General features: G+C 38.6%; 2 protein-coding genes across 3 annotated transcripts; one reads left to right on the top strand and one right to left on the bottom strand.

Annotated features, from left to right (window-relative positions):
* Positions 1 to 15363: 15363 nt before the first annotated feature.
* ABHD17B (abhydrolase domain containing 17B, depalmitoylase) lies at positions 15364 to 32411 on the bottom strand. 2 transcript variants are annotated; one of them, XM_079331477.1, is made up of 5 exons: positions 32205 to 32400; positions 31597 to 31748; positions 25838 to 26312; positions 16117 to 16296; positions 15364 to 15664 (listed from the first exon to the last, which is right to left on the bottom strand). In XM_079331477.1, exons 3-5 carry the CDS (start codon positions 26302 to 26304, stop codon positions 15445 to 15447), a joined length of 867 nt encoding a protein of 288 aa, XP_079187603.1. In that variant the 5' UTR covers positions 26305 to 26312; positions 31597 to 31748; positions 32205 to 32400; the 3' UTR covers positions 15364 to 15444. The 2 variants fall into 2 exon arrangements, with proteins under 2 accessions (XP_079187603.1, XP_079187602.1); XM_079331476.1 differs by lacking the exon at positions 31597 to 31748 and having other exon boundaries at positions 32205 to 32411.
* Positions 32412 to 32424: 13 nt separating this feature from the next.
* Positions 32425 to 46121, top strand: LOC306814943 (uncharacterized protein C9orf85 homolog). The gene is made up of 4 exons (XM_079331478.1): positions 32425 to 32652; positions 42211 to 42317; positions 44489 to 44602; positions 45394 to 46121. The coding sequence occupies exons 1-4, from the start codon at positions 32551 to 32553 to the stop codon at positions 45569 to 45571; spliced, it is 501 nt and encodes a 166-aa protein (XP_079187604.1). The 5' UTR covers positions 32425 to 32550; the 3' UTR covers positions 45572 to 46121.
* Positions 46122 to 71513: the final 25392 nt, after the last annotated feature.

The following is a 71513-nucleotide window of genomic DNA, read 5'->3' as shown; positions in this document are numbered from 1 at the left end:
TTAGATTTCCGCCTCAGCAATCAAATGTTGATAGCGAATCAGCAAAACATGAAAAACTTGTGTTCATGAAGGGATTATTATAAGCTGCACTGGATGGAGAAAGGAGAATTAATAAATTGGGTTTTTAAGAGAATAGTTGAAAATAAATATAAAGAACAAATAAGAATGGGATGTGGAAGCAGATATACATAGATGGAACACATGAAGGGGAGCACATAATTGAGACTAAAGGAAGAAATACAAAAAACAACCAAATCACAGTGCAGATGTGAGTACTAGAAAGCTGTATTTTACCTTTTACACTTCTGCAGTTTGATGAAAGACAAAACGAAACAAAGCCATATTGCATTAATTTTAAATATTATCAAAGTCACAATCCCCTACCAAATCAATTCATCCATTCACATTAAGAAACACAGATACTACTTTCTCATTGTGCTTAGATTTTAGTTCAACATTATTAAAAACATTTGATTGCGATTGTCTTCCATATTTAAAATAATTTTCATTAGGAAAGCTTCTCACACCAGGTGTACACCTTCCGAGTCACTTCAATATTTATTTTAATGTGAATATTTATTTTAATGTGACATTTATGTCAATTTTACAAGCTAAGCGCAACAGTCAATGCCTTGCATTTGAGGTAAATATTGATGGAAGCTGAAACTGATTGTGAGTGACGGGAGCACAGCCATAAGGACTGTTGGTTCTAGTTGCTTGTTTGGTCAACAACCATAAGCAATACCCAAGTGGATACACTGCTAGGCTATTCAGATGCACAAGGGTTGAATTTGGAGAGCTGTATTCATGAGATGAGCCACCGCCTGCAGACCTCTTAACACCTGATTATGAGGCATTCCATCATCCATAAGGCAGATGAAAAATTGTGAAATGCATAATTTCACCCGCTAGACTTCGGCTGAGACTGTTTGAAATATCTTTGATCATTTGCTTTTCATCTCATGCACCTGGTGTATTTGCTTTTAAATTCTGCATATAATGTTTCTATGTGGTAAGTTTAAGTCCTGAATTTTTTTGTTGTGTTTTTATCGTAACAATGATTTTGGTTAAAACCCTGTAAATTTTAAAAGAAGAAGAGTAGAGCTTAAAGTACAGATTTCTAATTTGCATTCAGATACTAGTAAGCCAGAAACATGACAAAATTGTGTTCTTTTAATTTTTGAGAAAGATTGTCTGACTTCCACTGTAGATAAATACATTTTAAGTGTATGCTCTCATGGATATTTATTATGTATCTGATTGAGGAGAAATATAAATATTTAAACAAGGTGAAATGCTCAGGAATTCTACTTATTTAAAAAGCATTAAAATGTTCAGAAAATAATAAAGTTGTAATACTTATAAATTAGTGCCAGAAACAGGTATGGAATGTTCAAAAAACCTGTATTTGCTGCTACCTTGTTTCATCCCAGAAGAAAGGCATGTAGGTAGTGTATTTGAAAACGTAAAAGGCAAATTGCAACATTAGGACACTAAGATAACATTGTTTTCCACGGCATTAAAACCAGCTTCAAAACAGAACTCTCCATCAAACACAAGATATATTTTTTGCACAAGACGATTTGCTAATCCAAATCTTCTTACAAAGCTTTGGGTTTGTCAATTCACTTTTAGACCATAGTCTTCAGAATTTCGTTCTCTTATAAAAAACTTCCGTAAAATTCAGAAGAAGCATTTGACACGTTTAAGTAATACTGTAGAATAAAGCACTCGCACTTATCTTGTTTTTTAACAAAGCAATAGCATGCATATATAAAATTGGGGGGATTCTTTCCAGTAAACTTTCAGTTTTCTGCCAACATAATGTGTCACCAAATGACAGACTGAACCTTCTTCCTTTCTGGAAATGCGAATCACAGTTACAGGAAAAAGTTATCTGTTGGATTCAGTGCATAGGATATCATCCTGACCTTTTGGAGTTTTTTTACGACAAAACTCTAGGAAACAAAATGTCTAATATGAATGACAGCCAAATGTAAAAACAAGAAGTATTTGTTTGCCCAAGAGAAATGAATACTTTGATTCTCTGAGATGCATTTGCAATCCTGCAGGACATTTTATTCAGGTTGAGATATTCAACAATCCTAAAAATCATGCTACTGTTTAAAAATCAATCCTTTAAACAGAAATTCTTAAAGAGCTTGAGGTGAAAGCACCATGATCATTACTGGTTTTGCAGATCTGTTTCTTTACAAAAAACATAAATTGACATTAAAATAGGACTCTATATTAAAGCAGAGATTCATCTAGCAGAGTAGCTTCTTTCCAACAGCTGTTCACAGGACAAGAATATATTCTAAAAAAGTTACGTAAACATACATCAAAACTAGATAGACTACTTCCCCTTTTTCAAGTGATCTGCAGCTGTGTCACCATTGTCACGCTTCTTTTTATCAGCTCCTATTAAAGAAACTGTTGTTTTCTAAAATATGTAAGCTCCTAACATCCATGATGTCCTATGACAAGGAGCTCTGTAGCAACTACACCAGGCATATGTGTTACAAGAAGCTTATCTTGTAACAAGAAATGTCTCTTTCAGAGGTTCCACTTATCTCATATGAAGCCCCATAGTTCTTACATTGAAAGAAAGTTCTTAATTACCTTTTCCATGACACTCCATCAAGTTTTTTCATGCTCATCTGTTTTGAGATAATAATAAATGTATTAACAGAACATATTTTTCTGTCCCTTTCATGGAAATTGTTTCATATTACAGCACCTTTATTTTCTTTTTGCCATTTTTGCTGCCCATTTATTTAAAGAAGACAGAAAAAGAATTGAAGCATCCTCCAGAATATGGGTACCTTAGTCATATCACCCTAAATATTTTTGTTTTGTTGGTCACCATTGAAAATTGAGTTGATGTTTCCTTAGTAGTATTTCTGAACAGTGACTCTTTAGAGCCCATAATTTTGTACAAAAACTTTACTTAGGATTTCCCAACAACCTGTAATTATCATATGCTATCACAATCACATCAGCAAACTTTTGAAAAGGAGCTGCATTTCAAATTGTTCATGCTCTGTTCTGAACAGCAAGTTCCTGTTCTGTGTCAATTGCAAAATAGGAGCCATGCAAAAATGATAATCTTTTCCATAAACTAGACCTTTGAAAAAACCAGGCCATTAGCTCCCTATGCTCTTCTCAAATAATGTCATTTGATTTTAGGTAAGCAATGAGGGGGAAAAAAAGACAGGAAAAAAAACCTAATGAAGTATATAACATGCTGAAGGCAAGACAGCATTCTCAGTACAAGCTTGTCATTCTTTGTATGCATTAGGCTATTCAGTCAGGGAAGTTCTTTTTTGCTGACCCTTTAATTTTCCTTCAAGTTCTCTTGCTACCAATCTTGTTTCTCTCTTGCATTTTGGTTCCACTCCCTTAGCTTATTTCCTATTTTTTTGCAGTAGAAGCATATTTACTAAACCAAGCAGATGTACATGTTGGACTGACACCAACATTTTATAGTTAAGTCCTACCTCTGCAAAATTCCATGGACCTAGCTGCATGGAAAAGAGAGCACAGGAAAAAAAAAATTAAAAAAAAAAAAAAAAAAGACTACAAATAGAAACGTATTTCATGTTTTTAGAACAAACTCAGACAAGAAAGATAACTTAGACAATGATTTCTCAACTGAAACTTCAAGTTAAGCACAGTGAAGGTATAATATCTGTCCAAGCAATTTTCTCCATTCTGAATTATAAAGAGCACAGACTTAATAGAGATTAAAAGCTTAACTGAAGTCAACTCCTGGGATAAAACAATCCCAGAGCTGGGGGGAGTATCTACAAAAAAAACATCACAGCCAGGCCTCTAGAGACTAAGAGGTAATGACTGCACAGAAAAGGTCTTGCTGGCTTTATGTATGATAAAGACTGTCTGAAAGATTTATTTGGACAGTATTTTCCATAAAGCCTGGTGTTTCCCATCATATATTTACACTTTTTACAAGCACAAGGAATCACCAATGGTGCTGAGTTTTACAGTGATTAGACCTTTTCATGAGTTCAAACTAAAATTCATATGAGGCTAAAACAATGCAGCAGCCTTCATCAGCCCCTGCTGCAGTGGTGAGATTCATGCAGTCTTTGGACTAAACCTCCACCTGTACACAGACTAGATTCATGCTGGACAGATGGTCAGAACAAATGAAACGGGAAAAAATGGGAAAATTTGTGTCCTCTCCTTTAAGCACTCAGGAACTGGACATAAATTCTCAGACATTCAAATTCTGGCTAACCAAAAAGACAATGAGCAGGATACAGTCATTTCCTAAACTCATGGATGCCTCAAATCAAATTTCTTGCTATGCAGAAAGGAGATTTATCTGCAGCCCCTCATGCAGCCCACGCTGAGACAGCTGTGCCTCTGCAGATCCACAGGATCTCCCCTTGGAGAGGGGAGAGCAGAGACCACCTGTAGCTCATGAAGATCCCCCAGCCTGGAGCAAGGGGATGCCTAAAGGATGCTGTGATCCTGTGGGAACCTTGCACTGGAATAGGCCTCTGTCAGTCAAAGAGGGGAGTGGTAGAGCACCTGGGTGGACACTGGACATCCAGCCAAAGTCAGTCCACCAGAATTAGAAATTAACTTAATCTTTGTGGTGTGTCATTTTAACAGAAAGCCTTTAAAAGAGTCTTCTCCCTGTTTCTTCAGCTTAACCTTGTCAGGTTCTTAAGTCTCTCACCAGGGAAAGAAGACACTTTTTTGGAAACAGAGAAATGTGACAATAAATCATACATTTTCTGAAAGCCACAGTGTACAGAAATCACAACCATTTTAAAAATCTATTCCCAGTGCAAAATAATGACTTCATGTAGAGATAATGAATTAAAATCAGACACAAATGGACACAAGTATCTTTGCATGCTGTTATTTTGGACCTCTTCTCATAGAATATTTTTGAATTTGAAGCAGTACTACCTGATCCATCTACCTTGTGTAGCAAATACTCAGGCATATATTGCTATATACATATCTAAAGAATTATTCAGTAATAATGACTCTACTTTTTAAAAATGCATAGTTTTATTTGGTCTTCAGAGTTTAAACTTGGGTTTGCTATTCATCTCTCATACCCCCAGAAATAAATCCCATTTTATCTGACATATTTACTATCCAGTGTCTAAGTTTCTTGCAAGATACTGTACAAATCTATTCAAACAATCTTAATATCTGGCTGGCTGGTATAACACAAGACATAAGATGTGAATAGCTCCCATGGGTGCTAATCCTGATACTGAGTAACCACATTTTAAAGGAAAATATTAGTAAACACTTTATTACTAATGGGGAAAAAAAAAAAAAAAGGTTAGTGTGGCTAATAACTCCTCACCACTATTAGTTAATGCCATATTCCAATTCAAACCTGGAGTGAAACATACACTTGATAACTGGAATTACCAAGTGGAATGGAATTTCTTTCTCCCTTTAAAGGAATTCAATTTTTATCCTGGTATACATGCTGTCCTTTTCACTACCAATATTTTCAAATGTTCACTCAATGAAGAACACAGACAGTTACAACCTTTGTCCTTCTTTTTTTTGTGAATAAAATGCTGACTTTTTCATATGCAGTTGACAGCACCCAAAACTTCACAGGAGGCTTGCTTCTTTCTTTGGATTAGTCTTGAGCTAGAGCTCAAGATAGAGAAGATCTGAACAGAACTTTCAGGTGAATGCAACTTTCTTGGATATGAACATGACTAAGGAATAAGACAGCACTAAAAAAAGACGATTCCTAGATTTTCCACAGGAACTAGAAGAAACTGAACTTGTAGAAAGAAGTTCTCTGTGGCTTAAGGATTATCTGAACCTTTAGATAAAACTAGCAATGGAAAAGCTGCATCTTACTATGGACTGGTTAATCTATAGCAGCAGATTACTAGCTCTGATGTCTGGCTGACACAAACATATTAAATCTTTCTTTTTATTCTCCTCTGAAATACAAATGGGTTAAACTTAGAGAAGTTGTAGATAGAGGCCAAAGCTGTGACCTCCTATGTTATATACAGCAAGGTTCCCACTGGTTACAACCTCAGGCACCAGTCCTGAGACCAAATGGTCTCAAATTGGTCCTGCAAGGAGCAGAACCATAAATCAATGTGGAAACTCAAGTTTATTTGGTGTTGTCAGCTCTCATGGCTTTTTCATTAGCTTGAAGTTTAATGACATCTGCCTTACAGTCTCTATACCCTCTTATTTTCTTTTGAATGCCATAGATACATCAGAATCTAAGCTTTCTTTTTAAAATTAAGTACTTTAGTGTCTGTTTTGAAGCTGGAGTTTGGAAATATAACTTTTGTGTCCACTAACGGTTCAAAACACAGGAGGTAAATTGAAAAAAAACACATCTTGGGTTAGTTGGAGTTTTGGGAGAGGGATAAACTCAAGAATTTTTGTGGTCCAGCACATGTTTTGTATATATTGGATTCATATATTAAAGAGTTTACTATCCTTTCCTTGTTGACAAGACTCATAAACATCCTCTGTATAACAAATCTCATACAAAACTTTATAGAATGCATTCTATTTACAACCAAATCTAAAAACCAGCTCTGTAAGCCTATTTCTTTTTTAAGTTTATCTGATTGATAATGATCTAGGTCACAATGCAGTAGGGTCTTCCTACAACTCTGCCAGTATTGTCTCACAAACAGTACAGTCATTAAATACTACTTAATGGGTAGCAGAGACCCAGCACAGGATACAGACCCTTTTATGTTTGAGTCAACTTCAACCAGCACTCCAGCAGATTAAAAGAATGATGGATTTGTGTTTACAAAGTGAGTTGAAAACAAAGTACAGAGTAATTGCCTGATGCCACCATGGGGAAGCATACTGAAGACAGGCAATCTTCTCAGTACAAGTCAGTGCAAACTGGTGTCTGTTTTGTAACCCCTGCTGTCTTTTCTAATATTGCCAGCAGAAAGGTCAGAAAGGAGGATTAAACACACCTTTTTGGGATCTATCCATTCTGGTCCTGAAGCCATTAACATGACTGGTTGATACACTGATCAACTCTTACAAGGAAACATATAAAATCTGAAACCTCCCTCCAAACACTAAAATTCATAAAATACATATTTGATATATAAGTATAAATTTGACTAAAGGGGTTAATATAATTTGCCAGGTTTTGTGCTGGCATAAATTCCTATATTTATAGAGCACTCTAACCCAGCCTTTCCACTGAACTGTAGATTGCATTAGATAATCTGCTGGTAACAAAGATTTATTAGGTTAGGATGTTAAATGTAATAATGTCTGGTAATTCAGATACATGTCAGCAGAGGGCATAAAAAAGGTCAGAAAGCATTGAAATGTAAATTAACCTGGAAATTCCTAAAAATAATACATAATTTTATAACAGCTTTGTTTCACTGTATTTGCATTTTCTTATTGCTTCAAATTGCTCTTGCTAGACATAAGAAAATTAATTATACAAACATTAAGTATAAATGTTGTTAAACAGGTATAAAGAAATATTCTTTAAATACAAGTCTATGCTTATATTCTTACAGATATTACCTTTCCAAAACCTTTGTTATGTGGATTTCCACAGGAAAGCACACAGGAAAACAGTAAAACAAAAGAAAGCTTTTTTGTGGACTTACCCTTCCTCAAGAAATTATATTTTATTAATATATTACTAATATAATATAGTATAATTTATTACTGAAGTTTTCAATGTCACACTACTTTCAAATGTGTTATGTTAAACACATTTGAAAATCAAGAGTCAACATACATAAATAAAATGATGCTTGAAGAAGTGGGTCTCATCTTGTCTGTGCAACTGAAAACACGATGGCAGGTCTAATTCAAAGGATGTGCACAACTCAATTTGCTGATCCTAATTTGACCAGAAACTTAGAAAAATATAAGACTAAATTGAATTCTCAATGTCTTTATCAAATAGCTGTAGGTCTATTTTGGGTATAGCCGGTCTAGAAACTTCTAAACTCATGGCCAGTTCTTTCAGTAAGTTGTGCTTTTATTTTTGGAAACAGTAATGTTCTCCCCTTTAGCTGGTAAATATAAGAAAACAGAACATAGAAAATTCAAATGTGCTCAGGATGAATGATTATTTTTATCAATGATTTTGATAAAATTTGGTCCTAACCAGCTATTTCTGGATCTGTTTCTGTGTGGTACTGTAAAACACTTACGAAGAGTTGGGGCTGCTCTGCATCTTGTGATAAGGAGGCCACCTCCTTATTCTCCTCACCAAGGCCATCAGAAATTTAAGCAATAGCTTTGGAGAGAGCTCATCACAAAACTTTAGACTTTGCATTAGGGTGTGGTCCAGTGGTCTCCAAAGTATGTGTGTAGCAGGGAAATACAGAGTCCAGGATGTGTGCCAGACAATCCACTGGAGTGAAGAAATATGGGTTCTAGCATTAACAAAATAATACAAAATAAAAAAATTTCAAAATAGTGTTTGTTTGTTTCATCTTTATCTCACATTGTTTTAATTTCTATTTTGGTAATATTTTATGTACATAAATACATATGTACATAAATACATAATAATGCACATAATACATTAATAGAAGAGTACATGTCTATAATTTATAAACATATATGTCTCAATTATGGGTGCATGTTCAAAAAGGTCTTATTGATAGAGGTGCATGATCAAAAAAACTTTTGGCGGTCACTGGTCTAGCCCTAGTACAGTAATAGTATCAGTGAGTAATAGCAGAGGATATGCCATTGTTAGACATAAATTCTTTTATCACAATAAACAGATGTCCCAAGGACATATGATAAAACAAAGGAATTGGAAAAATAGAAGTAATGTAGGGTGTTCCCCCTCCCCCTTTCCACTTCCTTTAATTTTACATTTTCCTTCTTCCTCTCTTTATTTTTCATTACATTTGGCACTTCTCCATCTACTAATTGCTCCACTCCCATTTGGATTAGTTACATTTTTCTTTCAAAAAAAAGTTTTATTTTGAAAAGACAAAAGCTTTAAGCTCCTTCTGTATTTTTCTTCTCATTTTTTCTTTTGCATGTTTTGCCTAGTTCTATCAAAATCTCTCACTTCTCACAGTATCTACCCTTTTTCTTTCTTATTCTGCTGGTTTTGCTTTCCACTACCTAACCACGAACTCCTCTCATCTGATCTGCAGATCCATCTTTGGGCCTCCACCAGGCCAAACATTTACCTTAACCTTCTTCCTTTTTCCCCAGTGGAATGTCCTGTTTTCCACATCCTCCCTTTCCTGTTATTTTCTTTTCCCACAACAAGATGGAAGAGAAATACTTAGGAGCAGATACATGCTTTTGTAGTGTTCTGTTTCCTCTGGCTATTTGGCAACCAACCTCCCCTTACGAAAGCAGGAACATCTGAACATTTGCTGCAGAAAGTCCCTTCTTGTCTGTGCTCCTCTGAAATGCAGAATGTGGCATGCAGTCCACGGACCCTCATCCACTTCTGGCTGCAGGTTGAAAGATTTCTGAGATGGGCTTGGGAAGCACCGAGCTAGGACAGCTAGGACAGCTAGACAAGAGTGCAAGGGACAACAAAAAGCCTGCAGGGAGAAATGTGTGTGTGTGTGAAGCTAAGGAACAATCTAAACTGAAGGGAAGACTGGCCACATCAGCAGGTGGCAATTGCTGCAATTCGAGTATTGTTAAAGGAGAAAACATCACAGTAAGCCATCTGCAACTTAATGATCAAGAGCCTTTGAAGTCTGACATTATTAAATGAGTTGCTTCTCTACTGCTGCACTTTTCAAATAATCATTAACCTAGGTGTTTCAAGACTCACAATGGCATATGAAATTAGTCACAGTAAAGTGTAGTTGAAAAAAAAGCAATGTAGATACCTATGACATTTAATGTTTTCTTGCTCCTAGAAATTTACTAAAGTTAAAAGATAGGATCAGTACAGGACTTGTCAATGTATATGCAGCTTTTTTTGGTCAAAAACATCACATCAAAATATTATAGTACATATCAGAAAACTTCACTATCAGGTTAAAGTTGACCATTTAAATTAGTTCTCAAAGTACTTGCTAGTACCTGGTTACACTGCTTTAACTATGCTAAAATAAAAAACTAAGTGCTTTAGAGACATGGTTGCTTCTAAAAGCATATTTTTAAAAATATTCTATCACAAAAACAGTATCAGCGCCTGCATCCCATAATATCCTGTATTATATCCAATTCCACACTAATGGTCTCAAAAGTCAATAAAAGTACCTATAGAAATACTGCTCCATGAAACATAGAAGTGGCTAGATTATATATTTATACGTATTTTTTAAAACAGATAATACATATTGTGTCTCTTTTTATCAGATTACTTGAAAGTGTGAGCAAGCATTTTCAGCAATGCAGTTTCTTAGTGCACCCCGAGAGTGCATTACATTTCAAACAAGACATATCATAGGACAACTAAATTACTAATGAGAGCAAACACTTCCTTTACCAAGAAGAGTCATGAAATCTACTAGAGAATAGTTAGCAGCAGAACTGTTCAACAAACCCTGCAAGCACAAAAGAGAGGACATTCATTCACAAGTGAAAATTTAAGGAGATGGATTTAAAAACAGAGAAAAGGAAATATTTCTTTTAGGATGATGGAATTCTTTGGTTTGTAGCCATGGAATAACAGCATCGAGAAGTTAAAAAAGGCAATAAATACAATCACACACTAAAGCTTTTAAAAGGCATACATTTGTATGTAGTCTTTAAAATTTCTAGTTCTCTAATTTAGGATGTCAATAGAGCATGAGAAGATCTGACAACAGACTATGCAGTCTAAAAGCCCTTTCTAAATCACACCTCTGACTAGCAGTGCTGCAGAGGACAGATGGACAATATACTTGACTCATTACAATACTTTCAAAGAGAATTTGCTACAAGAAAAGCATTTTCTGTGTATTAGTTGTAAGCCATGTGAAAATGCGGTACAATTACAGAAAAGCATAAGTAATCACACATTTATTAATGGTTATTACAGAAAATTCGGCTTATAGGAAATTCATATGTTTACCTAAATAAAAACTTTATTGCACACCCTAGTCCTGCTCCACCTGCAGCCTACACAGTGCAGAAAGCTGCAACAATGTAAAATTCAGATATGGAAATAGATGTCTCCATGTTTCCCATAAGCTCAATGCAGTGGATCAGCTCCCACCACCATAACCAAATTGACTCTTTAATTTGACCTTTGCAACAGGAAAAAACTTCTATGAACCATGAAAGTGAAGCACAGAAAAGCACTGCAGACAATAATAAAAAGAGTCCAATTTTTGGCTCATCATAAATGATCACATGATTGACTACAATGAAACAATACAATTATTCAATAGCTGTATATCTATCAGAGTTATGATACATAGAAGCGTGTATATTTCAAAACATGAATTCCTAAACAAACACACTTCAATTATTCCTGGTTACTTATAAAATCCAATTGTTTACTGCAGTCACACACTACTAATTACAATTCAGAACAAGTTATAGAATAAATAAATAAAAGGACCAAAAAAAAAAACCATTACACACACACATTCTTATGGCCCCGTCCTCACATGCCACAGAGACAATGTGACTCAGGACAGCTGTCAAACACTGACAAAGCAATAATCAGAAGTAATAATGCTTTATTCACATGTGAATGAAGAAATAGTAATGAAGATAACTTTTAAAAATAATCAGTCTCCACTTCCGAGCTGGTATAGGCAGAATGACAGAGGCTGAAAGGAACCCCTTGAGATCATCTACTTGTGTGCTCAGAGAAGGGCCAGATACAGCAGACTGCCTAAACTGTGCTCTGCTGAATTCTGACTCTGTAGAGACAAGTACTCCACAGTCAGTCCCAGTGTTTAACCTGCCTCATTAAAAAAAAAAAAAAAAAAAAAGGCCTTCTAATTTCAGATTACATTTTCTGTTTTGTAATGTGTCATCACTGACTCGTGCCCTCTCAAAGGGCAGTACAGGGGGAATGTCCAGCTCTCTCCACTCTCTCCCTCAGATATTCAAACACAACAGTTAGTATCCTGCCGAACACCTTCTTCCCCAGGATCAACAGCCCTGGCTCTCCTAGAACCTCTTCCCATGCTGGATCATCAGTCTTTCAGTCATAGCTGTGGCCCTGCACTAGACTTTGTCCAGTCCATCCATATCTTCCTCATGTGAAAGCCCAGAGCTAGACCCAGCATTTCACACTCTCATTTCACATCTGCACTCACAATGAAGAAGAGGGCTAGGATCATTTCCTATGTCCTGCTGGCAACTTTCTGCCTGTGAGACCTGGAATGCTTTTGCTCACCTTTGGTGTAAGGCCGGGTCCCCGACTCCTTTTCTGCAAAGCTTTTAACCAATCAGCCCCCAATTTACACACTATTTTCCTTATTTCTGACTTTAAGATATTAACAATACCTACAGTGTAGTGAGAAAAATTAGTATCCTGGAAAATTAGGACCTGGAATATTCCATACGAGCAGTGCCTTGTGGTCCAATGTCACCCAATTAAAGAAGGCCAGAAATAAACATGCATATTTTCCCCCAATAAAACAGGTATTGAAAAGGAAAGCAAGTTTAAAATCAATCAATAAGAAGAGCTAACTGAACATACACTAGAATACTTTTCTGCCAGAAGTGGACAGTAAAGAGGGGAATTTTATAGATCTGTGATCGTAAAGCAAAACATTGTCCCAAATGGACGCCACCTTTAGAATCTAATCACATATTTTACATACATGGTGTTGTTTTGAAAACTGATTTGCCAAGGCTTCCAGAACTGAAAAAGAGAGTTTATTGTCAAATACATCTCTTAAACAACAAAAAAAAAATAATGAGGAATAACACCACCAGGCTTACAAACTGCTTTTCTTTTCCCCTAAAACACAGGCATTGTCTTTTCAATGAATGCTGAATCAACTTTATTTATCAGAAGACAATTGCATCTATAACATTAAACAACAGCCCATTGTCAATTTCACCAAAACGATGGTATAAGGATAAGACAATCAGGATGTCAAATGTTTTCCTTATCACTGCAATAGCTCAGATTTGCTTTCTGTCAAGCAACAAGTTTGCTGCCATAATACAATTGGCACTACAGGCTAGGCTATGTCTAAAACCAATTTAAATTCCTTCATGTATAAAATCCGTCTGAAAAAAAAAACAGGTATAAAACAAATTAGCACAAACTGGCAATATTAACCATGCATAAATGGTGCAAAATAGACCAGAATCTCTATTCACCAGTGCAATCCAGCACAGCTGCACATACTGAAGACAAAACACTGTTAGTCAGATCTTTTGTTCTGCTTCAACAAAACACAGAAACAAAACCAGAAAAACTGCTAGACACCTTTTCTGTCTTTTTCAATTACAGGGTGCCATAATATCCCCAGAACAATCAGATAGTTGTTGTGATGACAGTTGCTCATTTGCCTGCAATGGGCAGGCAACCAACTACTGTCAGTATGTATCATTTAACATTGTACTTCTACACTCTTTATTTATGAACTCCTGAAGGTAAATCTCAAAACAAGCTTCATTCATCACAAAGAAAGTATTAAACATTTAATGGTAATGATTTCCATCAAAGATAGTGGCTAGAAGGTAGTAAGAAAAGGAAATCAAACTGTGTATTACATAAAATGTTATAAAGCTGAGTTATGCAACTGTATCCAAAAGTCATGAACTAGGATGAAGATGCTTGAGTCTAACGTTGCTGTTCCTGAAAATACTCAATTTCAGGACTCACTGAGGCATCCTTGATCAAAACAAATCAAACAGGAACCTAGGTGCTTGAGAACAATTTTTTTTCTACTCAATTAACTCGCCAAAGTGCACAAGACAAGAATTTCTTTCAATTTCAAAGAAGGGTATGGTAGAATTAATTGCAGAAGAAAAGTTTACTAGCAGCATTGCAGCAGAAAGCCCTGTGTGATGAATAACAAATGGTAGAAAGGTGAGGCATGGAGATAGGAGGGTAATCAGAACAGAAGCTGCTGATAAAGGAAGGTGCTGGCAATTCAGAACAATGGGTTATTGCTTTAGATGTCAGATTTCCTTGAATAAATTGGGAGTTGCTTAGTATTTTGATACTGTAAGCAACTGCTGCTACCTCTTTGAATAAAAAGGAAGAACTGCAAGTTTGTGGAATATTGTTTACTGGTAATCAACACCTCTTAAAATTTTCACAATACTCAAAGCTACATTTAAGTATACAATAGTCTCAACCACAAAAAACAAGCCGAACAGTTAAACTATGTAAGGCCTTAAAAGCACAGTGTGTATTATTGGAAAATTATTTAGTTTACAATTAGGCTACATATAATTAAGTTTATTTTTCATGGTTTTATTCACGCAGAAGGCATTCAAGGGAAAGGCTATTTAAGTTTAATTTATGATGGGTTAATAGAAAAATGTAAATATTTTCTTTTCCTCCCACCACACCCAGGCCTGGTTAGTAAAATTTCCATATGATACTCAAGAAACAATAAGCTTTTACACTAAACATCCAAAATTAAGCCTGATAGGCAACTGGTAAGCTGCAAATTTTTTATTATGTTGGATATACTTCTAAGTTCTTCTTAATGACACATTGTGGCTCTAGAAAATCAGTGTTTAAAACTACATGGTTCAAGAAGTCTTCTAGGTTTTAAAAGTCTTACTGGTCTCAAAGAGGTATTTCACCTATTTGCAAAGAAATGGCCTCAGTAGTAATCACGTGAATGATACTTGCATTACAATTATGATAACTTGTGGAATTATTTTGGCAAGATTCAGACTCCTGAGAACATGAGAGGGTACATTTTACTATCCTGAAAGCTAAGCAACAACATGAGTACAAAATAACTAAAGGAAAACTAAGCACAAAGGAAACAAAAAGTACGGGAAAATATATCTATTTTGCATCCCCCTCCCTGTAACAGGGCATAAGTAATTTTCAGTGACTGTTTATTCTTATTACATACATTAGTATTTGTTAAAATTTCATGGCTATTAAATTTTTCCAGAACTGCTCAGAAGTCTATTTTTTAATTACACCTGTGCAACACAGTAAGTCACAGTACACCTTGAGATGTTTAAAAAATATTTATAAACTTGCTTTTGATATGCTGAAGCACTTGGCAACACTTTTACAGCATTTGGTTTTATATAATTAAATTTTCTTACAGTACCACTTGTGATTTTTTTTCTTTAAGAAGAAAAAACCTCACACAAAGAAATATGAACTGCCAAATCTGACTGCGTGATCATGTAATTCCAGTTTATAATGTGGCATTAAAACCTTCATTAATTATGTTGACAAATCATTACCTGTACATTTAATGAAGGCAACCAAGATGATTTGAAAACACAACATTCAGGTTTTAAATTACAAATTTATCAAGGTGTGCAGTTCTGCAGTGAAATTTAAAAAAACATGTAAATACACAACAAAAGTTACAAGTTCACCAGTTCCTGTGACACAAACTGTTTTAACCTTTCAAGGTACTGTCCATAGAGTTCCACATCATTATGGCCTGCTCCTTCTACCCACAGTGGCTCTACAGGTCTCTGACAACGCTCAAATAACGCCAGGCCATGTGAAAAGTCAATTACTTCATCTTCAGTTCCATGGATTATTAAGACAGGAGATGTTATTTTAGAGATTTTGTCAATGCTGTAAGAAAAAGATTGTAGGCATGAAAACAATGGCATTGTTATGAAATATATGACAGAAACTGTCTTCAGTTAAGATTCTACTTAGTTTTTCAGTCTTACAGAAACATATTTCAAGCAACTTTGTCCAGAGATATCCAAACTAACAACTGATTGGATAGAACTACTTGTTAGAACTAAGGATTTGCATATTATGTATAGGAAAATTAATTACTTCTTTACAGATATCCACTAAAATAGAGATTATTAAAGTTCCCATAAGGTTTACAAAGTTTTGTAAACTTCTTGAAATTAAATGTTCCTCTTTGATATTATTCATTGATTTTTCTCCAACTGTTTTATTAAACTTTTGAAAGAATTTTAAGAGGATTTGCCAGACTACTTGCTTCTTTAGTTGAAAACTTCTGTAACAGAGAAAAATGCTAAATAAAAAAAGATAATCCTAAAACTTACTTTGGGAATGCATCAAAGCAGTACGTCTTCTTGGTATCAGGAAAAGCTACTCGCATCCCTGAAGTCAGTGGAGAATGAAGAATTACAGCAGCACTTTCATACCTAGCAGCAAGATCCACAGATGGTACCGTTCCTATACTCTGGCCATATATAATCACATTTTCAGGGCGAATTCCATACCTAGAATATTAGAAACATTTCAAAAGTGAAACAGACAAAACCTACAGAGCAAGGCAAAAAAGGCATTTCTGAAGGTGAAAATTTTCAGAAGGGTATCAACTATGAAACAGGAGCTGGTAGAAGAACAAAGAAATCTGTTCTATAATGACTAAAATACACAATTATTTATTTACTCTCTATTTGCAGTATTTTTTTCTTATTCCTCAATGGTATTGAAATAATAATTTAACTTTTTAAATATGGATTTGTGAATGCAGTGTGGCTTGTATCCTAGTTAAAACTTGTCACTATTAACTCCAGTGGACCTACAACAGAAAACAAAGAACAGATTAGAGCCTTAAGAGCTCCTAGGTTACATCACATGAAGCATAATCAAGCCTGCAAAAATTTGGTAAGCTTTTCTCTTATGATACCTAATAAAACCTGCAAGCTGGTAACATTGTTTAGAAATTTAGTGAGTCTTAAAGCATGCCCATACTGACAGTGATCAGTGTAATAATACTGAGCATTCCATGTAGTAGCAAAGAAGCTTGTTCTTATCAAGCCAATCCACAAGCAAGACAGCCCAACAGGGAATACAGAATTGAAGTCAAAGCCTCCCTCCTAATAAGATGCAATTAACAAGGGCAAACAAAAGAAACATCTAGACACTTAACACTTAGGCAAGTCAGTTTAATATGTTTTTCAGCATTAGCATGAATACAAAAAATAATTGTCACCCAAGTTACATGAGAAAAGCCTCTAAAGAAGATGGTAATGTGGCAAAGAATAGTGCCTGCAACAGAAGTGAGGTGCTGATCCATTGCCCTGAACCAACCAGGCACTCTTAGAATAGGCCAGACTGAGCAGTGTATCTAAGCTTGGAAAGGGAAGTAACTTTAACTGGAAGGGATGTTACATTGCATAAATACCAAACCCAGGAAAACGGCATACACAGAAAAAACTCAAAACCAAAACCAACCACCCCCCACAAAACCCCCCAAAAAACAAACAAACCAGTTCCTCCCCATCACCTCCAAAAGAAGTCCAAAGCCACAAAATTAAACAACAACAAAAAAACCCCACCAAACTCAAATTACTGTTCTCATTATTAAAAACTTGTTCAACTTTTTAACTATGAGCAGCCTAGCCTAATGTCACTGTGAAACAACATGGGGTAAGTTTGATGTTTGCCACTAACCCTAAAAGAAATGAAAATCAAGTGTAGGAAAGTGCACTCATTACCTTGTTAACAATAAAGGCACGCATATTTTCTGTCAACACTATATAACAATGCCAATACCCACAAAAAAGTTATCAAATTAGTATATTTTGCATACTCTAGTAATGTCAGGGGAGCAGAAGTATCAAAGAAATTCTCCTGTATCTTATAAACATGGGTAAATAATGGTATAGGCAACTAAACAGTAAAATCAGTAGTCTAAGATGCTAAAAAATCAGGAACATTAGGAACAAAGGTGTCTCACACCAAGACATTTAAATTACCAACCAACACCAAAATTGCCAAGACCACAAGTGCTTCTAATTAAGCCAGAAAAAATGCCCTCGAAGTTGCACCAGCTTATAATAAACACTTAACAAAAAAATATGTATCTAGGAAGATTTCAAGATTGCAGTACCACTTACATTTTACGTATCAGCAACAGAACTCATTAGGCATGACAATAACTTGCTAACTTTGGTTTAAAACCACTGTTCATATCTAACATTGTCTATTTAATATTCATCTGTTTCTTTAAATTTGGTTCTGATAGAGTGAAATGTAAAAGCTTTTAAAGTACTAGCACAGAGGCAGACTCTGCTTGACACAGGAACCTTGCTGCATCATGATTACTTAATTACTGCCAGTGTTTCCTAGAAAGAGATTCGAGTCATAATCAGATCATGATCAAATTAAGACTTCTAAAACTCTAAGTCTTCATCATCAGCCTGGAATTAGTAGCAAGCCCTTCACCTCATGACAGTTCTCAAAGAATAAGCAATTTCAAGCATTAACAAGATTTTCTGAAAATTCCAACACACAAAAATAAAATAAATTAAAGCTTTGAAACAAAAAACAAATCTAACGTCTTCACTATTTCTGCATCTCTTCTGAAACACCTGAGAATATCTTAGCACCTATTTTTTTACAATTCATCTCCCAATTCACGTCACATTTGATCATTCTGAAAGTACAGGATGACCTTCCCTCCATTTCCCACATAATCTAAACAAAATTTGCATGAATACCTGACATGTTGCATCATTAGTATGGCAGGCATTTTGCACAGGAAAAAAAAAAAAAAAAAGAAAAAAAAGCATTTTGCACAGCAAAAGAAGTTTTTTCAAATAACAAACTTTCTCAATTACCATACTTGCATTTTGTTGGAGGAGTTTTAAAATATACAGGCCATTCCCCAGGAATTTAAAGCAGAACTTAAAAAGTGTATTTTGGAACGTGTATTCTTCTCTCATTATTCTTCTTCCTACATTTTGATCAAATTCCTTCAGCCTGAAGATAGATAAATGATGACTACAAAAAAATAAGCCAAGAAAAGCATTTACGATATCTGTATTTAAGTAATCCTTACTCCATCACAGTCAAATAGATTGCCTCACAGTGCCCACCAGAAACTACATGCTTTGCAATCTGTAGACTAAAATAAAGAGGTGAATAACCAGAAGTGGTGGTTCAAAGTGGACTTCTGAATATTCTGGCTGAAGAATGAAAACCTAAATAATCAACCCCTGACTCCCAAATAACAAACTCCAAGCACTTTGGAAAAGAAAGACTTCATTTGATCATTCCAGTCTTCCCTTTTCACTTGAAAACGTTTAGTGGGCTGGTGCTGGCTGGATGCCAGGCACCCACCAAAGCAGCTCTCTCATTCTGCTCCACAGCTGGACAGGGGAGAGGAAAATTTAATGAAGGGCTTATGGGCTGAGATAAGGACTGGGAGAGAACCCTCATCAAATATCATCATGGGCAAAACCAGCTAGAAGTACAGATATTAACTAAATTTATTACTAACAAAATCAGAGCAAGATAATGAGAAGTAAAACAGACCTCAAAAACACCTTCCCCCTATCCCCACTCCTTCCCAGCTCTACAGCCTACCCCAGCAGCACAGGGAGACAGGGAATGGGGGTTATGGTCAGTTCATCATGGGCTGCTTCCCTCGCTGCTCAGGGCAAGGAGTGCTGCCCCAGCTCACCATGGCATCCCTCTCATGGGAGACAATTCTCCATGAACTTCTCAGATGTCAGTCTGTCCCACAGGCAACAGTCCCCCTCAAACTGCTGTAGTAGGGTCACTTTTCCATGGGGTGCAGTTCTTCACGGTCAGGCTGCTCCAGCACAGGAGCAGGGCTCTGCTCTTCACAGGTCTCCCATGGGTCACAGCCTCCCTTCAGGCATCCCCCTCACACATCTGGTGTGGGGCTCCTCCATGGGCTGTAGATGGATCTCTGCATCCCTGTGGATCCCCATGGCTGCAGGGGCACAGCTGCCTCACCATGGTCTGCATCACAGGCTGCAGGGCAATCTCAGCTCCATCACCTGGAGCATCTCCTGCCTCTCCTTCACTGACCCTGGTGTTTGGAGGGCTATTCCCATCACATGTTCTCACTTCACTCTTTTCTGGTGGAAATTACAACTGCATTAGGATTGTTTTTTCCCTCTTCTTCTTAAATGTCTTATCTCAGAGGCACAACCATAATTTCTAACTGGCCCAGCCTCGGCCAGCTCCACCTTTGGAGTGGACAGAGATGGGCTCTGCCAGACATGGAGGAAGCCTCTGGTAATTTCTCACATAAACCACCCCTCTAGCCCCCTGCTACCAAAGCCTGGCCATGCAAGCCCAATACAACAGGCTTATGAAATGACTGGAAAAAGAAAGAGTCCAACTGTCCCTCTGTTGCTTTCTCTCAAAAGTATCATTTTACAATCTAAAACAGAAAAATTCTTGAAAAGGTAACTGGTTTTAAGTTCCCTACTCACAAAATTTCTCTGCTTCTTTTGAGAGACTCATAGCCTGTTAAACTCCAAGAAGTTTTGTGTCAAATTATCAGATGACTACATACCTGGTCTCCTGAAGGAAGAGTGACAGATCAAGAGAAAAGGTCACAGTAACATTTTTCTCTTAATCAGTACCTTATAAGTACAGGCCATTCTGAGGAAGGGGAACATGACATTTACAGAGCCATATGATTCAAGTAGTTCCTCTGGTTACAAGAGGTCAAAGACATGCTGTAAAGTATGTTGCTATCTTAGAAAGCTCATTATGTTGATAATAGGACTAATGTAAACACTGTTGTCTACTCAAGTAATCTTAGATTACTTGTGTCAGCATAGACAGACCTTCAATGTGGGGGTGAAGGTAATAGAGGATGTATTTAGGTTTGGGGATTTTTTTTTTAAAGGCATAATCACCAAAAAGGACCTTAAAAGAAAACCTTAAAAGTAGCTATACACAGATGTACCCTCTCAGAGAAAGCACTATGCCACATGGACAAGTTACTCTGGGCAGAATCTGGTACAAAACTAGATACACATTTTCTGCAGTTTAAAGGCTAACTCAGTATCTTTCTCAGAGCAACTGTGATTTCAATTCCTTTCAACACCTTTTATGTTCACAAACTTACAAGATTACCTGCCTGGAAAGCAGATAGAATCAAAAGAGCAATTCTGACACAGAACCTGTGTTCACATAAGCTTCCTGATATCCTCACAGAGTCCTCATAAATTTCTGCCTGATCATCACACTAAAGGCACACGTTCATGTCACAACAAAGCTAAGCTATTGCCAAACAGAAAAGAACCATTTTCCTACTTGCAGCTTCAACAATGTGTTCCCCCTCATTAGGCTTTAGCACTTAATGAAAAGAACTAAATAAATGTTGTCTGGGAGTAGTGAAGCAACTGCTTTTGTGCTCCTTTGTGCTGCTTGTGTTCAGGGACAGGCAGGAAATACCATACCACAGGTGGGCTGAGGAAGGAGCAAGCAGTAGGTTGTTGCAACTGTCCCAACTGTTCCACTGCATGGAATCAGGACCCAACACTAATGAAGCCAGTATCCTTTTCTGTGGCCCGAAATATCCTGACAAGATATAGATGGTATCTTGCAAAAGAGGCAACTCTAAACACTCCTGGCCTGATCTTTTCAGCTTCTGGTAGAAAAGGAACTGCTAAACAGCAATGAAATATTCTTTTTTTTCCTTGGTGATGAACTTAGTGTGATTTAGCAGAAACTCTTCCACTATTTTCTTGATTTTTCTGTCTTTGTAGCAAGACCTTTCCTGCACTTCATCTTACTGATGGTCCACCTTTGCTCTGTCCCTCCATTCTCTTTTACTCTCTTCATGGGATCATAGAACAATTTACGTTGCAATGTGATATAGTTCAAGCCCCTGGCAGAGGGAGGTAATATTCCATTGAATCAAGTTGCTCAAGCTGACCTTTCTTTGAACATATTAATTGGATGCACATCGCTTACATTTTTGATATTCACCTTATTTTATATTTTCACTGGATTTGTATCACATTGTCATGATGTCCAATAAGCAAACTAGAGAATGCATGTCTGGATGTGACAAGGTAGGGAGCGTTTTTTTTTTTTTTTTAATTTGGGTTTTTTCCTTGGTTTTGTTTTTTCATTTCATTACCTTTAAGAAAAAAAATACCAGCAGAAATTACCATGCTACATGCTGTCAGGCTCTTAAAAATACCTACCATTTTGACCTGGATATACATAAGGGAGACAAAGTAATTTATATTTACTACCCAAGTACTGCTCTTAATCCAGAAGACTTGATCGCTTTACAATAATGAAATAAAGTATTGATAAGATCAATCTTAGAAGGGTAAATTTTCCACAGTACCTCTTTAGGCTTACACTAGATGCTCTAGAAAAGCTACAGTTTGTGAAGCTATTGCAACACACACATTTAGAAAGCCAACACAGCACTTTGGGAACATGGAACAAGGGGGAACGTCCTGAGGGAATTTTCAATGCACATTCAGAATCTTTTGTCATCATGGACATAACACATGAAATTATGTTAATTATGAATAAATGTTCTGCAAATTGCAGAACATGAAGGGCAAGAACATTTTCCATATATGTAACTATCAACATTCCAGGCCATGAATAAAATTCAGGAGCATACAGCTCTTCCTCAACTGCTGTGCGCATTCTCCTTCTTCATACAATATTTTACATTGGGAGAAGAAAAAAGGAACTATATTTTATGAGAGGCAAGCCCATTATCCACATTATAATCAACAAACTGCATCTTCTCTGCCACTCTCATGACAGTTTGGCCTCCTCTAAACTCTAAAATGCTGCCAATACACTTGTTCTACTGCCAAGATTTCTCTTCCACAGTAATTGAGCTACTTTTCCCTATCAATTTAAATAAAACCTCAATTTCTCTCCAAATGTACAAAGTGATGTACCTTGACTTCCAGCTGAACCCCACCCTTTCTTCTACTGTATAAAAAATAAAGCAATTTGTGAATTATCATATTAACACTTTTGGCCAACTTCTGAAGAGATTCAGTATTATTTCTGTAGCTGGCTGTTCAATTTATGGACATTCTGTCCACTTTAACACATCACCTGATGGTGAGATTTACCCTTCAATTTTTCAATTATTATGCAGCCCATGATAAGCAACAATGAAAGGGCTGTTTGGCTTCTTACAGGTAGATCTGGTCGTGAGGCAGTTCTGGCACTTCTTCAGAGGTTTCTCAATGAGTGCCACTTGCCCTGGGGCTGGTTAAACTCTTCCACCCTTACTAGGGTGTCATCAAAGGCCTTCAGAGACCACAACAGCAGAAAATAGGCGTATCCCAAAATGACTCCTGGTATTTCAACACTTGGTAGCTATGACACCTGGAAAAACAATGTCCTCACTTGCAGCTTTTGTACAGTCCCATGCACATGAATATGCAGCAATGTACAACTTTCCAAACCTGATGAAGGCAGTGAATCACACCACATTCTTTCACAGCCATCATCCACACAGGTAGTTACTGCTTCCTATTAGCATACTCAAACAAGTTAAAGAATAAGGGCACAACTCAGCATCTACATCTGTGTTCACCTGTTCAGATAGGCTGCCAAACTAGCTTTCTGTATTCACTTACATGAATATTAACATTCACAGCAAAGTCTCATCATCACCCTCAATAAGAGTTCCAGACTATTCCACCCCAGGTGTCCAGTCCCCACTGGACAGCTGTGCTGATTTACAGGTAAGTATGTGGATTGTCCTTCCAAGATACAAAACTTAAAATGCTAGAAAGTCTAGACTATAAGCAGTTTTGATTGAACTAAGTCAGCACCAGCATTTCAATTACCCCAGAAACACCTTTTAGTGCTGGGTTCTGTGATTCCATTCTTCAGAACAGGGAATACAGGGAGCTATGGGTAACTGTGACAAATCTCCAAAGATAACTTCTCCATTCTTTCCTCCATCACATCACAAACTATGAGGCACACTGTTTAGGGTCCCTTTCTTATATCATCAACAAGAATTTCCAAGGAGTTATAGCTACACTCACATTTATCCTGCAAACAACCCATTGAATTAATTTGTTTTTACAGAATTAGTTATAAATGTTAAAGATAGTGCCAGTGATGCCTTTGGTTTTAGCTTTTATATTTTTCAGAATCTCTGCTGCTTAGTGTGTAACTCAAACTTCATATTAGGTGTAAGTTCTCTTTACAGGGTAGTTAGACAAAACAATCTCTCCCTAGCCAGAGAATCAAGGACACCCATCACCCAAAAAGCATAAACAACAGTGAGAGAAAAGGCAGCTAGCCAGGGGGTTGAGACTTCAATAAATACCTATTTCATTCCTTTTGCTCTGCCTAGTCTCTGTTTCAGGTCAGCTTTTCCAGGCAATACCAGAGACAATAATTACTATTTAGTTTATAAAGCAGAGCCTGTAAACTGACAAAGTATTATGTTTCATCATCTAGTTCTCTTCCATTTTCTGCTACTTTTAAATAATTCAGACTGTTCACAAACCACAGCATGCTTTTGGTAAATGTTACAAGGTAGTTCACTAAGTAGCTAATGTCCTACTAGCTACAAACCACAGTCAACAGTGCACCTGTTGCAGCCCTTGGCTTATGGAACAGTCATATCTCAACTTTCCACTGCAATAAAAATAAACACCAAAAGCTAATCTAACAACCTAGTGTGCATGTTTTTGAATAGACAAAGCTGAAAACCTGTCCCCTGTGATTGAATGAAGCTTATGATAATAACCTTTTCCCCTATTTAATATGTAAAAAATATGCTCATTTGAAAAGAAATATCGTACTATTATAATGTAAAAGGAATGCAAGACTAAACATGCATTTAAAACACTGAAAAGAGATAATCTGCTCATTAGTACTATATTAATGAAGTTCTAGATTCACTGGACAATTACCAGGATCCAGGATTTAAAGTCCACATGCCCTTACAGTAAGTAATATCAATGATACTATAATTATTAAACAGGATGCTCAAGTTGCAATGATCAAGCCACACTTAGGTTTTTATGCCTTTTTGGTGTAAAATACACAGTGGGCTGGGATTTTTGGTGAGCAGCTATTCTTATGATTGCATATTATTTTAAAAAATAGTTTTTGCAGTGTGGTTATTTGTAACATGAGAAGAACATTGAGCAAATGAAAAAAATATGATGAAAATCGCTCTCAAATTAGAAAAGCCACATTTATTTGGTGTGGGATTCTCTAGGATTCTCACTTATATCACTAAATGCATTCAGAGTCTTTAATCTCCCTATTTTATCTCTAAAAACAAGAGGCTTAGAATACAAATCACTGAAATAACATCTTTCCATTTGCATTTTTTCTTGCCCATTTTTATTCTGCTTGAATTAACACCACTGCTTCAAATTCCTTCTTTTGTGACCACCATAAGTTATTTACACATATCAATTACAACCTCTCCCACACATTCTATTTTGTGAAGATAGCTTTCTATATAAAGCAAAAAGATGTTTATCCCTTTGGAAATGCTGTAGCTGCTAGTTAGAATTCTGAAACAAAGAGTGATCTCAACACCATACAGAAATAAAGTCTCACCAAGTTCTCTTGTACCAGCTTTTACTCTGCCCCTCCCTAGAAAAAAAGTAGGTGATGGAAATTATCTGAAGAAACAACCTGCATTTTCTTACATCCATATCACAACAGTGGGTTAATTATTGGGGTATCAATTGTTATGGATTTTTCCCACATTTTTAATTTTTGCAGCTGAGAAGATTCCAAACTATGACAATAAGGATGATCTATCTTCTAACTATTAAAGATTAAACCATAATTTATTAAATTTAATTCCATCTCCATTTTTCCAGTATGTAAGTAATATACACTGATCCTGTTTAATACTGACAATGCCTTCAGCACCAGGCCTCACCAGTCAGCTTGGATATGAATCCACCAACTCTAAATCACAGCACTGCTGTTTCAACTACTGATGCATGCAAAATAAAACCATTTGACAAGCGTGCTATAAAATAAAAATGGCAATTAATGTCTTACCTTGTTCTAAGAGCCACCCAAGCAGCATCAATGTCAGCATATAGATTCTTCTCTGTTGGCTTCCCAGAACTTGCACCATATCCAGAATAATCATAGGAGAATATGTTGCAATTAATCCGTGAACCCAGTCCTATATAAAAGCTGCTCATCTGACCCAGGTCAACAGCATTTCCATGTGAGAAGAGCAAAGTGTACTTGGCATTAGGTGAGCAACGCACAAACATACAGGCAATCCTGTTGCCTTTGCATGTTCTAGTCATGAAGCACTCAATGGCATCTTTTTCTCTAGAAGAATATTGCCAGTCTGCTCGCTCAGAGAGATGCAAAGTCCAGCGACCACCACTCTCATCACACATCAGGGTGTACGTGGGATCCGGAGGTAAGAATGCCAGCTTGGAGGCAATTTTCCCTGGGCATGGTGGACAACAGAACAGGCAACACAGTTCACTAAAGGAAAGATTATTCATCTTCTAGTCTGAAATGGGAAGAGAGAATAGTATCAGTTTCCAGGTACAATCTGACACTTAAAAAAAATATAAACATAATGTCTCTAGAAAAAAATGCATAACTTTTGAACATTTAAGAAAACAGAATTATATACATATATGTATTTTTTCATATAACAACTAACTTGATATTATTAGTTACTTCACAATGAGTATATTATTAAAGAGGAGTGATAATTCCAAAGCCTGCCAGATATCAAAAGTAAAACATGACTGACTACCCAGGGAAAGAGCAAGCTTGAGTTCTGGAGTTTCTTTGGAGGGAAAAAAAAAAAGTTCCTCATCTTAAGACATTTAGGAGAGTGTTCTTCCATTGACAAATACATATGTGATAAAGAAAAATTAAAATACGTGGCAGAGTTGCAGCATACTAAGGTTATGCAGATTTCTGCAGCTAAAAATCACACATCATTTCCTAAATACAAAGAATGTTTTGCAATCACAAAGTATGAGCTCCTGCAAGCAGTATCAGAAGTATGAAAGGTCAAAACTTAGAAGACAAAACAAGATGATGCTTCTGGCTTAGCAAACACTGCAAAGCTTTGGTACGCAAAAGCGTAGCCATAAACTTAACTCTGCTCCTCATACTTGATGATATAAATGTTTTGAAAACCTTCAAAGAAATTCTTAGCCATATTGCACTTAGGAATTGGGATTGTATAAATGACACAATTGGGGTTTTGTTCTTCATGCTTTAAGATACACATCCCTAAATGTTCTATCACAGGTATTTTTTAAAGCATAATGTATAGTACCAATTCAAAGCATTGGCTTTAACAGTGGGGGAAAGGAAAAAAAAACAAATCACACCTACACCTAAATCAAGCTAGGTAAAGATACAGTTGCCTTTAAAACAGACATGGTGTTCTCTCAGTTTGGAGCAGTGAGAAGAGACCAGGGGAAGGAGCTAGAGGGTGTGTGGGGAGGTGGGAATTCTTTGTTGCAGCAATACTTTTTCTCAGAAATGAGAAGAGAAATGAAATTTGACAAGAACCATGCTGGAAATCAGCCCACTAAAGATAAGCATTTACTCTATTCTCCTTGTTTTAAGGCATCTGACATTTCATCTTAACTCACACAACTTTTCCATAGCACATCTATCTACAGGTCTCAAGTTTATCTCCTGACAGTTCCCTGTGAACACACAGTTTCACATAATGGCTTTGACTCAAGCTACAAAACAAGCAGATTTCAGTTGTGTACAGCACATGCTCTTCCAGAAGTATTTGGGCCATCCAACAATAAAATCTTACTGCCAATCATGACACGTAATATTTATGTATTTCAAGTTTTGTCCTTAAACTTGTACAGAAAAAAATTTCAAGGACAGTGCTGCAAAAACACTTTAACATATATCACAGAACAACTATCCATAACTTTGAATATATGAATGGTGTCTTCCTGGTGGTGAAGTATGAAAGCAATGTTACATGGAGCATACTTTTAGACTAGCAAAAACAGGCACAGTGAGGTAAAAATTTGACAAACAGCACGAGCATTTGTGAAATACTACCAAAAGCAGGGCACAAAAAAAGAGGCTGCCGCGGCTAGGAGTTTTCACCCCAGGTATCTAGTTTTCTTCAAAACAGAGGGAAACTACAAATGCTTAGACATGGGAGATCAACACTTGCAGTTCAGAGGATATGGCAGGAAATACTGATCTGCTTGCAGAAGAAGGTAGATAGGCTCTTAAAGAAGATCCTGAATAAAGGACCATATTCCTGCCAGCAGAAGTAACAATCTTGTATATCAGCACAATTAGTCACTCAAATTTGGAATAACTCATCCCCATCAGATGAGTTTATTGTGAACATTAAGATTCAGTTATACCCACAAGTCAGGCTAAGTGGAAGGATTCTATGGAGGAAATCTAAGTATTAGCAAAAGGTTTGGATTGACTTATGCAAAGTAAAAATCCAAAAATTGTTTTGAGGGGTGATGGTGGTATGTATTTGTTCCTTCTCTACTTCTCTTATAGTTATGACCACCAAAGGAGCAACTTCTTTCACCTCTACTTCATGAGTTCATCTTCACATTCCAGTGAAGCTCCTGTGATGCCTCAACGTGCTTTTTTCCCCAAGCACTTATGACCCAAAACTCAAAATCACTTCTAACAGAAACTATTAAATGGATCTGTTCTGAATGAGTTTTCCCACCTTTTCAGAAACACTGAAGTTAGATATTATACTTCATTCTATAGAGCTGACTGTTATTTTTTCATGAAAATTTTAAAAGAATTTGTACCTCCAAAAGTGAGATATAAATAGTTTGTTCTGCCCAGGAACAGCAGATTGTACTCTATACCACCATACAACCATAGCTACAGAATTTCTTATTTTTTCCAATCCACTTGTCAGAAAGAATTAGAACAGAAGTTCACATTATTTGTAAGTATAAACATCCCAGCAACACTACAAATAGGATCTCATTCAGAAAATGTTTTCTATTTTTCACCAAAATAATTTCAGAAGACTGGAAACTGGCCTGTGGGATCCACACACAGGGCAATACTGCAGTGAACAACAGTAAATCAGCTGCTGTGGGGGTACTGTCCCCCAGGACAGCTTAAATGTGCTAAAAATGAGCTGCCACCAGATATGGCAAATGATATGCTGAAGACCACAGATGAAGTATTATTTCTCCCCTGTGTTAGACTAATGTAGGCTTTATATATTGATATTTTAATCCAATGGAAAATATGCCTACTGTAACAAAATAATCTGATTCCAGACCATTATCCAACTAAATCATGGCTAACAACAACTCTTTTCTTTAAAAGAAATACATGCAACTTTCTTCACTCAGAAGCCCCAAGAAAAACAGCAGGTCACTAACTGAATCAATTCAATACAACACACCTACTGAACTTGCACAAGAAAATAGTTCCAACTAAATGTAAACAGTGTTTCTATTATACTGGAACTCGTTTGTCATTCACCGTGATGGATCGTATTCACATGAGAGTGTGAATAAGCTGCATGTGTGCTTTATCTGGATCCTTAGAGAAGCTGAGGCAAAAACAGCTCTGACCAGATTACTTTAAGCATATGGTTCCTCAAGTACAGATGAGTAACTTTAATGGGGCTCATTTGACTAAGATATGTTGTGAATACCTAAGGTATAATCTAACACCTTCTGAGCGTGTATGATGTAAATCTCTGCACTCGTTACAGCATCATCAGATTCCGAGATCAACACACCACAACAACACAACCATCTCACCTTCTACTTGACATTTCAGCAGTAATAAAAATGCCAATGCTGCTCTGCAAACAGTTCCTACAGCTGTTAAAACATACTAGCAACAAAAAGAATACAAAAAATAAATATGCATCCCTTTTAAAATTATATTGCATTTTTCATAGTAATTAAGTATAAAAATTCTGAAGAAGAAACTGCAGAAAACTCTTATATTGCAGCAATAGAGGCTAAGAAATAAAACAGACCCAAGATGCATTACTTACCCCTTCTGGTATGGCTTTTAAAAGGATAGTCAGAGCATTTTATCAATTTCACCTCTTGTGAATAAAGACCTAACACATAAAATTACAAATGTGAAACTGCCCACAAGCAGTGATTTTAATTCATTCTGTGGCATTTAGACTTCTCATAAAGACTGACAGAAAGGGGAAAATGTCTATTTAATTTTAAAGATTACCTCAAGTTTTTATCTTGTGATTTCCAAGATAACACAAATGTAATTTTTTCATATGATTCCTGTCCTCCTATCTCTGTACTTAACAAGAAAGCAGAACCTATTATTCACATCTTTGAATACTTCACTATGTATTAGTTTCAAAAGCAGCCCAACCCTTGCAAACACTTATCTAGACATCTTATATTTACATTAAAAATAAAATATTATAATTGTTTATTTAAATTAAATTGCCTATTTCATGAGAACCTTCACAAGAACAAAGTCAAACTCATAAATATAGCTGCCGGTCTGGAACTTTAAGTGTTGTTCAAACCATAACGGGCAAGATATTAAAATTATTGGAGTTTTTTTGTTCAGTTGCTTTTCATGTGTATTTTGGTTGTGGATTTGTTGTTTGATTTTTTTTTAACCCTTATTGTTCATTATACACTATTGAAACAAAAAATTCTAAAGCATTTCCTCGTCACACTTTCATTGAACAGAATACACTGAAAACTTGAGTTCAAGCCACTACTGAAGTACCAATATCTATTTCAACACCTGTGCTATATTAAAAATGGAACTGAAGGATATGAACATCCTTTAGCTAGTCCAACACTTAAAGCAACAAAACGTTCAGTGAAAAAAAAGCAGTGTTTGATTAAGTACCACATACAAGGATTGAGAGAATACTAAGAAAGAATACACAGTAAGTTCAGAAAACACAAAGGAAGTCTACTCAATTATGAAAAAGCTACACCAAGAAATACTGTGAAGTAACTATTTCAGGTAGTTTTCAAATGACCAAGTACATTACATGAAAACAAGAGAAGTCTGATGGAACCAAAACTTTATTTTTGGTTAATGTGATTCTGAACAAATAAACACCCCTGCTAGTCTTACAAATTCTATCATAATTTATGCAGAGAGACATTTACTCTCTGCTGGTTACTTTGTATATATCAAAACCTAACGGCACGGTCGAAAAAAGGAAAGGAATACAGGAAACACTAACTGAAAAATCCAGACATTCTTTATCAGCCGAAGAACAAACTAAACCTCTAAAGACTCCAGCTAGACAACGGCGGGATTAAGTCGATTACATAATGCCTTGCATGCTCCCAGCAAGACCCTGCACCCCGGACCTGCCCTGCTAAAACCTTCGTGCTGAAGCTGCGCCCGCTCCAGCCGCGCTCCGGCCGCGCTCCAGCCGCGCTCCGGCCCCGCTCCGGCCCGGCCGCGCTCCGGCCGCGCTCCAGCCCCGCTCCGGCCCCGCTGGGGCCCCGCTCCGGCCGCGCTCCGGCCGCGCTCCAGCCCCGCTCCGGCCCGGCCGCGCTCCAGCCCCGCTCCGGCCCCGCTCCAGCCCCGCTCCAGCCCCGCTCCGGCCCCGCTCCAGCCCCGCTCCAGCCCCGCTCCGGCCCCGCTCCGGCCCCGCTCCGGCCCCGCTGGGGCCGCGCTCCGGTCGCGCTCCGCCGCCCCAGCCCGGCCGGCCACCGACACGGAGCTCCGCCCGCAACACCGCCCGGCGTCCAGGTGGCTCTTCTCTCATTTCCGCAGCCAGGAACTTCCCTAGTTAATTACTAATCAAACACTGTAAGTTTTTATATTAATAATACCTGAGAGCAATGTTGAGGCCAGCGTCACTCCCACCCTCAATAGCAGAAGCTGAAGGAATAAATTTAACCAGGCTGGCGGGAACTAAATCAACTCCTCAAGTGTCCGCAGCTGAGAAGGGTTCCGCCGAAATCCTCAGCAGTGACTCAAAGGGCTGCTTGGAGCCGCCAAAAGCCAGACCTTAACAAGCGTGTCACAAGCCAGGGCGCGCGTTTCCAACAAAGGAGTCCGGGGCAAGACCACGGAGACGGGAGCATGGGGACACATCGCCCACGGCACCAGGGCACCCCGAGGCAGGCGACATCCCCAGAGAGCCCCGAGCCCGGCGACAGCGGGGCGCGGGCGGGAGGGCGGCAGGGCCGGCAGCTCCCCGCCCGGCCGGTGCCGGAGCCCGCGGCCGCCCGGCTCTGAGGAAACGCCGGCGGCAGCCGCGGGCCTTCCCGCCCGCCCCGGGGCCGCCGCACGCCTGCGCCGAGCGGCGCGGACGGACCCGGGTGCGAGCGGGGCAGGAGACACGGGCGGACCCGCGACCAGGAAACAGCTCGCCCGCACACCGCGGCGGCGGGTCACCCGCACACCGTCCATCCCCGCCGGGGAGGACGGCCCCTACCTGCACCTGGCGCTCCGCTCGACGGCCCCGCGCTCTCCCGACCGCCGCGCCGGCGGGCTGTGGGGACGCCGGCTGTGCTGAGTAACGGCGCGGCGGGAGGCGGCCGTCAGCACCCCGGCCCCGGCCGGAGAACGCGCGGCCCTGGCAGCGCCGAGCCCGCCCCGCGCAGCCTCCGGAGCGGCGCCGGCCTCGCCTCGCCCGCAGACTGCACCGGCGCGGCGGCTGCCGGGGGCGGCCGGGGCGGGGCCCCGCGGGCCGCAGCGCCAATGCGGGCGCGGCCGCGGCGGCGCCGCCCAGCGCGGGCGGGCCCGAGGAGCGGTTCCGGGGCGCGCGGCGCCGGCCCGGGATGAGCTCGGAGCGGGGGAACGTGTCGCGCACGCGGCCCCAGCGCCACCAGAACGCGCGCGCCTTCCAGAACGACAAGTACGACACCAGCGCCCGGCGCAAGGTAGGCGGGGCGGGCTGGGCTGGGGCGCGGGGCTGTCCCGGCGCGTCCCGGCGCGTCCCGGCGTGTCCCGGCGCCGGGAGCCGGCCCTCTGCCGGCGGCGCGGCGCTTGGGGCCGGAGCGGCGGGCAGCGCTCCTTGCCGAAAGCGTGGGCAGGTCCCCCACGCCCTCGGAAGCCCTGCCCCTGCTGTTGCTGTGGGGTGCCTGGTCCTCATAGGCTTCGGGATCGCAAACGAAGGGAAGCGATGGCAGTGGATGGCGAGGCACGGCTTTAGTGATGGAGACAGCGCTGGGCCGGGCCCGCCCGCACCCGCGCTGTGCTGCAAAGAGAGATCCATATCACTTCTTGTAAAGTGTTTGGTCTTCTCAAGGTTTGTGACTGTGTGGTCATAACTCAGAAATCTTGATGTTTTGAGAGCTTAGTTGGAGCAGCTTTCCCCCATCACACATAAATACCCAGCTTCAATCTGCATACTTTTGAGATAACTTTCATGTGGGCTTTAATTTTTTTTTAAAGGGGTCTCTTCTGATTAGTTAGATAGAAAGGTGTCTTCAGCTAGTCTATCAGCACTTTTTCTACAAAAGTTATCATCTTCACTCTTGTTTCAGAAGACTGTTTTCTCTTTTTTGATTCTAAGCAGGGAAAGGTCTACAATACACTCTTGAGATAAGCTTTGTGTGTAGTTTTGGTAACATAATAATGTGGAAGGGACTGAAGAACACATGGTGTGTCGGAGCAGTCGCACCACCAAAGTGTGTTGACATCAACAAAGATGTTTCATCTCGCAGGCCAACCCAAGAAAGTGACTAAGGCAAAACAGTGGGTGAATTATCTAGGAGAGTTTATCTGGTGCTATTGCTGTCATATCAATATCCCTTTGACTGAACCTGCCTGGGCTGTCAAAAAGAGCTGGGAGGAGGGGTACAAAGTAGTGAGTTCAAGCCTTGATGCCAAAGAGGGAGTTTTGGGGGTTTTGTGAGTTGGTTTGGTTTGGTTTTTGAGATTTTTTTTTTTAGGACTGGTTCTGCAAGTTGAACAGGCTGCTTTCCTGGGGTTCTAAGCAGTGACAGTATTATTTGTTGTGTGAGTCACTGCATGACCTCTTATAGGAGAGCATTTTCTGTCTGGGTACACACACAAAAGTATCGTAAAGAGCTGGTGTATCAAAAAAGTTTTAAAGAGAAACTGAATTCTAGTATCAGTTTTGTAACTGAAATTATCACTTTAATACCCACATGGCTGTTTTTCCTTTGACAATAATTGATATCCTCTAGAACTGGCAACACAATATCATGTACTCAAATAAATAGATATATTTTTAATGTAGCTAAGGTGGACATCAATTTGTGTATTTTTTATTTCCATTCCAGGCAAATTATTTCTCTATATGCCTCTTGGTTCATGGAGAGGGCTGAATGTGTGGAAATAGCATCCTGAAGAACTCACTTCCTAGGGATTAGATAATGTTTGGTAGGAGGCATTCCTTCTTCTTAGGGCATACTGTCATGTACAAATTCAAGTCCTAAGGTATTGCCGTGTTTTAGGATTTATATTCCCCAGTTTATGGTTCGAACAAACATTGAACCAGGCACCACTCACTCACTCACCCCTCCCACCACCTCTCTGCCTGCACAGCCCTGGAGCAGAGAACTAGAGGTGCAAAAGGCAAAGATCACAGGTTCAGACGAGGACAATTTACTGGAAACAGCAAATGAAATAAGAAAACAAACAGTAACAGCAATAGTGTAGAGGAGATGATTCACACACAGGCATTTGCTGTGTGGGACCCCTGGCAGTACCAGACCACACCTGGAAGGGACTCCTCCCCCCATTCCTGGAAAATGATGTGAGATTGCATAGAATAACCTAGTGTCCTAGCCTGGAAAAATTACCCCTGGCTTGGCCAGAACCAGGACAGGGATACACAGGAGTCATTATAATAGTGACTAGCCCCATTTCTGCTGTTTGTGATAGTAATGAAGATAAGTAGATAGAAGATAAGTAGTGATTAATGTCATAGTCATATATGTCATATGCTGAGTGATGATATTTTTGACAGTTTTGCGTCTCTGTGTTTTGTAGTCCTGGATGATCAGATGTGTCATGAATGTTCAATGTGTGATGAGGAAAAAGAAGAAACCAGAAATTCTACCACAGGGACTGATACAGGAGTGGGTACTCCCTTCTACCTCTCATTACCTCAATAGATCAAAGCTCCTCAAAGAGAGTGGATCTGCTATAAATCACTGTTAAACATATGGGAGGATTTATATTTGGCTTGTCTACTGTTGTACACTGTCCAAAGCAACACTGTCTTGAAAGGCTGCAAAATGCTTATCAGCTGAAAATTTGGGTCCTGCTGCAGTTGTGCACTGCATTAGCAATGTTGAATATTTACTAAAATAGCTTCAGGTTGTAAAGTGGGTGGAGTTGAGTTAGTTAATTATGGTGTTATTGCTATTTCTCTCAGTGAAGCAGTATCTGCAGAGGAAATTGATCTAATAGTATTTTGACTTTGCTGGTAGTCATTATCCAGTTGGTTTTTTGTTTTTTGAAGTGTTTTGTGCTCTTGTAATCTTAGAGGCCATAGATCTAATTACTTGAGAACATGATAGAAGATCCATCTATCTTTCCTCTAATGATCAGTCTTTACTACAGTATTGTTCTTGAGGCTTGGTGAGGTGAAACATCCTCGCAACAAAGTACACTGCCTCCCTACTGTATTTGGGAAACAGCCTACAACAGTGCTGGAAGAGTTTGTGTCTTAGGATGATCTGAAGAAGGAATAGCCAGGACAGGGTAAGACGCTGTCTTGTTAGTAATTGAATCTTGGAATCTGTTTGTTGGTGTTTGCATTACGTGGTATATTCCAGAATAGCTCTTTGCAGCATCAAGCTGAGGAATATACGTTATGTTATATGAATATACATTTTATGTAAAGTATATTGCATAAGTCATCGTGGAAGCTGCAGTAGTTCTAGAAAGGAAAGCAAATATCATTTAATGAGAACATTTAGAATTCTATTGTAGTAAGATAGTAAAACCACAAAGTGATTCATATTTACACTCAAATGACTGATTTGTTTCTCCATTTCTTTCCTTTCATTAAGTACACCCTAGGTGAGAATCCACATTTCCCTAAATTTCAGGGGTTGTTATTACCTCTGAACCTCAGCTTTACTACAGTGTTAGTGGCAGTTATTTTTTAAGCTGGGTGCATTGGATAAATCACTTGTTTTAGTGGAAACACTGGTTGAGACTGTGGGAAAGCACTAGGGAGAGAACAGCTGAATATAGAGCTTAAATGCTGAGTCAGTAATCGTATTTGGAAGCACAGGAGGGAGAAAGAGATAAACTGGTGGCTGACTGGAATCCTTAGATAACCATACTGCGAGTTTTTTAGATAATGTTCTTGCTGCAACGTTGAGTAGCTTGGTAGGCTGAAATCTACTCTCTAGCCACTCCTGTTGCTCTGGGTTCACGAGTACCTTCAGTCTTGGCTTGTAGTTTTTCATGTAAGGGGAATAGGAGCAAATACAACATCTGCTCTGGACTCTAACCTAACTGTGGAGCTGGGGCAGAGAGTAAGAGGAAGAATGTGTGGGTAGGTGCTGGAGGTGTGTGTGTGTGTGTTCATATATCTTTGTGTATTTTCCGTTCTTTCTGGGAGAGGGGATGAGAGTCCTTCCAGTGCTCTCTTAAATGCTATATCCATGTGTTGCTTAAATTTTGAAATACACTTGATGAGAAAATATCTGTAGAAAAGGGAGTTTCAAGTAATGCTGATACAATATGTGAGCAAGTAAAGCTCTGAGGGGGACAATTTCAGCCTGTGAATGCTGAAATCTGGCACCTGGCAGTTCAGTTTGACGTTTGTCAGTCTGCACTGGTCTACTCTAACTACTTTACAGTGTGCTGGAGGTCCTGTGGACTTTATTTTTTGAGAAGTTCAGTTGTTCAGAAATCCTGCATTCATCCTTGCACTGTATTTGTCCTTGCTGGTTGAAGCAGTGCCACTTGTGTTTCTGACAAGGAAGTTTATGGGTGACATTACCATTACACTCATTTATAGCAGAATAGACCACTGATATGTGCTCAGTAGCAGGAGTCTGCTTTCAATAGAGGAAAGCAAAATACCCAGTACACATACACATAATTAGAAGCCTACAAACAGATGGTGAAGCTTCTGTGAAGCCCTGTTATTACATCTTACCTGTGAGCGCTTTAATGCCAGTTTTAGCTGGGGATTATTTTGTGTGCCAAGTTAGTAGGTGTAGGTGCATTAGTTTAATACATTCTGAACTGCTTTTGGCAGGTTGTTAGGTGATTTAATATTAGGTTACATGAGCAGAGGATATTGGTTGGTTAATGTACAACTGACTGTGCATATAGTGTGCACATGGAATATTTTGTGGCATCATACCTTAAGACTGCTTAGGAATGTCTGTATTGCATAACTGTAATTTCCCCGGAGAATGCATAGACATACTGTAAGCACTGGATGAGTTGCACTTGTCCTTGGAGCAAAGTAGACTAAAGAAAAGACAGAGCTATTGACTGAAACAGGGAAATGAACATAAAGAAAACCCCAGATAAACTGCTGCAACAGAATCGTAATCTAACATGTTGGAGTAGTTTTCACACGAAGAAACTAATTTCAAGCACTACCTCCTTTGTGTATGAGGGCCTGACTGCATAAAGGTTTGGTAGAAAAATTGGAAAAGAAGTTTACAAGCCTTTTTCAGGGCTTTGTGTGGGTTGTTGGTTTTTTTAATACCCTTAAGGGAAAGCAAGATATTAAATGGGCAAAAGGAGGAAAATATGAATTTGTGAAAGTCTAAATAATATACAAAATACATTAAAAGTAAATATTGATAGGAAAAGTAAGCAACAGAGAGGTTTATTTGATTTTACTAGTGACTTCCCCATTCTGACTGGGAGCTGAGAAACAAGAAAAGTTTGTCATCTGGTTTATTATGAGACAGCTCTCATGTGTTTTTAAGCAATTTCAAAAATCTGAAAAAACAGATTACTTACATCTTTCATTAAGGACAGTTTTCTTTACCTCTTCAAGTCTGCATTGCTATTGAAAGCAGCATGTTACGGATTTTTTTGATCAGAGGAGATGCTGAATTAAGTGTAAAAGAACACAGTAAATTGGCAATTTGTTTTAGTAATGGTAGCATTTAAATATCATGCCTTTTTTTGTTTCTGAGCAAAATAAATCTAAAAGACAAACACAAGTTAAACTCTCTAACTGCTTTCTTTGCATCAATCCATCATTCTCTATTGACTTTCTAAACCAACTGCCTGATAGGTTTGTAAAGCCTTTGTGTCTCTTGTATTCAGATGTGCTGAGCCAGTGATTAATTACAACACCCCATACTTGAGGTATTAAAATTGAGTAAAAAGTACGGGAAATTGCTGAAGAGGAGGAAGATGCTGTCTGTATGCATGTCTCTTAGATGGAGGAAATTAGAACTTCAAAGCTGTTGTCTTTCTTCTAGTTTGTGACCTTCTGAGCAGATGCAATGTAATTTCTTTGTGAGCAGCTGTGTAAGACTTGTGGTCCTCCCTTGTTGAAAAGTCCAGGCATCTTTATGCCTCAATCAGGATGCTTAAAGTGATTTTTGACACACATAAATGTGGTGATAGAATCATATGGTGGTTTGGGTTGAAAAGGATCTTAAAGATCATCTAGTTCCAAACCCCTTCAGAGCAGAGACACCTTCCTCTAGACCAGATTGCTCAGAGCCCCATGCAGCCTGGCCTTGAACACTGCCAAGGGTGGGGCATCCACAGCTTCACTGGGGAACCTGTTCCAGTGTCTGACTACTCCCACAGTAAAGAATTTTTTCTTAAGATCCCATCTAAACCTACACTCTTTCAGTTTGAAGCCATTCCCCCTTGGCCTGTGACTACATTCTCTTGTAAAAGTCCATCTCCAGCTCTCTTGTAGCTGCTTTCTGGTACTGGGAAGTGCTGAAGGGTCTCCCCAAAGCCTTGTCTTCTCCAGGCTGAGCAGCCCCAACCCTCAGCCTGCCTTCATAGGAGAGGTGCTCTAGTCTTGTAATCCTCCTTTGGACTTGTTCCAACAAGTTCGTGTCTTTCTTGTGTTGGGGGGCTCAGAGCTGAATGTTTATGTGGTGTCTCACAAGAGCAATGTGAAGGGGCATAATCCCCTCCCTTGCCCTGCTGGCCAGATTCGTGGGCTGCAGGCACACACTGGTAGCTCATGTTGAGCTTCTCATCCACCAGCACCCACAAAGTCCTATTCCTCAGAATATTCTGTCCATTCTCCACCTACCTTGTGGAGAATGATTGGGACTGGCACAACCCAGGTGCAGGACTTTGCACTTGGCCTTGTTGAACTTGATGAGATGTGTACACGTTCTCAAACCTGTCCAGGTCCTTCTGTATGGCATCCCTTCCCTCCAGTGTGTTGATTTCATCATACAGGTTGGTGTCATTGGCAAACTTGCTGAGGTTGCACTCAATCCCACTGTCTAAATGCCTTCTCCATGCCCTAGGTACCAGGTATTCTGTATCCTGTATCCCTCCTGAGAGGACACACATTTTCCTGAGTCTGTCTTTGATCAGTGATATGCCTAAAGAACCTTTTTTTCTTACCTTTGATGTCCTTTGCCAGATTTATTTCTCCCCATACATTAGCTTTCCTAAACATGTCCTTGGCTCTTTGGACAATTTCTGTGTATTCCTCCCAGACTACTTTTCCCTGCTTACACTCTCTGTAGGTTACCTGTTTAAGTTTCTTCATGAAGCTCCTTGTCCATCCATGCAGGCCTCTTGGTTTTCTCTCTTGATTTCCTATTTGTAGGAAGGTATTGCACTTGAAACTGAAGGAGACAATTTCAATATCATCCAGCTTTCTTGGGCCTCTTCTCTCCATGGTTCTATCCCATTGCACTCTACTAAGGAGTTCCTTGAAGATGCCAAAGTCTGCTCCCTTGTAGTCCAGGGTAGTTACCTTCTTCCCACACTCCTCACTGCCTCAAGGACCTTAAAATCTGCTGCTTCATGATCACTGCAGCCTTGATCACTGCCCTTGAGCTACACATTCACCAGCCCCTCCTTGGTGAGAGCAAGGTCCAGGAGGGCACCTCTCCTTGTTGACTCTTCTGTCCCTTGAAGAAGGCAGTTGTCATCAGTATATTCAAGGAACCTCCTGGGTTGCCTGTGCTCTGTTATACTGCCCCTTTATCTTTGGCATCTGAGGCTTTTGGCATAGTCAGTGTTTCAGTTTGATTGGAAAAAGAAGAAAAAAGAAGTACATCACTTCTTGTGCGATTGTTATGTATTCTAGAGCCAGATGACAAGAGTATTGGGGTGAGAAAGAGCTTCATAAAGCTCCATGAATAATAACTATGCATATTGCCTTGTTCCTTAGTAAATACTTAGCAGAATTTGTAATGGGCTGCCTGTTTGATGAACTTTGGATTTGCTTCAGATGGGAGGTTTCTGAAGTAGTTTCTGTTTCATTCAGGGCGTGCAGTCCTGAGCACAGACTCTTGGAATCCAGGTGCCTCAGACTTTGCTGAGCCTTCCCCCCTTCCCCTGCATCACTGCGTGGCTCAGCTCCCTGCCCCAGCCCCAGCCATGATTTCAGGATGTGTTAAAGGAAACCAGTGCTGTTTTCATCCACAAAGCTAACTGCTTCTTTGGGAAGACAACCATCTGCCTTCAGCTTAAGCTACTGCAGTCTTTTGGCATTCACAGGGTTCTGTGAACTTCGTCTTAGAGAAACTAAAACTAGCTGGTAACAATAAATGTAACCCCACATGGCAAAACAAATTACAGTGTTTGTGTCTCCTGCATTACCAACCAATGCAAGTCAGGGAAGTGAGGGAGAGCACTGGGAGGTTCAGGCCAACCTGCAGGTTGTTGGAAGCTTATGTGGCTATAGTGCTTGGAGCCTTACTTTGTGCTGGTCAAGTGCTGGAAGCAAGGCTTGTGTTTGAACTGCATGCATTTTGAAAGACTGAACACAGGCACTGCTCACAGCAGTTTGAATTGCAAGATATTGAATTGTGAGATATCAAATTGTCTTTAACAGATATATGCTGGGAACTTGCCAGTTATTGTCTCAGAAATTTTGCACATTAAGCAATTGTTTGTATTTTTTGGAAAATATATTCGAAATACATCAGAATCACAGCTTTCTGTATTCAGTATTCAAGGAGTGTGCAAAACCTTGTTTGGTCGTCTTTTTAATATGCCAAGTCTGGTTATGATAATTTAGAAAATAATTTTATCTGAAACAGCCAGAAAGCACCACACATTCAGTTAATCACACCACAGGAAAACTCATACTGGATGCATAAGTTTAATAAAAAAGGAGACAATGGAACACAAATTGCAGAGTGTAGTTTCATTTGAAAGTACCATCTCCTTTGCCATACACATTTTTGGAATAGAATAAAATACTGTGTTTTTATAGCTTGGCTTGTTTTTTTGGTCTTATATATTGAAACAGAGCATCATGGAGTAGGAAGAAGCACTTGTGGGCCAAAAAAGCAGGAAATGGCTTCAGAAGATGCTCTATTCATAGAATAACATATTTTCCAATTTATTTCTGAAACAGTAACATAAATTGTAATCCAGATTAATACAGATTAATTTTTAATATGCATTTTTTAACTGTGTAATTTCCATTTTTAAGTTTCTGAATTAATATGAACACCCATGTGATAGACAACAATACTGCTGACATTCTTAACTAAAGAAAAAATAAAATTATATTGAGCATACAAGGGCACAGCTTGTTATTTAAGGTAGGACTGTGGTTTGGTACCGTTTCCCATCTCAGAATAACTTCTCCTGTGCAAATAGTACTGGCCAGTTGACATTTTATATTTTTGAGAAAGCTAAACACAAAATGTTGTAGGAGATATTAAAAAAATTATTTTAATATCTTGAATATATACACCATAATTTAAATTGCCATTTTAAATACGTTATTTTAGGTGCAGAGAGCAAAAATATTTTTCATAAAGGAAGGCTGGGATTAAACAGAGATGGAATAATTTGAATACAAATAGCGTGTGGATTCTACTTTATTGTTATCTGAGGAAAAATCCTGAGACTATTTAAACTATGTAGTAGAGTGATAGCTTGAGCAATAGTAAGTTAAATGCTGTCTTTCCAGTTGTCTTCTTTGGACAAAAAGTGTGTATTTCAGGGCTTACCTCTTCTGAAATCCATTTGTAAAATTTCTAGAAATGAGAAGAATAAAATACCTATTATCAACAATTAACAATATAATAATATAATCAACAAAAAAGTACCACTATTAAGAACATAATAATAGTAATAATAATAATAACAACAATAATAATAATAATAATCTAGTCTTTAACCTCAAGGTACTCTTTCCATTGAAGAAAATTTCTATGTATATGAAAGGCTTCATGTTATTATCAGGCAAACATATTTGTAGTACTGTATTGGTTGTATGATGGACATAAATGCTTTCTAAACAAGATTTTACTCTTTACAGTAGGAAGTCATCAATATATTTTCTTTTTCTTTTGCTTATTCAGAAAATAAATGCTAAGCTTCATGATGGAGTGTGTCAGCATTGCAAAGGTGTCCTGGAGTGGCGAGTAAAATTCAGAAAGTATAAACTACTGACAAAGCCTAAAAAATGGTGAGTGAAGATACTTTTTATTAATTGTTGACTGTGTTTCGTGAGCTTTTGAAAAACATTCTGGCTTTGGAAACTCACAAGAAGAAGCTGCTATTACGCAACATTTTTCAAATATGGAGTCTCGTGCAGTGACAACATATAGCCAATGTTAATTTTCTAATTCATGTAATTTATCTTAAACTTTTGAAAAGAAGACACAGAAGATAAACAGCTGCTTCCCTCTTTACTGTTAAAACTGGCTAAACTGTGGACCTGTAAGTTTCCAAGCCCATCAGGGTGTCCTGAACAAAAATTCAACCTGAACCTGTTGTGGCATGATTTTGTAAGGTCTTCTTTCACATGTATATTAGAGGGATCTGCACATCTCTTGAGTTATACACTCTGCTAATGTTTGCAATGCATGCATTTCATTGCCTCTTAGCATGTTTGCTCCTTTTCTGGAAGAAACTATAACCCACTGAATGAGAGTAAATTTGCACAGAGTACTGTATTACTTATTTTTGTGTAACTGTATAAAAACTGTATAAAAAAGATTATTAATATTTTAACCTATCACAAAGATATAAATTATTTTAGTTTTCTGAAGGGGATGCTCTCTGCTTCTTTCTTATTTGCTCAGTTGCAGAGGTCCTTACTTCCTGTGGTAGCAGACACAGGTGTTTCAGCAATGAAACATAGAACTCAGAGAAGCCACAACTGGGCTGTGGTGCACAATACAAACAGGTTTGTCACAGTAGCTTGCATTTTGGTTTTAGTAATCAGTTTCACCCTTTGGTGTAAAAAATTAAAATTATTAGATAGAAGGCTTGCCGAATAAAAAATAGGCATTCTGTGTTCTGTGCACCACAGATGAAGTTTTGTGGTTTTTAATCTCTTTCTCAAATAACTATGTGCATCTGTTTTTTTTTGGTTTGTTTTTTTTTTTTCCCAAAAGGAAGAAAGCAGGCCAAAACCCCCATGTAAATCAGGGAAGCATTGGATGTAGAAAAAGTGGCATTGTAAAACAGCACCTTAGAACAGAATATGTGACATTCTCCCTTTTACATTTGAATGAGAAAGTTGTGCTTTGGAGCATTCTAGCTTTACAGGTGATGGTTTGTAGGCCAGCAGTACAATGACTAGGTGAGCCATTGTTCTGAGAGTACAAGACTGAAAATTTTCAACAGATGAAGATTCTGGTTGAAGTAAAAGACATTAAAATTGTGACAATTAAAAAAAAAAATCCTTTATATTGCAAAAGATGGAGATGGAGGACTTTTCTGTACCTCAACTTATTTTTAATTTTAAATTCTTAAAAATTATGAATATTAGTACAACCACAAGTTTTCCCTACTATTTTGAGTATTTAGTTATTAGAAGTTAAAACTATTAAAAAAAAATATATATATATATATATATATACATATATATATATATATATTTGTCTTGGATTGATAGTGCCCCTGCTTAGTATGACATGTCTGGGAAGAGCTTCTGTGGGGGCATGAGAACCAAGAAAATTATATTCCAGACAGCAGCATTACATGAGGCATATTGCTCTGGGTAATGTTCTCCAGATACACAAGGCTTTAGTCATGTCAGCTGAGTGTTAAGCCACAGAATTTTGGAAATTGCTTAATGTACTGGGTATTATCATATTTTGAAAAAGAATAGCCCAAGCCATCTACCTTATTAGGTTGGGTTTGTCAAGAATACTGTTCCATACAGGCTTGTGTTCATAGAAAACAAGAATCTAGCACTGACTCAGTTTATAATCTGAGAAGTTCAAGAGGAAGTCATTGCAGTGTTTGAAGTGAAAGCTTTTTATTTGTAAAGTCTGTTTACTTTTTTGTGCCATATGCTGCTTTTATCATGAAACCAGAAGTTATGCAATTTTAAAGTAAATTAAACTAGCTACTGAAATGAGTAGAAATGTTTCTTTGGTCAACTTAAATATATTTTTTTATTTAATATTTCTTTTTCAGTACTTGTTTTAGTAATTCTTCCTGAGAAAAGTAAGAGATGGGGGTGAGCAGCAATGATTTTGACAGTGCTACTTGATAAACACGTTTAATTTGAAACCTTCCTCTTTTGTGGAGTGTTTGTTCCTCTTTTGTATATTGTATTTGAACACAGAATGTTTAGTAAGCATCCACAATACTTTTTAAATCATGTTTTCTTTCTCTTTACAGTGTGAAGTGCCTCCAGAAGACTGTAAAAGATCCTTATCATATTATTTGTCGACCATGTGCTGGTAAACTAGAAATTTGTGCGAAGTGTGGGAAACAAGAAGAAATAGTAATTCCGTAAGTAACTCAGAGAGTACGTAGTTTCAGTTCTGTACTGATAACTCCCCTTGTAGTAAGCCTTGTTTGGAAACTGCCAAGAAGCTGTTGTACTTTATGCCATATTCTCAATAATCCCATTGTGAATCAGTAGGAGTAATTTTCTTCACTTTCTTCAGATCAAACCGAGGGTGAATTGCTTATTGATGTTAGTTGGGGCTGAGACAAAACAAGTGCTACTTGGATAAGACATTTTAACACCAGTGAGTTAATTGTATATCTTCTTAACAAAGCACTTTAAAATGGGTTCTGATTTTGAGCATCATAAAATATGTACAAGCCACTTTGCTGTTTGTCTGCCACTTGATGATTTAGTTACTAGTGAACAGAAGAATTCAACAAGGACTAATATTGAATACAGTTACCACAGTACATTTAGGCTTTTGGCTTTTTGCTAGTGTTCTCTATTGAGCATGATACATAAAACATTAATTTGCTAGTTTGTAACAACAGTCCAGCAGTTGCTTAATTGGTCAAGCTGTTCAAATATTTATTTTTCGTTCTTTACAGTCTCTTCTGTACTAAATACTTTTAAATGCACACTTTGTTGTATTTTACTTTGTTTTGTATCCTTCCTATTTAGTATGAAGTAACTTTAGGGACTTTTATTGCCCCTCTCCTTCTTCTTCCTACCTCTTTCCGTCTTCCATCCTTTATTGGGATGGAAAGCTGGGAGAATATTCTATCCTCCATCCCATTATTGTTTAAATTGCAGAAGTGGATAGTGATAGTATCACTCTTGCTTTCTACAGGATTGATAAAGGACAAGACAGAACTGAGAGTGAGACTTCCAAAAATGATGAAGAGAGCAGTAAATTGAAGGATGAGCTGGATCTTGATACAAATGTCAGTGGTGCAGACAGTGATGGAGATTCTGATGTGCTTGAAGAACGATTTAACAGTATGAATTTTGAAACAACAGAGATCTAAAAAGTTGTGTTTATGCTAGAGATTATATGCAATCAAATATGGTAAACCAATGCTTGCCTTAAAGTGCTCCAAACCCTGATTTGACATCTGAGGTCCTTTTGTGTAAATGTTGGCATTGTGTATGATGATACATGTGGGGATTTGTATTAATACACATTTTTGTGTATTAGGAACAGAATTTCTTTGAAAATACTCAGAAATTCTATCTGTAAGCAAAGTTATTTATTTCATACATGTAACAACTTCCTGTTTTAATGGAATAAACCTCTTTGTGTAATTGTTTGAAGTATTATGTGACTTTTGGAAGTATTATTGCTACCTGGAAATCTACTTGAAAGTCTAGAATGAGCAGAGATAGGAAGAGCTAAAGCAGCAGTAATGGTTTTCTGAAGGAGGAACTTGCAGCATTCTGTCAATGAGTTTCCAAATGGGGTCTTATCTTTATGTCTGTGGGTTTTTATTAATTTTTTTTTTCCCTATGAAAAAGAAACAAGTGCATAAATATCATCACCAGTACAGTTAATGAACAATTAAAGCTTATTTACTATGTAAAAGTGTCCATTACAGATTTGTGACCTTGTTGCTACTACCAATGGTTTGTAAAGAAGAAACATGCAAACTTTAGAATTTCTCATAACTGGTCTCACACTTTGTTTTCCTTTTCAGAATTCAGAGATTGATCTGGATCTAAGGTAGTTTTCTCTGATATGAAGAGACTTGCTTACTGGTGTGATGCTTACAGAAATACTCCTTTCCCAGTTTCTATTTCAGTGTTGATTAAACTGCATGAAGAACTTAACTGGAGTTGCAGTAATTGTCTTTACAGGATTCAGGATGGTTTGATTTCTTCTATACTGTCTTCTTGCTCCTTACATCTAACTAACAATATTTACCTGTGACAATATGCTATGCCAAATCTGCTTTGGTGCTTTACCTAATTTGCAATAGTAAGCATGAAAAAACTCGATTCTCAAATTACATTTTTCAGATGGTTTGTGAGAAAATTCAGCTCTGAGATTGTTACCCATCCCTACTTTGGAATGAAGGAAATACTGAAACTTAATCCTTTGGGTGCAGGTAGACACCATATGTCTGTCCTGTCAAGTTGGAAAACACCAAGAGGTGTTTAGTGGCAGAAAAGGGGATTGTCAGGTGTGTTCAGAGGTGTTGAATCTAAGGTCATGTTTCACTGACAGGTAAGTCCTCCCAACAGGACAGCAATGACAACTGATAGTGTCACATCTGATGTCCTGCCAGTTGACGTCAACAAGGTCAGAGTAAACAATATCCCATGCACACTGGGATGACCAGGTAGGAGGATGGGTAGAAGGAAGTTAATAAGTAATCTGGATATAGCTTCAGAGTGGGTCCCTCTGCAGGGGAAGCCATGACTGTCACCAAAAGTGAACTTGGCTTTTGAAAGTGACATACATATGGGAAATGTTCTTCCACTTGGAAAAATTTGTAATTTATGATTTATCCTTTGTCAAAAGTTGAGAGGAAATCCTGGAATGATAGAATGCATCTGATTGGAACTGGCAGGAGCTGTATAATGAGAAAATAAGGGGAAGGATTCTCTTCTCATAGTGGTGACACAATCTGCCAGGAACAGGAGTGAGCAGAGCAACAGAGAGAACGATATGTTGTAACAGTGCAAAAATGTTTGTACAGAGGGAAAGTTCTCTGAAGTCTTCATGTCACACTCCTGATGTTGTGTTTGGAGCTGGTACTAGAGCTGATAAAACTTTGCTGTGGGTGAGCACAGCTGCAGTGTTGGCTGGCTAGTGTTAGTCCTGCCTGTCTGAAAACAGTTTTTGGTTCTGCCAAGCCTTCTGTCTTTGGTTGTAACTGTGGCTAAAGGATATTCTGCTGGAAATAATTTCTGCAACACCCTTTAACATGGTGATTGTGAGTCAGCTTGCAAAATGGCAGCTTCACAAGGGAAAAGGAGTTTGCATTTTCCTGAAGACACTTCTAACATGAGTAAAAGAAACAATTGTAATTTTTTTGTTTAATTTTGACTGAAGATTAGGATATACTTGGAGCCGTATTAAGCTATTGTAACTCATACTATGAGAGTTCTGAATATCAAGAGTTTGGTTTTCTTGCCTCTCTTTGTGGAACTTATAAAACAGAGGATAATACAGGAGCAGGACCCCTTTAAATGCTGATCTGCAGTAAAATAATACAGAAATGAGAATATTTTTGAAAAAGAAATGAGATCAAAAGTCATCAAAGATCTTTGAGATCTTCAGGGTAGTCATATAAATGGAATGGTAGTCATATAAATGGATTTTTAGAGTTTTTAATTGAGATTTTGAAATCTTTCTACCTCTTCTTTCACAAATAATAATGAATTTATATCTATAAATGTTAGAGGAAATAAAAATGCCACAGTACCTGCAGTGTATTGAGATGCAGTTTAAACAGTATGACTCATGGGTGGTTCTCAGGATTTGTCTGGACCTTGTGAAGCCTCACCAAATACATTGCTGAAGAAGAAAATGATAGATGTTAATTAGTCATCTATAGAATACTAGATGCATCACTAGTGATGCAGTGATGTTGCTGACAGCTGAGTTCCTGTTACCAATGCCCTTAGGAGTGTCACTTTGCATGACTCAACACTGAAGTAATTAATTAGATAGTGGACTGCCGGTATGTGTGAGGCAGGAATGCCAGATGATTCTTACTCCACAAGGAGAAATGCTCATCGTAGGCTGGAGCTGCTGGACTCAACGTGGTTGACTGGTACATATTTCTGGAAATCAAACTGCCATATACAAGGATTTCTTAAGACAAGCTGGATTCATTGCAGTATGAGGAGAATCTAATATGGGCACAGTGATACCTCCTAGCATAATTCCTTAACAATCTTCTCTGTCAAAGTTCACAGGCATCTCTGAGAGATACTATCATCCAATATTTTGAAGGATGAGACAATGCAGAAAACATTGCCCTGTGGTTTACATCCAGTTTTGCATGGGCTGGGCTCTTCTATTCTTGTCTTGGCTGCTGATTAATCTGGATACCTCTAAAATACTGTAGTAATACCAGCCTCTGAAGGTTTATAGGACTACTAGTTAATTAGGAAAAGTACAGCTTGCTTTCTCCCTATAATGGACATGTACTTGGATGTAAATCATAGCATTAGCAAGGAAAATTGAAGAAAATATTGCAGGTCATCAAATGTGAGCCACCCTGTAAACCTCTAGTCCTATAATTATGTATGTTTTCTTTGTTTCAAAGTTCTCATAAGCAAATGTATGCTGGTAAAAAATGCAAAACTAGGTACTTATTGGAAGCATCAGCCTGACTTTTAGAGTTAATGAGGAAAGCTTTGTAAGTGACACTGAGACATGCTTTTCATTATCAGATGTTTAGGGAGCTGCTCACGCAAGCTGCCAGCATCTCACTTAATTCTTCTGCCTACCTTTCATCTGAAAGATAATACAATTCAAAACTCATTGTGAAAAAGGTGATATTAACTCTGCATACTTAGTTTGTAAAGTAGGATTCCTAAACTTTGGAACTGCTGAAGTGAGAGGTCTTTCTGTGGCTTGATAACAAATTACCTGTAATAAAATATTTGGCTTGTTTCAGGTAGAAGATGTTTCTGTTGGAGCCCCTAAAATAGTTAAGATGAAATCACATAAAAATTATCTTTTTAAAAAATTTATTTTTGTTTATTTGGTTTTTTTTTAAGTCAATGAGAAAACACTTATTTGTAGTAATAGGGGTAATACAATTCAGTTGTCCATAATAATCTTGAATTTGAGGACATGACCACAGGAGCCAAAGGCATTAAGATTTTACCTGAATCTCTCCTGCATTTCTGACATTAGTTCAAAAAGCCAAATTGAATGGATCTGATATATTCTTATAAGTCCTTTGAAAACAGCACCAAATACTTTAATAATTTGTTTTTAAATTGAGAAGATCATGCCTTTATACAAAAATAAAACAAAAAAGGTTTATGCCTGTGTCAGCACGACAGCACTCACTTGAAATCTCTTTTTTTAGGACATCTTGCCTTTTTGTGCCTCAACAATGTAGAATCTCTTCTTCTTGCACTTGACTTGCGGTTTCCCTAATGTTAGGTGGGCAAGTATGGCACCATGTGTCAAAACCATCTATGAAAAATATCCGCAGTTTTAATTATTATTAAATGTATCATCAGTAGAACTTGTAGCATTTATTGAATAATATGTAGTGGCAAAGCTGTACATGTTACAGTTTGATTTGTTTTTCCCTCACAGACTCTTGCCTCCTGACTATTATATTCTTTTAGGGTTATTTTGTATCCTTGTCCCACAGCCCCTGGACTGTGGAAGTTTCTGGCCGGCATGAGAGCAGCAGCAGCCTCTGACTGTCAGCAACAACGTGTTACTCTGGATTATTCCCAGTAGAAAGAGCAGAATTGATGCCAGAAAGGTGGAACTGCTCTGCTGGGGGTGCACCTTGGAGAGAGGCTGTGTGGGCATCATCAGACACGGGGGAAGCTCGTAGATCAGGTTCTCAGAAGGAACAGCCCCACAGACCCCACTACCGAAACCTTGCAACCCAATACAAAGCTTGTAAAATGTGTGTGAAGTGATATAAAGCTGTGGGTCTTGGGAGAAAGGATGAAAAAGCTCTACATTTTTTATAGTATTGGAGAAATACAGAATAATCCCAAGCCTTCCATATCCAAGGAAAAATAAGCCCCATAAAACCTTTTTTTAAGCATTCTTTTAAGCAATGGCAGATTTACCATTGCCTACATGACAAAGATTATAAAAGTCTCTCTGGAAATGGCTAATATCTCATTCTCCCAAGAAAAAAACTCTTCAGTAGTAGTTTAGTCTTCCTGACAATGAGTTAATGATGGAACCTTCCAGAATGGAACAAGCTTGTACCTGCATTACTTAGAGAAGAGTCATAATGCAATCTTTATATTATAAACTTAATCTTACACTTGAAAAAACCACAAGGAATTTGCCTAGAAAATGTCTAGAAAGACTCATGCTGTATTGCCATAATCCTCCCATTTTAGGAAATTGTTGCCTAAACATGCAAGCCATCCAAAATCTATGCAGCAACCAGAACCTCAGAGCTATTGTTTCTGCTGTGTTTCAGCAGGAAGTTTTCCTTTATTTCCAGTTTTTCTACTATCTTGAGTTGCATTAAAGTATTAGTAATTCTGACATTATTCTTTCAAGAGAGAATTGCATTTTGGATCACCACCACATCTAATTGCTCCTTTCTCATCGTCATGACTGGAACTAAGGTCTACAGAGAACAAGTACAGGTAGTGGCTGTCTATGTTACTTTAAAAAATCACATTAGCAGCTGCCTGATTGTGAACCCCTATTCCCCCAACCCCTACCCCAAAAAATCAAAGACAAAACAAACAAAAAAACCCAAAAGAACAAGAAATGAATCTAAATAAAGCCCAAAAACAGAACAAAAAAATCAAAATAAAACAAAAAAACCCCAAAATAACCCAAACAAAACTGTAACAACATACCCCCCCCCCTCCCCGCTGTAGCTCTTACCCTGGACACTCTCAGAACAAATCCTGCTGGACATTCTTGTCCCTGGCCAATAATGTGTGCCATTAATAAGAACAGTGAGTGGTTCTGAAGGAAGGGAAATGCATATGCTTTAGTCTTTAAATGGAGAGAAGGGCCTCTGCCAAATATCTGATGGTGTCAAGCAGGGTTATCCAGCCAAGTCTGTCCAAAATGCTGTTTAGAGGCAGAGGGTGGGGGCAAGGTGGGAAGAAGGGGAAGAGGGTGTAGCAAGAAACAGCTTGTGAGTATGGAAGTATAGAAGTTCACACAGCCTGCACCTGACTCTCTTCATCTCTGCAGTCTTCAGCTGTCACTGTAATGTGCATGGAAATCAGTCCAAATAACAAACCTGGAGCTTTATCATAATTAGCCTGACAACAAGTTGGTGTTTTTTGCCTCCTAGCATGTCAACTGAGGTTTTCAGCAGGTTCCAAGGAATGAAATACCCTCTTGCTAACTTCTGTTGAAATGGAAGCAATTCGAATGAGACATTACAATGGACAGTAATTACTGTTCAGTACTTCTTCTCCTGGGCCCTAAATGGAAATGATCTAGAAAAGAATGATTCAGATTAAGAGTCTCACTCATAGAACTGAAGATAGACCTTTCTCAGTGACAAAACACAGTTATCACTACTTTACCTTCATAATTTGGTGGGGTTTAGTGAGATTTTGTTTGGGTTTTTTTAGGGAATTTGGTGGGGAGGTGTTTTGGTTCTCTTGGTATTAAAGCATTTTACCATTGATGACCCTGTTGAGTTTGGATCTTTTCTTCACAAAGCTACAGCTTAATAACCATAGCTCTGAGTTTTGTTAGTCTGCATCTGGAGAATGTGTTGTGTCTAAACCTGAGCCAGCAGTCAAGCCCCAGGGAGCTGCTCGCTCACTGCCCCACCTGCAGGACTGGGGAGAGAATCAGAAAGGTAAAGACTAGAAAATTTGTGGGGTGAGATAAAGAGAATTTGATAGGGAAAGCAAGAGTCTCACACACAAACAGTGCAAAGTGAGTAATTAAATGACTGCTCCCCAGTGGCAGGCAGGTGTTCAGCTATGTCTGGGAGATCAGGGCCCCATCACACATGATGCTGATTTGGGAAGACAAATGCCACCACTCCAAATGTCCCCTCCTTCCCCTCACTTTATGTACTGAGCATGATGATCTGGAATATCCCTTTGGTCAGTTTGGGTCACTGTTCTGGGTCTGTTTCCCCCTACCCTACCACTGTGGCAGCACCAAAAGTAGAAAAGGCCTTGGCTCTGTGTTGCCTCTGCTCAGAAATAGCAATCATCTTGGTATTATGAGCCCTCTGTTCAGCACAAATCCAAAACACAGCCCCATACTATCCACTGTGGAGAAAATTAACTCTACCCCAGCTGAAAGCAGGACAGAATGCTGTGCTCCTTCTCAAAGTTAATGATGTTACAAGGGAGCTTGATTTACTGATCCTGAGTGAACTGTACTGGTAGTTAAGTATATCTTCTCTAATTGATTTGACATCAAGATAGCCCTGTGGGCTTCATGTTTGACATACTTTAATGAAGAATTGGGTTCGAGTTTTTTAATTTATGTTTAGAGGACTGTTTTGTTGTCTGATTGTAGAGAAGGCCCCCAAATCTGTGTGACAGTTGTTGCTCCAGAGTATAATGCATACATAAATCATCTGGAGTAGATGTCAAAAGTCACAGAACCTCCCCTTTTTTTTTCTTTTTTTTTTAATTTTTTTTACTTTCCCCCTCTCCCCCTCGTAAGCATTGAACAAAGAAAGCAGTGCTGAAAACAGCCCTGTGTTTGAAATTTGGAACTTTTGCTTGCCAGTGCCAAAGCACATGCCTTTCTATTGCTGCTTTCACTGACATCCTCATGTTTCTCTCTCGAAAAAGCTACCTTGCAACACCAGGTGTCACTCTAACAAAGTGAAAAGTTTGCTTGCATGTTGGCTTCACGCTGCTCGGTGACACACCAGGCTGGTTTTGTTTTCATTCCCAGAGCTGACTGGCCAGCTTTTATCTCACAGGGATGAGCTCCCCCTGATCAGTGCTTCCAGCAAATTTCTGAGGGAATGAGGTTGGGAACAAGGGCAGGCAACTGCACTGGGAATCCTGCTTTTAATGTGAAATTTGTTTTTAGGGAAAGCTTTAAAAGGCTGTACTTCCCAGCCTGGCTAACCCACCTATAGCTGCAATAGCACAAGTAGGCAAGTGCTGAGTTTCCAAAAGTCAGAGCTACCAACCTCTGTATGTTGGCCTCTTGTAATGTGAATATTTAATTAATTAAAACATACACAGGCAAATAAAAATAAAACCCAAACCAACCAACCAAACAAGTGAACACTGCACAAACACAATAAATTACACAAATCAAAGGATTACATGTAGTTAGATTAAGTTCACGTCATTAACTTCCCCATAAATCTTGGAGAATCTTGTGTAGAGCTGTTGAAAGAAAAAGAAGCCTGAAAAATGAAAAAGTATTGCCAGCAAATGACATTTAGCTGAGAACTCTCATTTTCCACAATAACTTCTCAGGAGCACACATGAGTTGCTAGTTGAGAGGACATGGAGGTGTGTGTCAGGACCAACACAATTTTTAGTTTTCTCTTTAGTTAAGGGAAAAAAAAAAAGAAACTGTAGGTAGGAAAGAGTTAGTCTGCCTTCCTATGATTAATTCCTTCCCATAAATCACCTGCTCATTTACCATGGTGGGTCAGCCATAACTGAGAGCTAAATGCTCACACAGCTGTTTGCTAGCTTCCTTCTCTGAACATGATAGAAGAAAGCAAGGAGACTTATGAGATAATTACAGCTTAATAGAGATGGCAAATTAAGACCCAATCCTAACCCTGAAGTAAAATTCAAGGTAAAAAATTGGTGTCAGGGCAGTGCAAATCAAAAAGAGAAATTCACTTGCCACTTCCAGGAGCTGTTTAGTTGCTACCAGAAGAACAAGACTTTGCCCTTGGTAGCACTTTTGGGCTGCTGTGGAGAAAGTCAGCTCCATGTCAGCCAGACCCAATACAGTCATGTACTGAATGTGCTTTCTGAATTGTTTCGGTGTCACAGTGAACTCAGGTCTGAGTGCCAAAAATATGAATTATTGTAAAATTTTCAGTGCAGACCTTTGTTGACACACACTGAACAAATTTGTAAGAAATACACCTGGGGATCCATATGTACCAATCTAATGAAATATTTTCCTTTCACTAAAAGTAAGTCACTGTGTTCACTAAGCAGTATAATGCATGAAAAGCAGTTCTTTCCTTGAAAGAAAGTTTTGAACCTGTATTTCAAAAAGAATTGTATTCTTCACTAGTTAACAATTGGCAGACTGTCAACAAAAAATATCTGTAAAGTGCTGAATATTTAGGATTGAGCTACTTGGAATCATTTTAGTTTGGGAACAGTAGCATTTGAGTTTGTGGTTTGTCTTTTTCGCTTTTGGAGGTTCCTCACACTCTTCACTTCATGAGTGTGTGTGTGTCTCTGTGTGTCTCTGTGTGTCGTGGAGAATGTTGAGTTTGAGAGTCTTCATGAGAGTGACAAAGTACAATCGTAAGTGTTTAGGAACAGAGACCTGAAAACTATTTATTGGCCATTATTCCTCAGAGGTTTTCAGAGTTCCTTTTTATTTCTTTCACAATTAATTTCAGACTTTGACTGGTGACCTCTAGCAGATAACCACGTGCATGAGAGCATTTAAATCCATGCCAGCATGTTGTTTTATTTAGTATTAAAGGTCTGTATTGCTATAGAGCAGCTTTGTAGAACAACACTGCACTAGGTTTCTTTGTGAAGTAGTGAAGGACTTTCTGAGACATATGGAATTGTTAATTTATCTCAAGTGTCCTATTCTCTTGGCTGGATTAATATTAGTTTTCTTCCAATATTAGTTGGTACAGTGCAGTGGTTTGGGGTTATGTTTTTAAAAGAAAGAAGAATTTAAAGAGTTTAACACCAGCAAGCAGCTAGGCTCCAAACAATCTGGCTCATTCTGCTCTTCCCACTTGTCCTCTTTTCTCCTCACTTTCGGGTTGGATAAGGGAGAAAATCAAAGTTAAAAGAAAACAAATGGGTAAAGACAGTGTAAAATGTACAGCAAAAGGTAAAGAGAAAGGTAAAGCAAAAGCAAATCCCACACACAAGCAAAGGAAAACAAGGAGTTAGTTTACTGCTTCCCATGGGCAGGTAGGTATTCATCCCTGTCCATCAGACTAGGACCCCATTACAGGTGATGGTGGCATGGGAAGACAAATGCCAGCAGTCTAAATGTCCTTCACTTCCTCTTTCTGCCTCCATTTCATATACTTATCATGATGTCATATGGTGTGGAATATCCCTTTGGTCAGCTGGGGTCAGCTGTCCTGGGGTTACCTTTCCTCAGCCTCCTCACTGGTTGAGTGGGGTGAGAAGCAGGAAAGAATCTGATTCTAGGCACTGTCTAAGCACTGCATCAAATCCAGACTGCACAAAAATCAGTGGGAATCTCACTAGTAAATCTAATGGCCTCTGCATCTGACATTTTCAAATCTCTACTCTGCTAAAGGTAATTTTGGGTATGAAGACTTCTTCATTGTAGGCACTCAGATCAAAACTTACTCCTGATGAGAAGACCTTGTGGTACACTTGGAATCTCACTATAATGAGATGATTCACAATCATGTCCACAAATGCTTGTTTATCAAAGCTGGTCGCACAGAAGCTGTTTTGAAAAGATGTTATAGCAGTGTACATTTCTAATATGAATTTTTCTTGCTGGAAAGGCCATGGAACTCAAGGAGATCTTAAGTCTCAAATAAGGTAGTTTTGGGGGTAAAACTCTTTTCAGCCCAACTAATAGGTATAATTCTGTTCATCCCAAAAGTGAATTCTCTGACCCAAATCTTGGGATCTGAAGGATTAAGGTGTAAGACAGGTGGACAAGAGGAGTTGGATAAGGAGTTGAATAAGACAACTACCAGCAATTCTTCAGTTTTTCTAGACTTTTCTCAGGCAGACCTAAAGATTTCAAACATCCCTCCTCTGCTAATTTGACTGTTTTTTAACTCTGAGGGTATTTTGTGCACTGAAAACAAAATAGATGAAATTTAACAGCATCTGTTAAATCTTCCCTAAATTCCCCCATAATTTTTTTGTTGCAAACTTACATGATTTCTATGGTAACAGCAGAAGAGTGTTTCTAAATTTATAACATCACATTGTGGGTGGGCATCAGTGCTCTTCTCTGCTGAAAGATATTTGCAATTGAACCATTATAGGTGAAGTCTAAGATTTGCTTAAAACAAGTGGTATATTTTTTTTTGTTTGTTTTACTTTTAGGGCAGATACAACAGTCAAAAAGTTCATTTTTGGTCACAATTTAGCTCATGAGTCACTTGCCTTGGCTGCAGTAAATGTGGTGACTGGATTAACTACACCAGCAGTGTCAGGTGCCAAGAACTCTTCCTTTACATAATGTAAATCATGGAAGTGTCAAAATCAAATGTCTGGTCAGAATTGTATCTGATGACTTCACCATGATTTAATAATGAATTACAATGTGATCATTTATAACTAAAGACCAAATCAAGAGCATGAAAAAAACCACACTTGAAATCTACAGCTTTCACAATGATGTTCTCATTTAGTAACAGTACTAATATTGAATTAAATGAGGTAGAATTAATACTTGTTATCACACAAAAAGTCCAAGGGTTCTTGACACCTAATCTAAGTAGGCACATATCTAGTGCTTTTTGAAATGGATAAGGTAGTTTCTCGGTCTCTATCAAAAGCTGAAAGTAGGTTTTTTTCTGAGAAATATTTGAATTTGATCTACAGTGTTTCCTGAATTGCAAAAGGCCCTTCAATAAAAAGTGCAGGCCTTTTACTTTTACTTTTCCTTACATGTCTCACGTAAGTAAATTGTGTATGGAGCAAAGTAAAGTGCATGGATATAGAACAAGGTATTTTTAAAAAGAGATACAATGTAACTAGGAATTGCATGGTACATTGGGAAATCTCTTTCTGAAATCCTTGCTCGTGTACATAAAGTAACATAGAATGATTTGGGCTGGAAGGGACCTTAAAAATCACCAAGCTACAACCATCCTGACATGGGCAGGGACATCCTCCTCTCCCAGAACCACTAGTTCTTTTCCCTCCTGTTTAGGAGTGAGTGTATGAGAGTTTGAGCAAATGCACAAGAAGAGAGAAATCATGTCCTTTCTTCAGCTTAGCTTCAGATGCAAGTTAATAAGCAGAAATATTGTTTTAATAACATTTTCCTAGTCATCTTTTTTCAGACCCTGCATTCCCTTCTAGCAATGTTTGCCAGATGCAGAGACAGCTACAAGGTCAAACACATCAATGTAGAAGGCCTAGTAAATATTCCATGCACCAAATGCACATGTTTTAAGTGCTTAAACAGTCCTCATAGCCTTGTGCTAGCCAAAAAATGGAATCTTAATTCACCTTCTGAAAAATATCAAATCTATTTTTGTGTCACCTTAAAAAATATAAATAAATAAACCCACTTTTATTCTGACTTGGTCAGTTAACTTCTTAAAATTGCTGTTTGCAGAGTGCAGGGATTAATCACTCTGATTGAAGTCCATGGTATTTTACATAAAATGCAGCCTTTTTCTTTGAATAGTTTTACTGAAGTGGGTCCAACTCAGAACACAATACAGTTTCAATAAGGCAGGCCAGTTTAAAGATATAAATTGTACATTCCCTCCCTGCTTCTGGCTTAGAAGCAAGTAACCATGGTGACTGGAAAAGCTTAACTTCTGCACAGATTCTGAGATTGTCACCTTTCGCAGCTTTACTCCCTTCTTAACCCCCCAAAAAGAATTACCTTGCCAAAATAACTTCATTTCTTCATGAAGTGATGCCAATGGAAAAGCGTCTTGCAATTCAGCCTAACTCCAAACTGCTGTTATTGTATCACACAGCAAGTTATCTCTAATCTCATATCTACAGGGAAGTTCAGATGACAAACAGGGAGAAAAAAAAAATAAAAAAATAAGAAAAAATAAAATAAAAATAGCTGACCAAACAAGTCCAAAGGACATTTCCTGTATGTAAGATAAGACTTTCAAAACCACCCCTGTGCCTGGGAGCCTGGTCCTGACTCCTTGACACAGGAAGCTTGCTGTTGTGCCCTGTGCAGCTCAAACCCAGCAGGTTTTACCCAGCCTGAGAAGCATCTCCAGGATCACCTCTGTGCCGGGAAGTCCATCAGGGAAGGTGCAGGAGGGAGTCAATGCCAACAAGGACACAGAATGGGGGCTGCAGGTGGTGACAGGAGTCCCTGCCCCTGCTCTATCAAGCTGTAATGCTGCCACCACCACCAAACACCCCGAGCAGCCCCTGCCCAGCAAGGGCCACCATCTCTCCTCACGGTGGGATTCCTTGACCAGTGAGCTGTCCTCTTAACACTAACAACTAACCCCCAAAATTTGTGCAGGCCTGATATTTACAGCATTTACATCAACCTGGATTGTTCATGGTCATGCCACAAAAAATCATAGACTGATCTCCACATCTCCAGGAGGATGTGCCTACAGCAAGGGCAGTCAGATATATCGCTTGCTGAGGCTGTGTCTGACAAAACTGGAGCAGCAGCAGTTCCACCTGATTAGCTGGTCTAGGGTCATTATGATGGCTGAGATCAGCATTTGAGAAAGTACCTTCCTTTTTTACCTTGCTTCTATATATTTTGTACTTTTTGGAAGTGTAAAGAAGGTACTTTGGCATGTGTTTATACTCAACACCGTACATTCTTTTAGTTCTTCAGTTTCAGTTGGTTAGTCTGAAAATATCTTATAAAGCCTTGTCAAAAAGAAGGAACTTGAGTATCAAGATAGACAGGGCACCATTTTCCAAAATCACTTTGCAAAGAAGCCTCCAGATTTTTAACTACTTTTGATATACAACCATTCTGAAAAAATAAGAAAAAACTTGAAGCAAGGTTGGAACAAAGATCCCACAGTAATTCTGTTGTGTATTTATACAACACATTTCTTTGAACTGTTTCAGTACAGCTCTTTTCAGAAGAACAAAAGTTCACTTGATTATACTTCATAGTCTAAGCTGAGAAGAAAACTTGCATTTTGGACTGTGACTGCAAAATGGAAATTGAGGCTGCCTATTTATGTAATCCAGATCTAGTTTTAAAACTGAAAGTACTGATCTCTGCAGGGTTGTGACTGTATTAACACCAGAGCTGGACATAGTGCTGGATGAGTGTGTTTTTGGTGAAGAGTGAGAAACAGAGGAATGCTGCTGTTAACTATAAGATCTTTTTCTGAAAGTTCAATAAATCACCCACAGTATTACAGGGATTCTCCAGATTGTGGATAAAAACTGTATTTAGTGGTTCTAGTAATAGGAATATATCAAATTTCCTTCCTCTGTTGCTGGCAAATGTAAATATTGCAAATATTTCTAAATTTTGTAGTAGAAAAAAGTAGAAGTAAGAAAAGAGTCATTTTTGAGGGATCCAAGGAGGATCCAAGGACAAAGAAGATTTCTTCCTTCCTAATATATGTTGTGAGCAGTGTGGATTTGGGACAGGCTGATTCCAGCTCTTCTTGTCTACACCCAAAACTAGTGTGTAGTAAAACTGGGGATGCATGAGCTTGGATAAAAATAAGGGATATAAACTTAAGTCTCATTCTTGGGGAGTATATCAAACCCTTCCAGCTCCAGTCCAGGATTATCTCTAGAAACACTTGCTGCTGCCTGGTGGTTCATGTTTTGATTCTGGCTAAGCTGTTCCCTGACATGGTCATCACTGATCTTTCTGAGAAATTAAATTATGAGGTGAGACAGGCCATCCACCAGAAAATCCAATTCTTAGTTTGTTTATTGTGCAAGCTTCTTTGGAGATTATGATGTGGTTTTAATCCTTGCAGTTCACAAATGCAGTACAATATAGACATGCATGCCCTTTAGCATTCTGTGGTGTGATAACTGACAAAATACAACTCAAACAATACTTTGGAATTTAAAAAAATATTAAAAGCACTCTGCATTTTAAATCCTCTAGCCTACAGATGTTCCAGTTATTTTGTGTGGAACCAGAAGACTGATATCTTCTGCTTTCATTTAAACAAAGTTGAAGTAATTTTTGAGATATATAATAAGATTTTTTTCTAAGAAGTATAAACCTTTTTTTTTTTTTTTCCATACTCCCTGATCTACAATTTTAAAAATGTATTTAACTGTGCCCCAAAAATTTTAAATAATTATGTTGGTCATTGTATTAATGATGTTATGCTTTTCTCTACTGAACATGCATGGATGAATTTGATTAACAGAAAGGGATTTAAAGAGATGAGTCAGAGAACAAAATACATTAACTCAGAATACCTGTGCTAGATTCTGGATATGTTTCACATTTCTGTTCTGCCCAAAGTTTGATTAAACTCCTTTGAAATTGAATGAGAGACATTGTGGGGGGTAGTATTTGGTGAAATAGAAGATTTCTGTTCTTTCTTTTTCTGTGGAATCTCTTAAACATCAAATCAGACAGAGTTGTATCTTTTCTGAGGTTCAATCAAGACTAGCTTGAAATTCTTCTAAGTCATGGCATTGTTGCAGCCAAAACCTAGCTTAGCATGCTTTATTAAATGAAATTAAAATTATTGCCTCTCTTACCTCTTACCATCTCTTACTATTCCAGGCATCAGACCTGGTTATTGACTTTGTTCCCTGCACATGGCAGCCACAAATATCAAAAGATTGACTGATGTCAGAAGCTATAGATTTTGTAAAGTTTGTTTGGTACAGTTGCATAAAAACAGTAGAATTAAGACAATGATATCCAGTGTGCAACTGGATATTCCTATGAAGTAATCAGACAGCAGTCACCTAACAGGAGATTTTTTCCCTTCTAGAAAATTAGTAACACCAGCCTGAAAGGATCAACATAGGCTGGTTTTGACCTACAGAGGAAGGAAATAATTCTTTGGGCCAACCTGCCAAATTTGTTTCTCTTTTCTCTTATCACAGTGGTCCTGAGCCTGACCATCCTGACTTCAGAGACCTGAATCCAGTAAACCCTGTGAGTATCAAGAGCCAGAAAGGAGTATCAGGAATGTGGTGTGATATACATAAGGCCTGACTAATGATGATTAATTTTTAGTTGCTAAGCACTTGCCTAGTCTTTGAACATAGATAAAAGCAGTCTGGAAGTTTTGAGGTTTGCCTGCTTCCAATCCACAGATGCCTAACAAAAACACATTAGCTGCCCTTATAAATCTATTTAACAGTGTTATGCATGCTAATATTCAAATCCTTCACAGACCTCAGAGAATGTAAATACCATTGTGAGAACAATGGTTACGTTACTATCACAATTTAACCTTGCAGACTCTGCTCTGGTTTTGAAACTCTGGTTTCAAAAACTAGTTTCAAAACTGATTTTAGCAGAGCAGGTAAGCTGTTCATGAGGTCTAACTGTACCATTTTCTGGTTAATTAGACTGTATCTATATCTCAGCCTTGTACAGTAAACCCCCAGATTTAGTAGGACGAGTTTTTTCTGATTGTGCTTTCAAAAACTGGACAAGACCCACATTTACTTTATGACTGACTGACTAATTTTAACTCACTTTAATCATCTGTTGGATATAAGGGTAATCTGGCTGTGAGGTCTGATATGCCATTGGTTGTATGGGTTGATTTGACTGACCTGGCTAGCTTAGGCAGGGGTTCTCTTTGTCCCTTGACATCTCATGTGTGTTCCTCCTGATGCTGTGTGCTTAGTTAATGAGCACATCCCTAATAGACATGGTGCTGGTCATTGGTCAAGGGTGTGTGGTAGCTGTGCTCACCTGCTGGGATCTCTAAGTAAGCTCAGGGCCCACTTGTAGATCAATGTAGGGTAGAAAAGTCACATCCAGATGAGATTGCATGCTGCAATCTAGCAGTTTTTTATTTTAAAAATAAAAATTCTTAGGGCAATAAAGCTGGGAAAGAGTCTAGAGAGTAAGTCACACATGAGGAGTGGCTGAGGAACCTGGGGTTGTTTAGTCTGGAGAAAAGAAGATTCAGGGGGAACCTTATCACTCTCTGTAACTATAACAGATTAATTATTTCATAATATAATATAATATAATATAATATAATATAATATAATATAATATAATATAATATAATATAATATAATATAATATAATATAATATAATATAATATAATATAATATAATATAATATAATATAATATAATATAATATAATATAATATAATATAATATAATATAATATAATATAATATAATATAATATAATATAATATATTAATTATTATAGGACATTAATTAATAGTATTTGTGAAATAGTATAGTGAAATCACTTCTATGTGGAAAAGTCTTAGTAATTATAAAATTAAAATTGAAAAAATCCCATTCTGTAGTTTTTATCCCCTCTTTTCCTAGAGTTCATCTGCCCACTGCTCCACTGCATCTTGAAGTCAACAGATGTGGGCCCCTAGAGAGGGCAGTGTCAGAAGCTGTCAGCCTCATGAATCATTCAGGAGGGAATAGATATCATAGTTCTTTCTCTCTCCAGGAGCTACTTGAGGTCACTTGTACACATTTGCTAACATGATTTTTTTACATCTTCCTTTTTCTTCAGTGGTATGTATTATCATGCTACATCCAAATTTACTATATATGGCGCTCTCTGCGTATGGCAGGTGTCATTTATTTGTTGTCATTGTTATCTTTAAAACCAGTTCTGGCCAGCTCTGAGTCTGCATTTCTTTAGCTGATCACAGGACAGGTGTTCATAGCTGCAGAATCTCTCTCCAGTGCCAAGTTTGTTCCCCACTTTCTGTCACCCCATGCCTGTACTCCTCTGCATCATATTGTGCATCTCTGCATTTCAAGGCCTCTGCTATTGCATCAGACCTGGATTTCTCTGGCTTATGGCATTGTGTCAGAGGTGTAAGTATCCCATTCTGCATAGAATGAATGTTCATTACTGTTATCTGGAAAACAAATATGTTTTGTACTACATACAAGTAAAACAGATTTGTCACCAGCACCTGCTTAATCAGAGGAATTGCTTTCATAGTCAAGATAATCAAAGAAAAGCTCCAGGTCAACAAAAGTTCAGCCAGAACAAGATTGACAATCTTCAGATCCAAGGTCTTACAAATTCAGTACAAAGAGTAAGTATGACAGGTCTGAGACCCTGTTAGCTGCTCAGAGACCATGGGGAAACAGGGAAAGATACCATTACTGCCATTTCTACCTAAAAAATCCAACTACCATGTGCTTTAAGAGCATGCTTATTCCTGAAACTCTGGACAGGAAGAAGGGAGGGAGCTGTCACTCCTCAGAGGTATTTGATGAAATCAGGATTTATAAATGAGAGATATTAAACTGTTAAAGACTGTCCAAAGGAGCACCACAAAAACAGTGAAGGACCTTGAGGGGAAGCCTTTTGTGGAGTGGCTGCAATCCCTTGGTCTATTCAGCCTGTAGGAGACTGAGGGAAGACTTCATCAGTCTTCATCATCTTCATGAGGGAAAGCAGAGGGGCAGGCACTGATCCCTTCTCTGCTGTGACCCGTGACAGGACCCAAGAGAATGGGTTAAAGCTGTGTCAGGAGAGGTTTAGGCTGGGTATTAGGGAAAGGCACTGGATCAGGCTTCTGAGGGAGGTGGTCACAGCTGCAAGCCTGACAGAGTTCAGGAAGCATTAGGCAATACTCTGAGGCACCTGGTGTAACTCTTGGGAATGGTGCTGTGCAGGGCCTAGAACTGGACCCAGTGATCCCTGTGGGTCCTTTCCAATTCAGCATATTCTGTGATTCTGTCACCTGGATGAAGGGATAGAATGTGTCCTCAGCAAGTTTGCTGATGATACCAAACTGGAGGAGTGGTGGATTCACCTGAAGGCTGTGCTGACATTCAGCAGAACCTCCATAGGCTGCAGATTTGGGTGGAAAGAATCCCAGTGAGGTTAAACAGGGGCAGGTGTAGGGGGCTGCTCCTGGGGAGGAGTAACCCCAAGTACCAGCACAGGTCAGGGGCTGACCAGCTGCAGAGTAGCTCTGTGGGAGCCTTCATGGATGACAAACCTGTTGAACTTGAAGACAACAGTTTTTCCATATAAGGGAAGGTGATCATAGAATGTTAAGGGATTGCTCTGTCCCCATCCTGGAAGGTCACCAAATTCATCAGGCATGATTTCCCCTTTGTGAAGGCATATTGCCTGTTACCATCACTTCTTTGTTTTCCAAGTGCCTTAGCAAAGTTTCTGCAGAATTTGTTTCATTATCTTGTCTGGCACTTAAGTGAGACTGAATTGTCTTTAGTCCCCTGGGTCTTGTTTCCTCTTTTGAAAAACATATGTTATATTTTTTTTTTTCCAGTCATCAGAGACTTCACCTGACTGCCATGAATTTTAAAAATTTATGGGTGGTGGCTTAGTAACTTCAGCTGCCAGCTCTCTCAGGACCTATGGATGAATGTCATTGGGACCCATGGACTTGTGAACATGCACATTCCTTAGGTGGTCTTGAAACTCATCCTCTCCTATGCTTGACCTAGGGACTTTATTCTCCTGATTCCTAAATTTTCTGCTCTGGACTCGGAAGGCATGGCTCCAGAACATCATTAGAGAACAGACTTTTGACTTCAAGCACAAAAACTTTGCCTTTTTTCAGAGAACTTGTAGGTGGGATCTCAGAGGAGGTGTCTCTGAAGGGGAATTATTCCAACAAAGCTTGTTGGCCTTCAGGGACAGTGGTATCCATGTACAAGGATGGTCTATCCTCATGAAAACAAAGAGACATATCAGAAGTTCAACTTGATGAAGTAAGAAAGTTGTGACACATCTTCAACAAAAAATTACAAATATGGTTGGGGGACAGGGGCAGGAAATAGAGAAGGAATAAATAAACACTACCAAGCCATGCAGAGGCAGCATAAGGGAAGCCAAAATTCCACTGGCTTGGAAGAAGGGTCAGGGCAATGGACACCTTTACTACTACATTGGTCACAGAAGGCTGACCATTGCAGGATGGGGTAGGTGGCCCACTGACAGCAGACATGGATTAGGCAGGTCTTCACCACCCTGCTTCTTGTCACCAGCAAAGTCTGCCAGGCCTCTGCACTCAGTGGAGAAGAGAGGCCAGCCTAGTTTAATAGTCAAGTCAGGGATCAAGCAGGAGCACTTAACAGCCATACATGTCCTGGGATCTGTCCTGCTGCAGCCCAGGGTGCTGAGGGAGGGAGCTGATGTCCTTGCACAACCAGTTTCTGTCAAGCTTTCCAAGGGTGTAGATACCAGGGAGAGCCCCAACAACTGCAAAAAGCAAAGTGTCACAGCTGTCTTCAAACAAGGGCAAAACCCACCTTGATCTGCCTGTTGGCTTACCATCAGTCAGGTAAAAAGGAGGGAGACATCCTGGAGCCCACCTGAGAGAGGACAGATATGGGGAAAGTTGGCAAGGATTTACCAAGAGTACTTGCTGCTGCTGGAGAAAGATTTCTTTGCAATAAAACTCTTAATCCAAAGAATTTACATTTGCAGAAATAAACACTGCATTCCTCTGAAGTAAATAAAAATTGAGCTACATGATGTTTACTTCAGCTGTGAAATGCATGAGATTGGGTGGTTGGAAAGTGGGAGTCAGTGACAAATTCTTGTAACTCTCAAGACTAGATGGAAGATCACCTGATACAGTTATTCCACAGAAAAATGATTCCACTTCTGCTGCATTTTATCCTTTTGTGTGGCGGCTGTATTATGTGGGATGTTGAAATATGCACATCATGCATATTTCATGCATATAAGAACAAATTCTTAGGGATCATGATTTGCAGAATTTCTCTTTTGCTGCTTTCTATTCATCAGGTTTTCCTGAATAAAATGAATGATCATTCCATGGAATAGCCAGTATGTACCATTCTAGCAGCTGCACTAGCCACTCTCACTTCTATATCATTTCAGCAAATAAAATGCAAACTGCTTTCTCTTATTGCTTTCAACTGGCACAAGAGTTGAAAATACACTATTCAATAAAACACATTTGTTTGTTAAGGTAGAGAAAGATCTAAAAGGAAACACCTACAATAATATTTTAGATTCCTGAGTATATCTTCCTCTTTTAGTGTTCACTGAATCTTGAAGATGACTGACTGAAAATACAAAACCTGATTTTCAACCAGTGGGAGTCAGCTCAGCTCCATTAAGGATCTATGAGGCAAGGTGGTTTCTGATTATCAGGCTCAGTATAAATGCAACACTGAGAATCATGAAATGGAAATTCAGTTTAACCATGAAATGTATGTATTTTTATGAGCTGATGCAAGACATGAGAGAAAGACTTCCCCATTATTAGGAGCAGAAATAAAATTTAATCACACTTCCCAAATAGTTAGCTCATAAATAAAAAAACCCCACACTTTTCAGTGATGCTACTCTGAAGCAGAAGAATAGTATGGAAACATACATGTTCAGTAATTCTACAGAGCTTCCCTAATGCAGAAAGCAGCAATTAATCTTTCCAGGGCTGTCTTTCCAATATAAAACCAAATAAAATTTCTCAAGTATCTGCCAAAGCACCCGTAGAAGTAATGTTGGAAAAAATGAAGAAACTGCATTACCCAGTGTCCCAAGTCAGGAAGGAGGGAATTATATAAGGGAAAACTTCCCTTCAGTTTTGTTAAGAGCAATGGACTAATGTTTTTTTCCAGAAGGAAATCTTCTTTATTATGCTATTCACAATACTCATCACAAATCTTACACATGCAGTCTTACTCTGTCCTTTCTACTGCAGCTGCAGTGATGTATAATTTGAGTTCACAGCAGATGCAAGTCCTATTGCAGCCTCCTCTTACGGAACTTCTGGTGAGAAATAAGGAAATTAGTTTGATGTGTTATTGTTCAGGAATGTTGTTCTCCAGTTTTGTGCTCCCACTAAAACCATGCACTGCTCAGTCCCTGCTCTCCCTCTCTGGTGCAGTGTGCTGGAGAGGGGAGCTGGGGTACAAAAGGCAAAGACCACAGGTTGAGATAAGAACCATTTACTGGAAACAGCAATGACATAAGAAAATTAACAGAAACAGCAACAATATTAATGACAGAATGTATTAAAAAGAGTGAACCACATGTGAAATGCTCACCTATAACCAGAAGAGAACCCTTCCCAGTGGAAGAGGCTCCCTTCCCCCACTCTTGGCAATGACCTGAGGTGGTATAGAATAACTTCTGGGTTCTGGCCATGCCCCTCATGGCTACTGCAAAAATCAACTCTGTCCTGGATGGAACCAGGACAGTTGTGAAGTAAGTTAATATGTTTTTATTTTCTCCCTTCCTTTCTCGTCCTCCTGTTACTGAATTCCCAGATTCTTTGTCTAAATTGTGTCCAACCACAGTCTGTTGTCACTGAGGCCTTTGAACGGCTTAGAGAACAGATATGTGACCTGAAGCTAGATCTTGACATGATAAAAATAGATGCAGCCATTATAATTATAAAAGACCTGAAAGAACAACCTGATAGAACAACTGTTTGTGTAGGCCACTTCATTATAACACAGGATGGCCTCAGTTTTGTCTCCTCACACTGTCCTCAAGATCTCTTCTTGAGGTAAAACTAAACTTTCAAATTTTCAAGTAGAAATCTCAAAAGCCCTTTAAGAAAATACGTTGGGGGTAGGAGTTTCAGGGCTAGTATAATAAGCAGTTTCACATCCTCCACATTGAAACCACCTCTCTGTGACTTTTTATACCTCAGTTTCTGTTAAACAGAATGCTATGAAAAAGCTCTTTTTGGCTGTGCAAGCAAGCACCCCATGGAGATTGGACAGTCACAACAAAAAAGAATTTTTGCTAAGTGAAACATATAATTTCAGAAGATCAAATCAGAAAAAAAGGTAAAAAAGCAGGCCTAGGAGCACTGATTAGGCTTGCACATACAAGCTTATCTATACCTCTTGTGAAACAGATATTGTCTTTGCAGGCACACTTTCACTGCAAAAAAGCATGATATGTAACCAGTCTTAAAAAAACCCTTTAAGACTATCTTTAATCAGGTGCATCTGAGCATGATTTAAAAGAATGAGTTATCAACAAAGTGGGTGGTTGCATGTGGGAAGTGAATGAAGTTATTCGGCAGTGAGGAGTTAACGAATTCTGGTGGGTGTTGCTATTTTTGTTTGAGGCACACTGAGTTGCTGTTAGTATTAATACAACCTTCAACTAATCACTTGCTTAGTCTTTAACCATTACAGGTTATTAAAAATGTATCTTCTCAGTCCCAAAACTAGTTCAATTAAGTTGCATGGAAAATGAATTACAATCTGGTTTTCCTGATTAACTCCTTCACTGTTCAAAGTTGTTTCACAATATAAACATTCCCTCTCCCTGGAGAAAGAAATGGGTCCCTATTAATAATGAAATAAAATTTTAAAGTACACACAATCTTGTATTTCTGTTATACATGATTTCCTGATGTGACACACCAGACCTGGCATCACTGGAACATGGTTAATTATTATTTAAAATGCTCTAGGCTTTGCTAGCACCTGGCTCTGAAATAGCCCAGACACATCCAGCTTTGCTGGTTTCCAAGTGTCCCCTGGCCACTGGCTGTGCTGAGCAAATGCCTCTGGAGCAGCCATGTGCTTCCCAGAAACCAGGAGTTGCCACACATCCATTGTACCCAGACCACCACCTAACCCTGCTTGGGATTGTCCCTAGGTGTTGGCAACCCCTTCTGCACAGTGAAGATGGCCTTTCCTCTTGGTAGTCATTACTGCAGTACTGGATACCAATTACATGGCAGTTTGTCTGGCTTTATCATGGAGCCCATCTTCCCAGAGCCTCCTCTGAAGGATGGCATCCATACATGACCTCTAATCTTGCAGGACTGCAAGTACAGCTATAAACTTATTGACTAGCATTTACACTTTTCAGAAGGTAATGTTTTACCTCAACCTCTTGGGAAAAAAATGTATTTAAAAAGGAAAAAAATGGACCAAAGCATTTTCTATAACATTCATTTTTGAGAATAAAATTAGAAATCAGTGTTGATACTGTGGGAATTACGGAACATGTCCTGGGTATGTATGGGAGTTTCTTTTCTTTTCCCTCAGCCCAGCAGGTGTTTCTGCCTGTATTTGCCTTGGAAGCTGTAGGGTTGGGACACAGCAGAGCTTGTGTGTCTGTCGGGTCACAGTGTAGAAGTTCTTCTTCTCAAATGACACAGAGAAGAAAGAGTGTTTTGGGCTGGTACTTACCTGGTAGTCCAGACATTCATTTCTCTCTCACTTGATAGAGCAGTGGGATAAAATGGCTCTTCCCCTACACAGTAAAGCACTCACTGAGAAACTGCACTAAGTGCCTCAGCTGTTTTTCTGCAGTTCTGCGTGGAGGACTGAGAAAAAGGAGCCTATTTGATTTGCATAAATTTACTGCCTTTTACAAAGGCTTAGTTGTGGGTTTGGTTTTTTTTTCTCCCTGTTGTATCTAATAGAAAGAAAACCAAATTACAGTGTTTTAACACTGAAAGTGTGTGAATGAGTGTGATTTAGCAGGGACCAAGATTCTCAAAGCAGACAATCCACTTTGCCTGCTCTGTCTTTCTGTCATGGTGTACTATTTAAAGCATCATACTTGCATATCAAAAGAGCCTGTGAGTCACGACAGAACTTCTGAATCACAAAAAGTCTTGCTTGTGCCATGCATGAAAAAATAGCTTCACTGTAAAGGCTAACAGGCAGCAGATAATTGAATACCTGTGTGTATGAGTGTAGATGTCTGAAGCAGAACTTCTGCATTCCCAGGAAGCAGCCTGCTATTTGATGGTGGCAAGGGTCATGGAGTGTACCTGCAAATATTGATAATACCGGTTTAAATACAGATGGCATGTCCTGTATTCTCCAATTCTTGAAGGGAAGTAATATACCACTGAAAAGACTGATGGCATATTCTGCATGTGCATGCAGACTATTTGGGTTAGGAAAGCTAGAGCCTGGAAAAGAATGGGTTAAAAAAAAAAGACAACTTCGTGGAAGTAAAGGCAGATATAGATCAGAAGGCTGAGTGAAGATGGGTGCCAGGAGATGCCCAGCATCCTTAGCCAGCAACACATAAGAGAGGTAGACACACCAGGAGCTGATAAGACATTCTGCCTGACAGCACTGGGACAGCAGTGACCTCCCTGCTGGACTGGGGATGACAACTGGGAGCCTAATGCTGGAGGAAATGGGGCTGTAAGTGCACAGCTCAGTCCCCAGATCCTTGATGAGCTGTCATTCAATATGCCTCATCTGGCAATCCTTGACAAGTTGCTTCGTGCTTTTAATTTCATGATTTTTTAAGAATTTCAGAGAAAATATTTACTAATGTGTGCCAGATGATGCACACAGATGCTTTGGAGTAGAGATAGCACTGTTCTTTCCCACAAGCATTGAAAGAAATGATGAAGGAAAAACACACAGCAAGTATTTACCTCAATAATTTTGAGTGCTTTTTTCTCTTAAATAAGATCCTTCTGCTACAGTGGAGTGATAAAATTCTAAAAAACAATATTGAAAATTTTTAAAAACTTCACACAATTTATCTGATCTGTTTTATCAGAAATAACACAAAGTAGGGTACCATATACACTCTGTTATTGACCATCCCACTAACTCATATGAGAATGAGACCTCTAACCACACTATTCATGTGAAAGTATATTGTGATATCTCCACTAGAATTGCAAAGATACTGTTGCTGTGCTCCAGATTTTTCTAGCCTTTGGAAAAGAAAAAACAGACAAATTTTCATCAGTAAACTTTGCAAAGGACACAGATAGGAAGAATAGCAAACAATAGAATCCACCTCTGTGATCTGGACATCTTGACTGCTCTGTCTCAAGCAAATTGTGAGTACATAGACAGAATCAAATACATAGTGGATGCTCATGAGTGACTACTGTATATTGCATTTATTCTTTAGCTAATTGAGACATAGGATTGACTGTGAGCTATAAGGCAATATAACTTGTCAGTGCAACAGTACAAGCAAAATGGCAAACATTCTGGTTTTAGCTGTATAAATAGAGACATTACATAACCTCTGCATTTGGCTTTAGTGTGATTGTTTCTAGCATATGGCATTCAGTTCTCAACGTCCATGACTTACACTGAAATCAGACAGAATCAGAAAATATGTAATGAACATTTAAGCTGGGAAAATAGGTTGTATCTTGAAGTACAAAAAATGCAGTCCATTTAGCTAGCCAAGCAGAGAGTGAAGGGATCTGCTTGATACCAGTAAAAGTACAACTTTCATAAAGAGTTTTAGTATATAAAAATAATAATATAATATAAATTTTTTTTTATTTGGGAATCCAAAGTGAACAAATTCAAATAATAAATAAATTCAAATAATAAAGATTTTTTT

This window comes from Erithacus rubecula (assembly GCF_903797595.1).
Source record: "Erithacus rubecula genome assembly, contig: SUPER_Z_unloc_4, whole genome shotgun sequence".
Lineage (NCBI taxonomy): Eukaryota > Metazoa > Chordata > Aves > Passeriformes > Muscicapidae > Erithacus > Erithacus rubecula.
The sequence above is the reverse complement of the archived record's forward strand: the minus strand, read 5'-3'. Positions and strand labels throughout refer to the sequence as shown.

Excerpts from the sequence above, each read along its gene's own strand:
- LOC306814943 (XM_079331478.1), top strand. The coding sequence starts at position 32,551 with ATGAGCTCGGAGCGGGGGAACGTGTCGCGCACGCGGCCCCAGCGCCAC. Across the intron at positions 32,653-42,210 it reads ACACCAGCGCCCGGCGCAAG|AAAATAAATGCTAAGCTTCA; the intron begins GTAGGCGGGGCG and ends TTGCTTATTCAG. Across the intron at positions 42,318-44,488 it reads CTGACAAAGCCTAAAAAATG|TGTGAAGTGCCTCCAGAAGA; the intron begins GTGAGTGAAGAT and ends TTCTCTTTACAG.
- ABHD17B (XM_079331476.1), bottom strand. The coding sequence starts at position 26,304 with ATGAATAATCTTTCCTTTAGTGAACTGTGTTGCCTGTTCTGTTGTCCA. Across the intron at positions 16,297-25,837 it reads TGGGTGGCTCTTAGAACAAG|GTATGGAATTCGCCCTGAAA; the intron begins GTAAGACATTAA and ends CTAATATTCTAG. Across the intron at positions 15,665-16,116 it reads TGCTTTGATGCATTCCCAAA|CATTGACAAAATCTCTAAAA; the intron begins GTAAGTTTTAGG and ends TTTTTCTTACAG.